The sequence below is a fragment of the Ambystoma mexicanum genome, chromosome 3p (assembly GCF_040938575.1).
Source record: "Ambystoma mexicanum isolate Mex_15411 chromosome 3p, UKY_AmexF1_1, whole genome shotgun sequence".
NCBI classification, from domain to species: Eukaryota; Metazoa; Chordata; class Amphibia; order Caudata; family Ambystomatidae; genus Ambystoma; species Ambystoma mexicanum.
The window spans coordinates 541,027,603-541,099,691 of NC_090925.1; the positions used below are offsets into that span (position 1 = coordinate 541,027,603).

Below are 72,089 nucleotides of genomic sequence, written 5' to 3' on the forward strand. Positions count from 1 at the left end.
TCACAGGGGTAGCCCTCCCACCACTGTCGCCGCAGTTCAGATGTGAGATTAAGCCTTCTCGGGTGTAGAAGACCCGATGTGATGCGGTCTGTCGGTCCGCCTCTGCCTTTTCCTATAACATTTCTCCAAACCCCAACAGTGCCACCCCCCTCCCTCACTGCCCACCCCCAACTTGCAGTGTAAGTCCCCCACCCCCCTGTGCCGGTGTCATCAGAAAACCCGACTCTACCCAAGAAGCAGAGGTCGGAGGGCGCAATCCGACCAGTATACGCCCCATTCAAAGCCCAACAGGGGCAAATAAGCAGTGACAACCACCAAAACATAAACATTGCAATCGCAAGTAGGTGTGCTGTTGCCGTGTGGGCGGCTCTTAGAGTGACATGTAGGGCAGCGTGTGCTGCCGGATGTGAGTTCTGCTACGGGCGGATCTCCAGATAGGTCTCCATACCTAGCTGAACGCTGCGGGCGAGACAAGACCAAGAGGTAACTAGAGAATATGGCCGGCACAGCGCCCCGTAGGGCAGGGAGAGCGCCGTTGACCACAGTCAAGTCTAGTCTCAGCCCCATCAGACGCCAGAGGAGCTTGGATCGTTGGGTGTGCAGTACGTTGTTGCCATAAACACGTTCCGAGTCTCGGATTCACTGGGTTGATAGATGGGTTCCGGGTAGTGTCTCTCTGGGTCACTCGGCCTCAGCAGGGGCCCCCGCCGGGCTGGGAAGTGGTAGGTGTACCTCAATGAATTTCACTGCCTCCTCCGGAACAGTGAAGAAACACAGTTTGCCATTATAGTTAATCTTAAGGCGTGCCGGGAAAAGAACGGTGTAAGGAACGTTTTGCTCTCTAAGTAGCTTCTTGACTCCAATGCTGCACCGCTATTGAGAAGTCTGGAAAAATCCTTACAGTACGTGAGTCAAGACGCAGGTCTCCCTTCTCCCGTGACAGGCGAAGGATAGGGTCTCTGTCCCGATAATTGAGGATTCTGGCTATTATGGGCCTAGGGATATCACCCGGTCTGGGCCTTGGTGATAGAGCACGGTGAGCACGCTCAACAGTGAAGTACGGCGACAGGGCCGGGTTGCCCAGCAAATCCTTGAGCAGGGTTTCCACTGCATCTTCCATGCGCCCCTTAAGGGCATTCTCAGGGACTCCAATAATTCGTAGATTATTTCTGCGAGAACGGGATTCGAGGTCGTCGCACTTCGCTCTCACACTACGCATGTCACGCGACAGGGAGGCAACAGTGTTCTGCAGCACATGTATTTCATCCTCATTTGCTGATATCCGATTCTCAGCGTCAGTGATTCTGGTCCCCGCCTGATCCACCCGTGTTTTTAATGAGGCGACATTGGCGTTGATGTCGTCCAGCTTCTCGTGAAAGGAAGCAAAGTTTTTGGCCATCGATTCCATGAGTGTAGTCAGATCAGGGGGAGAGGCAATGGGATGGTGGTCCGCTACCCGCTCCTCCTGCATGGGCAATTCATGTGCCTCCTCCCCCCTCGGGACAGCCCTGGCGAATCTATCCATGGCTCCCCCCCTGGAAGACCCCCTGGTCTTGTTAGGCATTGTGGATTCAAGTGAAGGAGTGGCGCTGAGCAAGGGAGTCACTGAGGGAGAGAGTGTAGTCCCAAGGCCAATGTGGCAAGGTAGAGGTGTCAGTATATCCCCAGCAGTGGTGGAAGCAAGTGTCAGCAGAGATAAGGATTCCCGTAGGGGCTGCACCACCGGGGGGGACACCCAGTGCAGATGAGGGCAGCAGCCACCCCACAGTCACTGCACGGTATCAAAGCGGGGACCAGGCGCCCAGCGTGTGTGATGTTGCGTAGCTGAGGAGAAGGGATGGGCGCCAGGGGCACGGGCCCGGTGTGTATCCTTGTGGCGCGTGCTCCGGGGGGCGTAACAGGCCCAGGGGCCTCCGGCAGACAGCAGGCCAGCAGCGTAGTGAAAGGGCCGTGGGTATCCCAAGAGCCCAGAGCGGGACTCCCCCCGCACCTCACCTCGATACGGCAGCGAGTCAGTCCCCACAGGTCAGCAGCGGGGGCTGCAGCCGGGCAGAGGGCCAGCCGCGAGTCGCAGATGCGGCGTTTCGTCCAGGGGGGGCAACCGCAGCCAGCCGCCCAGCCGCACGACCCGGATCGGGCCCAAGACAGTCCGGCAGGGCACCAGGGAAGGCGAGCGGGGCCCTCAGGCTCTCAGGCGCCGACCCAACCCACCTCGGCGGTGATCAGCCCCCGCCCAGGGCCCGCCACGGCACCCCCAGTTCACACGGGCCGGCGGCGGAGGGCAGCGGGCAGTCCCGGTGGCCGCCGACAGAGCGATCCACGCAGGGGGGGAGCCACAGCCCGCCCCGCAGCTCCAAGCCCCGCTCGGGCCTCCGCCAGCCCAGCGGGGGTCACAGATGGGCGGGCAGTGCACTCAGGGGCAGCGCCCCGTCCAGCGTTGCAAAACTCGGCAGGCCACCCAGATGAGGAAGCAGGAAACCAACGGATGCCGACGCCGCGGCTTCCGCGAGGCCGTGGGCCGCCACAGCAGGGGGCTCGTCCGGAGGCTTCCCGACACCGAGAGAAGTCGGGATTTCACAGGCTGTAGCACGGCGATGTAGGGCAGCAGCCCGGCCAAGATGTGGGTTGATTGCACCCCGTTGGTCGCAGATGAAGGCAGATGTCCGCCAGGCCCACACGGAGCTCGAGGGCTAAGCAGCCATCTTGGGCTGCTCCACAGCGCCACTGCCTGAAGGCCTATCTTGACCATTACCTGGCCAACGGGTTCATCCGTCCCTCGAAGTCTCCAGCAGCCAGTCCTCTATTCTTCGTACCGAAAAATGAGGGGGATTTCAGAATGTGCATCGACTATCGCGCACTGAACCAGATTACCGTAAAAAAAACGCTACCCCCTGCCACTGATCCCTGAATTGCTTGATCAAGTCAAAGATGCCCAAATCTACACAAAACTAGACCTGAGGGGGGCATATCACCTTGTTCGCGTAAAACAGGGGGACAAATGGAAAACCGCTTTTTGCACCAAATACGGCTTGTACGAATATCAAGTAATGCCCTTTGGCCTTTGCAACACGCCTGCAGCATTTCAATACTTCATGAACGATGTCCTAAGGGAATTGATTGATGTCTGTGCTCTAGTGTACATCAACAATATTCTAGTATATTCTGCATCAAATCAGGACCACGTTAAACACGTCCGATCCGTTCTGGAGAAACTCTGTCAACACCAGCTCTACGCCAACCTCGAAAAGTGCTTATTCCATGTCTCCGAGGTGGAATTCCTGGGCTTTATTCTCAGCCCGAATGGAATCCGAATGGATGTACACAAGGTAGATGCTATCCTGAAATGGCCATCCACAAATTCATTCAAGGGGGTTCAAAGTATGCTGGGTTTTGCAAACTCTACCGCCGGTTCATCCCAGAATTTTCGCAAATCGTGCATCCCATCATGTCATTGCTAAGGAAAAGCAACAAAAAGTTCCAGTGGACAACAGAAGCCGAGGAAGCTTTCCAGGAACTCAAAGCAAGATTCACATCTGCCCCAATCTTACGCCACCCTCGCACTGATCTCCCATACCTGGTGGAAACGGACGCCTCAAGCATGGCTATGGGAGCCGTCCTCTCACAAAAGGACCCCGAAACGGGCCAGTTACACCCTGTTGCCTTCTGGTCACGTAAATTCACACCCCCTGAACTCAATTACGCTATCACAGACAAAGAACTCCTGGCCATTAAGTCAGCCTTTAAGGCATCGCGGCACTACCTCTTGGACGCCAGACACACAATCACCGTAATAACTGAGCACCGGAACCTCCAGTACCTAAAAACAGCAAAGGCCCAATCCTCATGACAACTACGTTGGGCTTTTTTTTTGCTGAATATGACTACGTGATTACATTTCGACCAGGGGTGAAAAATGGGAAGGCCGATGCCCTTTCCGGTATGGAGGTGGAATAGCAAGGGTATCAGACCCCTGACCCAATAGCAATCATCCCAAGTGACAAGCTCCTAGGAATCACAGCCACCATAACTCAGAAAGAATTACATGAAGAAATCCAAAACCTGATGAGTCCGGAACAATTACAAGCGTGGAGTGCACAAGGCGAACATTACATGATAAAAGATAATTTGCCCTACTTCAGGAATCGTTTATTCTTACCAAACCAAGAACTACGAGAACAAGTCATGTCCGGTTATCATGATTCCTTGATCGAGGGCCACCCCTGAATCGCTAAAACCCTAGCCAAGGTAAAACGAAATTATTGGTGGCCCACGTGGCGTAAAGACATTATCCAATTCATCCTATCATGTGGAGTGTGGGCTCAAAACAAGTCATCCAAGCAGAAACCGGCTGGGCTATTACAACCGTTGGAAATCCCACCAGCACCCTGGCACACGTTGTCCCTCGATTTTATTACTGACTTACCACCCAGTCAAGGGTTTAACACTATTCTTGTGGTCGTGGACCTATTTTTAAAAATGTCACATTTCATTCCTCTTAAGGGGCTCCCAAATGCTTCCACTCTGGCGAAGGTATTTCTTGAAGGCATCGTACGGCTCCATGGGTTTCCTTCAGTTTTGGTCTCAGACCGAGGTACTCAATTTGTATCTAACTTCTGGAGAAAATGCTGCTCTATGGCCCAGATCGACATCCAGCTATCCACCAGTCACCATCCCCAAATGGATGGTCAAACTGAGAGGACAAATCAGACGCTCGAGCAGTATCTGCGTTGCATCTTACACCAAGCTGAAGGAAGCTGGTTCGACCTATTATTGATAGCTGAATATGCTTATAATAATTCCCTACACACCAGCACTGGGCAGACACCCTTTTATACCATGTATGGCAGGCACCCACGAACTTCTGAGTTGGACGTTCCTACAACCCTGGAAATGCCAAGGTCAAAACCTTCACACAACCATTTCTGAATCCTTTAAAAGGGCAGCTGAACACCTACTTCAAGCAAAGAATCGCCAAAAGAAGTTTGCTGATCAACACCGAGCAAAGGCCCCCAACTACCAAGTGGTAGACAAAGTCTTGCTGGCGTCTAAACACGTGTCCATTAAAGGAACCTGAACCTTCCGTCCAAGATACCTGGGTCCATTCACCGTCACCTCCGTGATAAATCCTGTGGCGGTCAGACTAGCTTTGCCGTCAAACATGCAGATTCATCCTTTGTTCCACGTGTCTCTCCTTAAACCTGTTCAACCTGGGACCCGGGTAGCAATGCCACTGCAGCCAGTAGTAGTCGCTGGGGAGCCAGAATCCGAAGTCAAGGACATCCTGGATTCAAAGTACATCAGATCCAAGTTATACTACCTAGTAGACTGGAAGGGGTATGGTCCACAAGATAGGACATGGGAGCCTTGTGAGTATATCCATGCACCTAGCTTGCTTAGACGATTTCATCAAAACCATCCAAACAAACCAGGACCAGACAGAAGAGCCACCTTGAGAGGGGCCTTGGGGGGGAGTGCTGTCATGATTCCTGCCCCTCATGTCCCCAGCTCTCCAAGATGTCAGGCTGGATCCAGGCCACGATCACCTACATGGCCCTCAAGGGCCTCTCCATCCCTCCAAAGACCCACTTGGAGTCAGATTTGGCACTTTTGGCACCAGACTCACTCACTCCCATAGGATAACATTGGGGATTGGAATTGTAGTGCATTGATGGGGACAAGATAGATGCCCCCACATATTTCGGGTTCCCAGAACTGCATGTGCAGTCTAGTCTTTTGGGTGTGGTTCAGCCCAGAGACACCTGGGATACCCAGAGACTATTTAAGCCACGCCCAGGCTGAGAAACATGCTTTGTGTTTTCTGCACCTGCAGCGTGACACTCACCGTCTTCGGATCGGTCTCCACTAGGCCTGCCTCTTTCTTCTGCGCTCAGCTCCTGCAAGAACAAGAACACCGTTAGGAACAACCTTACCTTGCCGCTCTTCTGCCCATCATTCATCGCTCCTTCTGTTCTGTGGGCATCTTCGGCGGTGTCATTCCCATCCCAGCACACCGCTTCCTAAGGAAAAGGGAAAAGAACAGAAAAAAGGCATTAGTAAGCATTCAGCAAATCTTCGCTTATTTTTTAAAGACTGTACGAGCTTCAAACGCTTACCTGAATCCCAGCCGCTCTGGGGAACTCTGTCTCTGGAACTTCTCATCCATCTGCAAGAGGGAAAAGACACTCCAGTTAGCGTGGAAACATCTAGAGGCGTCGCATACCGCGCTTACTCACTGCATTTCTTCTTCATAACCGGCATCCACGCTGAAAACATCGCAGCACCTAAAAAACACAGAAAAATAACTCAGTTCAATACAAATACGAAAGGGTCGCATCGCGCATCACGCTCTCACTCACCATCAGCACTACTCATATCAGCAGCATGTCGCCATCCCTGGACGCCGGCAATCATCTAAAGAAGGAAAGGAACGAAGTTAGAGAACTGTTCAAAAGACTCATTATACTTACCTGTCGGACTCTTGCCAATGAAGTAACTAGGCAGCAACGAGCCTGCATCAATCAACGCGCCCCTGCACTGAAAGCAGGATGGAGAGCACACTTTCCAATAAAACAAGGTGAGCTGTGGATCAAAGGGAGGGGTTGGACTACGCGGAAGAAAGGGTTCAAGCACACAGAGACAATAGGGAGTTAAACTCTGCCAATACTGTGTTTCAGGCCCAGTCTCCTGTCGAGTAGACTGCAGGGAAGGGTTCGAGGTCGTAAGAGGTCAGAACAGGCTGAGTGACGTCCCTGTGGATACCAGGTGAGCGTTACATAATACTTTCAGTCTGTATGCCAACCATGAAGGCATCCATGACCAGAAGTTTGCTATCCAGCTTTGATCTTTTCCTGTCCCTTTGGCTTCCTCCTCCATTTTGGCTTGCATCTTAGACAGTCAGGTCACTGCTTTCATCATTGTGACATTCTCTCCATCATAGGCAGGCTCAAAAGTGCAACAGGAACCCCAAATTTTTGCACAAACTCCTCATTAGATTGCTGTGAGAAGGTCCAGGACATGTCTATTCTGGAGGGTCATCAGCCTTAGTGCTCGGAGCTCATCTTTTATTGCGTTGAGCCATTCACTGACAAGTTTATTGTCAACATCAGCTCCCATCTGGTAATTTGTAGCTATTTTGCATTTGCATATGTCTGTACTGCTGGAATCACTGACATGAAGAACATTTCTGTCCAGTTAAATAACCCATGTTCGGGTGGTACATCATCTAGGGATGTTTCTGACTCTGATGAGAAATAGTTGTCTCTTTTCACTCTTCTCACTTCCACAGACTGTTTCTTTCTTCCCTTTTCTTCTACTCCCACAGACCTTTTCTTTCTCGTGTTAGTGTCCATCTTCGGGAAGTCATCAAACTATATATCCTTCTGGGGCACTACCAGTGATGGCATATTGATGTGTACCAATGAGCAAACTCCTCCCCAGTTTGATGGCACCTTATGCCTTGGATCCACATGCCCAATAGTGATCCATCAGTACTATCATGCCTACTTTCATTGCTGAATACCGACATTCTGTTTTATCTCCAACTCTTACTGCTCCCTCATTCTTGTAGCACAGTGCTGGTTTCTTCAGGGGTATTATGGGCATTGGCCCAGCTTTATTGTCTACCCAGGTGAGCAGTTTGGCACTCACATCCCATTCCTTCAGGCACTTTTCAATCTCTCCTTGTACTTTGTTCACTGGTGATTGTACTAGGGTGTGTGCTTTGCTTCTTATTAATCCATCTTTCCATCCTTCCTCAGTGTATACTTGGCCATACACAAGCATCTGCAGTATTTCCCAAAATCCTGGCTCTCCTCCTATTTCTTTCACGGCCCTCTTTGGGCAGGGCAGCTTTTTCAGTGTTATCGTTTTTGTATTGCCTTTCTGCGGCCCATTAGTTATGTATTGTATAGCTTGATTTAACTGCCAGTTATTGTTCATCATGTCAAGAGTCTTTATGTAACTGTCTTCAAAGGGAATGTTGTTTGAGTCATCGATCTCAATGTTTTCTGCTCTCCCTTGGAATCTTCCTCAGGTTGTAACCATGGATAGATACATAAGGCATTGGGCACTTGCTGCTGGTATTTCAGTTGCTATAAACCTTAAGAAGGCACTCTTGGAATAGGGGATTAGTGAGCAGACATAACAGCTCTCCCAGTTAGTTTCTTTGCCTACTTTGATCATGTGTTCATTCCACGTTATTAGACACTCGAGCAGTGTGAGTGAGATATAGATCCACCTCCCCCATATCTGTGTAAGCACTGCGCTTACCTCTCCTTACCGTACATACTTTGCTCACTTGTCCACCTGACATGGTTGTTCTTCCTGCTGGGTTTGGGGTAATGTTAGTAGAGGACACAGCAGTTTCATTAGACACAAGCAATATTCGCCAAAAGATTGAATGCACAGACCCACTTGGAAATAAAAGACACAACAATATAAGCACATTTTTAATTATTTCACCCATTTACTTGTGCTTCTGGATCCTTGTGCAGCTTGAAGATATCAGTTGCCTGCCTGAAATGCACAAAAACGGTGTATTCATTTGTAAGTATTAGATTAATCTCAAGCCCCGTGAATCACGTAATCGCTAATAGCGAGCACAAATAGTTGTTCCCACACAGTTCTAATTCTAGGGTCTCTAAGTACTGCAAGGACAGATGGGTTTTCGCGTTCAAGTTGTGAGTAAGCTTGGGGCAAATATGCTATGAAAACATGGTGCTAGGAGGACATGCTTGGAATCTGTTGGACCTTCTAATGAACTTTTTTTATTGGCATTTATATGGACCTTCTAACCAAGTGGACAAACTGGCCTGAAAAAGTATCAGGTTGTGGGTCATTGGCCAACATAAACAGTTCACACAATAATACAGTCGCACTTTTGTGACGAATGTGTGAAGAGAGAAAAATAACGAACTGTGTTTCCTCACTCTGGATGTGTAGGAAGTCCTTGCCCTAACTCTACTGCCCATGAGCGAATAACCATTGGGTGTCCTCCACTCGGCAGTGCTGGTTCCAAATTATCTTGTTATTCCTCTTTCTGATGATCACTGGCCCTGTCGATCTCATTGACAGGTGAGGTCACAGCTTTGTAGGGTTCAACGTCATTCATATAGTTGCAGGGCGACTTTCCCTCGATCTTCACTACTGTTTCAGTGTCTGCTTTGATGGTGTGGCGGCCTGTGAATCTCGGTGCATCCCTATTCTGAACAAAATTACGAAGGAGGACACGGTCCCCAGGAAAAACAAATGGTTGCTTAAGTAAGTCTTCTGTGGCGTTGGCACTGTCACTTTCTCTGCTGGCTTCAGGGTGTCGTTGTATCTGGCGAGAGATAAAAGAGGCACTAGCAATCAAGCATGTCCTGACCCAAAATATTTGTACTCCTCGCTGCATCTTTGAGCGCCCTAGTGGGAGGAGCCAGAGGAAGTTGCATGCGCTGTCCTGTCATCACCTCATGTGGGGTTAAATGGTGGTCGGAGCCTGGCTTGTAGCGCAATGCAAACAGTGCTAAGGGTAAACAATGGAGCCAGTTCTTGTTGGTACTCTTTTTAGTTTTGGCAATACACTCTTTCAGAAGGCCATTGAGGCATTCACACACCCTGTTTGCTTTGCTTGCGAGTGATAAGCACAGTAGAATTTGTGTTGGATGCTCAGCAATGTTCTGATGTGCTTGAACATTTTGTTGTTGAAGTGGGGGCCATTGTCAGACCACAGGACCTCACACATGCCCCATTGTGGGAATACTTCCCAGACCAGAAATGTTGCCGCTCTGAGGGCATACAAGCAATATCATATAGCGGTATCCTTGGCAGACTTGGATCATGTTGACACAGTCGATGTGAAGGTGCTGGAATAGACCAGCTTGGCGTGGTATGGCTCCTCTCACAACTCTCAATGTATGTCCTGCAGTAAACTGCTTGCAAGTCAAGCAGTTACTCTTAAATGCGGCCACTTGATCTACCAAGTTAGAACAGAACCATGTTTCTCCAATATGGGCTAAAAGCACCTCCTTCCCTGTATGTGTTGGATAATGTAACTGTGTCAGTGCTGTGTGCAAAAATGTGAGTGGCATAACCACTTTCCCCGTGTTATTCTGCTGCCATAGGGCATCTGTGGGAGATACTGTACATCCCCTCCTAGTCCACTGGTCCTTCCCCTCCCTGGGTGCAGCTCCCTGCAGCTCCATTATTTGTGTTGCTGACAATACATTGTGCCCCTGCTTGAGTATCATTGTCTTTGCATAGTCACCGGCATGTGACAAGGCCTCCATTTCCAGGTGTTCTCCAAAATATGCAGCACACTTTGATTCCACGTCTGCTGTTTCATTCCCCCTTGAGACAGGGTCCTCCCCTCATGTGTGTGCTTGGCATTTAACTATTACTAGTTGCTCAAGATAATGTATGGCATCCGCTAATCTGCCCAATAGGAGTGCAAGCTGTACTGGTGCGCATCAGCCCGCCTAAAACCCCTCCTCATCCATTGTGACAATCCTGAGTGTACTGTCACTGTAACGGTCACCTGGCTCCCACAGATGCGCTGGTCTGGTCTGGGTTGCTGTGGCCTCTTCAAGCGTGATGCGCAGATTCGGACCACCAATTGAACAGGACCCCCAAATCTTGCTTGTCTGGCCCGTAGGAATATCATTCTGCAGATGAGAAAGGGGATTAACTGTCTGCTGAATAGTGTGCTTGCTCCCCCCTTTCCCCCTTCGTTCTTCTCTGACTTCCACCAAAACCCCCGGTTTAAGCTCACCTTATGGTTTGGAAGGATGAACTCTCCATCCTGCTTCTGGTGCAGGGGCGCGCGTTCGTCCAGTTACTTCACTGGTTTTCAGAATGGCGCTGGCAAATCCACTTGACTTTTCTGAGCGATACGCCGTAAGTAAGAAGATGCAAAAGTTCAAGTGTGAGCCTCCTTTTATGTTGTTTTTCCTAACCTGTGATCTGTCCTTTATTTCAGGTGCAGAACAAAGGCGATGCGTTGAGGGGTTAAATTGCCAGTGGTAAAATCAGGTGAGTTAGTGATGAGGGCGACCCCTCTAAATGTCTTTATAATTCCCCAGTAATGTCTTTTGTCCTTTCCCCATAGGGGCCGTGGTACGGTACCTGCCAAAGATGCGGCGCCGACCCGAGATGTGGAATGGTTCACCAAGAAAAGCCGGTAAGTAATATGGCTGAAAATTCGTCTTTCCTCTTGTGTTCCCTTGCTCCCCTTTTGTCTCTTCTTCTCTCCCCTAGGTGCAGAGATGTGGCGACCGGTGCTGAGAGCCGCGATGGAGCCGGGCGGCGTCTCGGGAACAGGTGAGTGAAGCGCGGCGCTGCAGCGAGCAACACAGTGCTTTTAAATGGAAGTCTTCCTTCAGGAATGCTGGCGTGAAGATTCGGATGCAGGTAAGAAGGTTGAATAAGTTCTTGGTTTTCACCTTTCTCTTCTCTTCTTTCCTTACAGGTGTTCCAGGTTCGAGGCGGGCGTGGCTGGAGTCCAGGTGCAGGAGCAGACACGGTGAGCGTTCAGCTGCTGGGATGCAGAACAACGCGAAGCACGTGTGGCTGTCCGGGCGTGGCTTAAATAGCCTTGGAAGAAGTTCCAGGTGAGTATTCTTCCACAGCCCCACCCAAGTAACAAAATAGTTCCTTCAGAAAAATAGTCCCTCCTAAGCCTCATTTGGCTTGGTTCTTCATGCAGCATGGTCTGCATCAGGTGAGTGTGCAGCATGGTCTGCTTCAGGTAAGTGCACCAAACACTTCCCCTTATGAGCCTGGCACCTATGGCGCCAGGACTGATTTCCAACATGAGCCTGGCGCCAACGGCGCCAGGACAGAGTCCAAAGAGCCCCTATAAAGGGCTGCTGGGCTTTTACCCGGGGGCGTGATGCTTGCTCCCGGGGGTGCTGGGCCTGGCCTGGTTCTCCGGGGGTAGGCATCATGACAGCACTCCCCCCCAAGGCCCCTCCCAAGGTCGTTCCCTCAGGAGGTTTCGGTTTGTTTGGGAAATTCCGATGGAACCTTTTTACTAGCCGAGGTGCATGTACGTGGTCGCTGGGTTCCCAAGATCTTTCCTGAGGCCCGTACCCCTTCCAATCAATTAGATAGAAAAGTTTTGATTTTGAGATCTTAGAGTCCAAAATGTTCTTCACCTCGAATTCAGGCTCCCCATCTATCTGGATTGGTTCTGGTGGCTTTATTAACCTGGTTCCTGGTTGCACTGGTTTCAAAAGCGACACATGAAAACTGGGGTGAATCCGCATGTTAGCTGGTAGATCTAGCTTGACTGCCACTGGGTTAATTATAGCTTTGATCGAGTAAGGGCCTAAATACCTTGGATTAAAAGTCTGAGGTCCCTTGAGCGATAAGTGTTTGGTAGCCAACCATACTTGATCCCCTATTTGGTATGGAGGCGCCTCCTTTCGATGCAGATCCGCATTCTTTTTGTATTTCCTTTTCGCATGTTGTAAGTGTGCAGTAGCATCCTTGAAGGCTTGAGTAATCGTAGAATGCAAATGGTCCACTGCGGGCATTTCGAGGCTCAAAGCTGAGTCCAAGTCTGAAGTACGAGGGTGATGTCCATAAAGGGTATAAAAGGGGCTCTGACCAGTTCCAGAGTGTATCGAGTTATTGTATGCATGTTCAGCCACCCATAAAATATCCTTCCAATTACCCTCCGATTGGTGCAACATACATCGTAGATATTGTTTAAGGGTCTGGTTCGTTCTCTCCGTCTGACCATCGGTCTCTGGGTGGTGGCTGGTTGAGAGTCTTACGTCGATTTGTGCCAGTTGACAACACTTTTTCCAAAAATGAGAAATAAACTGGCTTCCCCGATCGGAGATTAGTATGGAAGGGAATCCATGCAGACGGATGATATTTTCGAGGAATTCCTTGGCAAGAACAAAAGCTGAAGGTAATCCTTTCAACGGAATAAAATGGGCCATCTTGGAAAATAAATCCACCACAACCAGAATAGTATTGTATCCATTACAAGAGGGCAGGGCCGTGATAAAATCTAGTGACAAGGTGTGCCAAGGTGCTGGTGGAATGTCTAAGGGTTGAAGAAGACCGGCGGGTTTTGTTTTTTGACCTTTGTTTTGGGCGCAAACTCCACAGGACATCACGAAAGATTTAATATCCTTTCGCCAGGACGGCCACCAGAATTGTCGTTTAATTTTTTCCTCTGTTTTGGCAATGCCAGGATGTCCTTCCATCAGAGTATCGTGATGACAGGAAATAACCAGTTCTTGCAATTCCTTTTCTGGCATAAATAAACGTCCTTGGAAGTAAGGCAAACCATCGTTGATTGAAAAGTCAGACTCCCCTTTTGATCCAATCCTGCAAGGCTGAAAAGTCCAGGAATAGTTTTATCCGTGCTTGAATGCCTTCAAGGGTTTGTAAAGTGGTTATCCCCAAGATTCTTTGTTCGGGAATTATCGGCACAGGTTCTGAGTTTGTGTCCATTTCTCCCATTCCAATTCGAGATAGCGCGTCCGCTTTGCCATTCTTACAGCCGGGACGGTAAGTGATTACAAAATCGAACTCAGCAAAGAATAAAGCCCATCGGAGCTGTCGTGAAGACGGAGCCTTGGCAGTTTTTAAATATTGTAAATTTCGGTGATCAGTGATCACAGTGATGGTATGCCTGGCGCCAAGAAGATAATGCCGCCAAGCCTTAAAGGCGGACTTAATGGCTAATAATTCCTTATCGGTTATTGCATAATTTATCTCCGGCGGCGAGAACTTTCTGGACCAAAATGCTACGGGGTGCAGTTAGTTGGTTTCGGGGTCTCTCTGAGACAGGACAGCTCCCATGGCTAAGCTGGATGCGTCGGTTTCGACTATATATGGGAGATCAGGACGCGGGTGTTTCAAAGTAGGTGCGGACGTAAATTTAGCTTTTAATTCCTGAAAGGCCTGTTCAGCTTCCTCGGTCCATTCAAAACGTTTATTCTTCCGCAAGAGTGCAGTGATGGGTTGCACCACCCGTGAAAATTCCGGGATAAACCTGCGATAAAAATTGGCAAAACCAAGCATGCTTTGGACACCTTTCACCGAACTAGGTGATGGTCATTTGAGGATGGCATCCACTTTCCGTGCGTGAGTCCATTCGGACCCCTTTAGGTGTCAGGATGAATCCAAGAAACTCAACCTCGGTGGTATGGAAAACGCATTTTTCCAGTTTTGCAAACAGTTTGTGCTGGCGCAATTTCTCAAGGACGGCCCCGACATGTTTTCTGTGATCTGATTCCGAAGAGGAGTACACCAGAATGTCATCGATATACACGACAACGCAGACATCGATGAGTTCCTGAAGGACATCGTTCATGAAGAAATGGAAGGCAGCAGGCGCGTTGCACAACCCGAAAGGCATCACCTGGTATTCGAATAGTCCATATTTTGTACGGAAGGCCGTTTTCCATTCGTCGCCTTCTTTTACTCGTACCAGATGATAAGCCCCCCGGGGATTTAACTTGGTGTATATGCAAGCATCCTTCACCTGGTCAAGGAGTTCAGGGATCAAAGGCAGAGGGTAACGATTTTTAACAGTTATCTGGTTCAATGCGCGGTAATCGATACAAGTTCTAAGGTCGCCTTCTTTTTTTGGCACGAAGAGCAAAGCCAAGGATGCCGGAGACTTTGACGGGCGAATGAAACCATTGGCTAGGTATTGATCTAAATATTGTCTCAAATGCAGATTCTCCGGCTCAGTAAGGGCATAAATCCTGCTACAAGGGGGTTGTGCGCCGGGCACCAGATCGATTTGGCAATCGTACGATCTGTGAGGAGGTAACGTGTTGGCCTGTTCCTTTTGGAAGACGTCCTGAAAGTCTTGGTATTCCAGAGGTAGTTGCATGGAGACAGAGGTTACTGATGCTAGACTGATCTTCAGATTTTCTGGGTAGCAGGTTCGTGCACACTCCAGAAAGGTTATTCCCTTCGCTCGCTAATCAATTTGAGGATTATGTGTCTCTAACCAAGGGATTCCGAGAATAACCTGAAACTGTGGAGCCTTGATTACATCAAACACAACTGCCTCCCGATGGCCGTCCGGACCTACAAGTGTCACCTCAGCTGTGGAATGTGTTACCGGTCCTGAGGCAATTTCGGTTCCATTAACTGTGGTGATGACATCTTTGCTGGTTTTAGGACGCAGAGGGAGGTTAATCCTGGAAACCAATTCACGATCCACGTAGTTTCCTATAGCCCCACTATCGATGTATGCCTTTAATGCATGCAACCGCTTAGGCTGTTCCGGATCTACGAGGACCATTGGCACAATGAAATGCGAGGTCTGAGAGTTTGTTTTCAAGCTCGGCAAGCGGACCCCTACGCTTGTCGGGCGGGGTCGTTTCCCGATACAGAGGTTTCATGGATTTTATCAGCGGCTCCTACCACCTTCCTGGGTGTCCTTGCCGGGCAATCTCGTAGAAAGTGTCCAGAGGAACCACAATAGGGACATAAGTGCATCTGCTGTCTTCTTTCACGTTCCTTTTGAGTTAAAGGTCCTTTAACTCCTCCGATTTGCATTGGCTCAGAGGCTTCAGCCCCCTTGAGGTTAGAGTGGGTCTTGACTAACACCCGGGTCTCAAACTTGGACCGATCTGCTTTTCTGTTTTGCAGTCTGTGATCCAATTGGACCACTAAGTCTATATATTCTGAGCATTCTTGGGGCGTATTTACAATTTGGGCCAGGACATCTTTAAGTTCTCCGCGTAGACCTCGATAAAATAACGTGATTCTTTTATCCTCTGGCCACCCAGTTTCCACAATCAGTCTATTAAAGGTTGCAATGTAGGAAAGGAGGTCTTGATTGCCCTGTCGCAGAGATAGAAGTTCGTCATCTAGAGCCTGCCCCTGGGAGTGACGAGCAAATAACCTTTCCATACTTGCTTGAAATCCTTGAAAATCACGAAGAATCGGGTCATCTTGAGTTACCAGTGGAACTGACCAATCGGCCGCACTGCCGCTGAGATATGACAATACAAAAGCTACCTTGGTCTGGTCAATAGGGAAGGCCCCAGGTCTGCACAGGAAATGCAAACGACACTGGTCCATGAATACGGCGAATCGTTTGGGGTCCCCAGCAAAGTGTTCGGGTGGGGCCAGCGGCATGTTTCCAGGTAGATTAACCTGCACCGGGTTACTGGAAAGCACAGGAGCGGGGTTCCCTCCGGAACCGGGTAAAGGAGTTTGTCCAGCTTGACCTTGCAAAAGCTGTCTAGCCAGGTCATCAGCTCTTTCCTTTGTTACAATCAATTCCGTCCTGAGAGCATTAGTCTCTTGACGAGCGGCGTGTACTTCGGCCCGTAATTCCCCCAGTAGTTGGGCCAACTGGTCAGTCTCAGAAGTTTCCATAGTGCCTGGGTGGGAATTTTTAGGAAGTCTTCGCGTTCTGTAACGCTCACCTGGCTCCCACGGAGGCGCTGGTCTGGGTTGCTGTGGCCTCTTCAAACGTGATGCGCAGAATTCGGACCACCGATTGAACAGGACCCCCAAATCTTGCTTGTCTGGCCCGTAGGAATATCATTCTGCAGATGAGAAAGGGGATTAACTGTCTGCTGAATAGTGTGCTTGCTCCCCCCTTTCCCCCTTCGTTCTTCTCTGACTTCCACCAAAACCCCCGGTTTAAGCTCACCTTATGGTTTGGAAGGATGAACTCTCCATCCTGCTTCTGGTGCAGGGGCGCGCGTTCGTCCAGTTACTTCACTGGTTTTCAGAATGGCGCTGGCAAATCCACTTGACTTTTCTGAGCGATACGCCGTAAGTAAGAAGATGCAAAAGTTCAAGTGTGAGCCTCCTTTTATGTTGTTTTTCCTAACCTGTGATCTGTCCTTTATTTCAGGTGCAGAACAAAGGCGATGCGTTGAGGGGTTAAATTGCCAGTGGTAAAATCAGGTGAGTTAGTGATGAGGGCGACCCCTCTAAATGTCTTTATAATTCCCCAGTAATGTCTTTTGTCCTTTCCCCATAGGGGCCGTGGTACGGTACCTGCCAAAGATGCGGCGCCGACCCGAGATGTGGAATGGTTCACCAAGAAAAGCCGGTAAGTAATATGGCTGAAAATTCGGCTTTCCTCTTGTGTTCCCTTGCTCCCCTTTTGTCTCTTCTTCTCTCCCCTAGGTGCAGAGATGTGGCGACCGGTGCTGAGAGCCGCGATGGAGCCGGGCGGCGTCTCGGGAACAGGTGAGTGAAGCGCGGCGCTGCAGCGAGCAACACAGTGCTTTTAAATGGAAGTCTTCCTTCAGGAATGCTGGCGTGAAGATTCGGATGCAGGTAAGAAGGTTGAATAAGTTCTTGGTTTTCACCTTTCTCTTCTCTTCTTTCCTTACAGGTGTTCCAGGTTCGAGGCGGGCGTGGCTGGAGTCCAGGTGCAGGAGCAGACACGGTGAGCGTTCAGCTGCTGGGATGCAGAACAACGCGAAGCACGTGTGGCTGTCCGGGCGTGGCTTAAATAGCCTTGGAAGAAGTTCCAGGTGAGTATTCTTCCACAGCGCCACCCAAGTAACAAAATAGTTCCTTCAGAAAAATAGTCCCTCCTAAGCCTCATTTGGCTTGGTTCTTCATGCAGCATGGTCTGCATCAGGTGAGTGTGCAGCATGGTCTGCTTCAGGTAAGTGCACCAAACACTTCCCCTTATGAGCCTGGCACCTATGGCGCCAGGACTGATGTCCAACATGAGCCTGGCGCCAACGGCGCCAGGACAGAGTCCAAAGAGCCCCTATAAAGGGCTGCTGGGCTTTTACCCGGGGGCGTGATGCTTGCTCCCGGGGGTGCTGGGCCTGGCCTGGTTCTCCGGGGGTAGGCATCATGACAGCACTCCCCCCCAAGGCCCCTCCCAAGGTCGTTCCCTCAGGAGGTTTCGGTTTGTTCGGGAAATTCCGATGGAACCTTTTTACTAGCCGAGGTGCATGTACGTGGTCGCTGGGTTCCCAAGATCTTTCCTGAGGCCCGTACCCCTTCCAATCAATTAGATAGAAAAGTTTTGATTTTGAGATCTTAGAGTCCAAAATGTTCTTCACCTCGAATTCAGGCTCCCCATCTATCTGGATTGGTTCTGGTGGCTTTATTAACCTGGTTCCTGGTTGCACTGGTTTCAAAAGCGACACATGAAAACTGGGGTGAATCCGCATGTTAGCTGGTAGATCTAGCTTGACTGCCACTGGGTTAATTATAGCTTTGATCGAGTAAGGGCCTAAATACCTTGGATTAAAAGTCTGAGGTCCCTTGAGCGATAAGTGTTTGGTAGCCAACCATACTTGATCCCCTATTTGGTATGGAGGCGCCTCCTTTCGATGCAGATCCGCATTCTTTTTGTATTTCCTTTTCGCATGTTGTAAGTGTGCAGTAGCATCCTTGAAGGCTTGAGTAATCGTAGAATGCAAATGGTCCACTGCGGGCATTTCGAGGCTCAAAGCTGAGTCCAAGTCTGAAGTACGAGGGTGATGTCCATAAAGGGTATAAAAGGGGCTCTGACCAGTTCCAGAGTGTATCGAGTTATTGTATGCATGTTCAGCCACCCATAAAATATCCTTCCAATTACCCTCCGATTGGTGCAACATACATCGTAGATATTGTTTAAGGGTCTGGTTCGTTCTCTCCGTCTGACCATCGGTCTCTGGGTGGTGGCTGGTTGAGAGTCTTACGTCGATTTGTGCCAGTTGACAACACTTTTTCCAAAAATGAGAAATAAACTGGCTTCCCCGATCGGAGATTAGTATGGACGGGAATCCATGCAGACGGATGATATTTTCAAGGAATTCCTTGGCAAGAACAAAAGCTGAAGGTAATCCTTTCAACGGAATAAAATGGGCCATCTTGGAAAATAAATCCACCACAACCAGAATAGTATTGTATCCATTACAAGAGGGCAGGGCCATGATAAAATCTAGTGACAAGGTGTGCCAAGGTGCTGGTGGAATGTCTAAGGGTTGAAGAAGACCGGCGGGTTTTGTTTTTTGACCTTTGTTTTGGGCGCAAACTCCACAGGACATCACGAAAGATTTAATATCCTTTCGCCAGGACGGCCACCAGAATTGTCGTTTAATTTTTTCCTCTGTTTTGGCAATGCCAGGATGTCCTTCCATCAGAGTATCGTGATGACAGGAAATAACCAGTTCTTGCAATTCCTTTTCTGGCAAAAATAAACGTCCTTGGAAGTAAGGTAAACCATCGTTGATTGAAAAGTCAGACTCCCCTTTTGATCCAATCCTGCAAGGCTGAAGAGTCCAGGAATAGTTTTACCCGTGCTTGAATGTCTTCAAGGGTTTGTAAAGTGGTTATCCCCAAGATTCTTTGTTCGGGAATTATCGGCACAGGTTCTGAGTTTGTGTCCATTTCTCCCATTCCAATTCGAGATAGCGCGTCCGCTTTGCCATTCTTACAGCCGGGACGGTAAGTGATTACAAAATCGAACTCAGCAAAGAATAAAGCCCATCGGAGCTGTCGTGAAGACTGAGCCTTGGCAGTTTTTAAATATTGTAAATTTCGGTGATCAGTGATCACGGTGATGGTATGCCTGGCGCCAAGAAGATAATGCCGCCAAGCCTTAAAGGCGGACTTAATGGCTAATAATTCCTTATCGGTTATTGCATAATTTATCTCCGGCGGCGAGAACTTTCTGGACCAAAATGCTACGGGGTGCAGTTAGTTGGTTTCGGGGTCTCTCTGAGACAGGACAGCTCCCATGGCTAAGCTGGATGCGTCGGTTTCGACTATATATGGGAGATCAGGACGCGGGTGTTTCAAAGTAGGTGCGGACGTAAATTTAGCTTTTAATTCCTGAAAGGCCTGTTCAGCTTCCTCGGTCCATTCAAAACGTTTATTCTTCCGCAAGAGTGCAGTGATGGGTTGCACCACCCGTGAAAATTCCGGGATAAACCTGCGATAAAAATTGGCAAAACCAAGCATGCTTTGGACACCTTTCACCGAACTAGGTGATGGTCATTTGAGGATGGCATCCACTTTCCGTGAGTCCATTCGGACCCCTTTAGGTGTCAGGATGAATCCAAGAAACTCAACCTCGGTTGTATGGAAAACGCATTTTTCCAGTTTTGCAAACAGTTTGTGCTGGCGCAATTTCTCAAGGACGGCCCGACATGTTTTCTGTGATCTGATTCCGAAGAGGAGTACACCAGAATGTCATCGATATACACGACAACACAGACATCGATGAGTTCCTGAAGGACATCGTTCATGAAGAATTGGAAGGCAGCAGGCGCGTTGCACAACCCGAAAGGCATCACCTGGTATTCGAATAGTCCATATTTTGTGCGGAAGGCTGTTTTCCATTCGTCGCCTTCTTTTACTCGTACCAGATGATAAGCCCCCCGGGGATTTAACTTGGTGTATATGCAAGCATCCTTCACCTGGTCAAGGAGTTCAGGGATCAAAGGCAGAGGGTAACGATTTTTAACAGTTATCTGGTTCAATGCGCGGTAATCGATACAAGTTCTAAGGTCGCCTTCTTTTTTTGGCACGAAGAGCAAAGCCAAGGATGCCGGAGACTTTGACGGGCGAATGAAACCATTGGCTAGGTATTGATCTAAATATTGTCTCAAATGCAGATTCTCCGGCTCAGTAAGGGCATAAATCCTGCTACAAGGGGGTTGTGCACCGGGCACCAGATCGATTTGGCAATCGTACGATCTGTGAGGAGGTAACGTGTTGGCCTGTTCCTTTTGGAAGACGTCCTGAAAGTCTTGGTATTCCAGAGGTAGTTGCATGGAGACAGAGGTTACTGATGCTAGACTGATCTTCAGATTTTCTGGGTAGCAGGTTCGTGCACACTCCAGAAAGGTTATTCCCTTCGCTCGCTAATCAATTTGAGGATTATGTGTCTCTAACCAAGGGATTCCGAGAATAACCGGAAACTGTGGAGCCTTGATTACATCAAACACAACTGCCTCCCGATGGCCGTCCGGACCTACAAGTGTCACCTCAGCTGTGGAATGTGTTACCGGTCCTGAGGCAATTTCGGTTCCATTAACTGTGGTGATGACATCTTTGCTGGTTTTAGGACGCAGAGGGAGGTTAATCCTGGAAACCAATTCACGATCCACGTAGTTTCCTATAGCCCCACTATCGATGTATGCCTTTAATGCATGCAACCGCTTAGGCTGTTCCGGATCTACGAGGACCATTGGCACAATGAAATGCGAGGTCTGAGAGTTTGTTTTCAAGCTCGGCAAGCGGACCCCTACACTTGTCGGGCGGGGTCGTTTCCCGATACAGAGGTTTCATGGATTTTATCAGCGGCTCCTACCACCTTCCTGGGTGTCCTTGCCGGGCAATCTCGTAGAAAGTGTCCAGAGGAACCACAATAGGGACATAAGTGCATCTGCTGTCTTCTTTCACGTTCCTTTTGAGTTAAAGGTCCTTTAACTCCTCGGATTTGCATTGGCTCAGAGGCTTCAGCCCCCTTGAGGTTAGAGTGGGTCTTGACTAACACCCGGGTCTCAAACTTGGACCGATCTGCTTTTCTGTTTTGCAGTCTGTGAACCAATTGGACCACTAAGTCTGTATATTCTGAGCATTCTTGGGGCGTATTTACAATTTGGGCCAGGACATCTTTAAGTTCTCCGCGTAGACCTCGATAAAATAACGTGATTCTTTTATCCTCTGGCCACCCAGTTTCCACAATCAGTCTATTAAAGGTTGCAATGTAGGAAAGGAGGTCTTGATTGCCCTGTCGCAGAGATAGAAGTTCGTCATCTAGAGCCTGCCCCTGGGAGTGACGAGCAAATAACCTTTCCATACTTGCTTGAAATCCTTGAAAATCACGAAGAATCGGGTCATCTTGAGTTACCAGTGGAACTGACCAATCGGCCGCACTGCCGCTGAGATATGACAATACAAAAGCTACCTTGGTCTGGTCAATAGGGAAGGCCCCAGGTCTGCACAGGAAATGCAAACGACACTGGTCCATGAATACGGCGAATCGTTTGGGGTCCCCAGCAAAGTGTTCGGGTGGGGCCAGCGGCATGTTTCCAGGTAGATTAACCTGCACCGGGTTACTGGAAAGCACAGGAGCGGGGTTCCCTCCGGAACCGGGTAAAGGAGTTTGTCCAGCTTGACCTTGCAAAAGCTGTCTAGCCAGGTCATCAGATCTTTCCTTTGTTACAATCAATTCCCTCCTGAGAGCATTAGTCTATTGACGAGCGGCGTGTACTTCGGCCCGTAATTCCCCCAGTAGTTGGGCCAACTGGTCAGTCTCAGAAGTTTCCATAGCGCCTGGGTGGGAATTTGTAGGAAGTCTTCGCGTTCTGTAACGCTCACCTGGCTCCCACGGAGGCGCTGGTCTGGGTTGCTGTGGCCTCTTCAAGCGTGATGCGCAGAATTCGGACCACCGATTGAACAGGACCCCCAAATCTTGCTTGTCTGGCCCGTAGGAATATCATTCTGCAGATGAGAAAGGGGATTAACTGTCTGCTGAATAGTGTGCTTGCTCCCCCCTTTCCCCCTTCGTTCTTCTCTGACTTCCACCAAAACCCCCGGTTTAAGCTCACCTTATGGTTTGGAAGGATGAACTCTCCATCCTGCTTCTGGTGCAGGGGCGCGCGTTCGTCCAGTTACTTCACTGGTTTTCAGAATGGCGCTGGCAAATCCACTTGACTTTTCTGAGCGATACGCCGTAAGTAAGAAGATGCAAAAGTTCAAGTGTGAGCCTCCTTTTATGTTGTTTTTCCTAACCTGTGATCTGTCCTTTATTTCAGGTGCAGAACAAAGGCGATGCGTTGAGGGGTTAAATTGCCAGTGGTAAAATCAGGTGAGTTAGTGATGAGGGCGACCCCTCTAAATGTCTTTATAATTCCCCAGTAATGTCTTTTGTCCTTTCCCCATAGGGGCCGTGGTACGGTACCTGCCAAAGATGCGGCGCCGACCCGAGATGTGGAATGGTTCACCAAGAAAAGCCGGTAAGTAATATGGCTGAAAATTCGGCTTTCCTCTTGTGTTCCCTTGCTCCCCTTTTGTCTCTTCTTCTCTCCCCTAGGTGCAGAGATGTGGCGACCGGTGCTGAGAGCCGCGATGGAGCCGGGCGGCGTCTCGGGAACAGGTGAGTGAAGCGCGGCGCTGCAGCGAGCAACACAGTGCTTTTAAATGGAAGTCTTCCTTCAGGAATGCTGGCGTGAAGATTCGGATGCAGGTAAGAAGGTTGAATAAGTTCTTGGTTTTCACCTTTCTCTTCTCTTCTTTCCTTACAGGTGTTCCAGGTTCGAGGCGGGCGTGGCTGGAGTCCAGGTGCAGGAGCAGACACGGTGAGCGTTCAGCTGCTGGGATGCAGAACAACGCGAAGCACGTGTGGCTGTCCGGGCGTGGCTTAAATAGCCTTGGAAGAAGTTCCAGGTGAGTATTCTTCCACAGCCCCACCCAAGTAACAAAATAGTTCCTTCAGAAAAATAGTCCCTCCTAAGCCTCATTTGGCTTGGTTCTTCATGCAGCATGGTCTGCATCAGGTGAGTGTGCAGCATGGTCTGCTTCAGGTAAGTGCACCAAACACTTCCCCTTATGAGCCTGGCACCTATGGCGCCAGGACTGATGTCCAACATGAGCCTGGCGCCAACGGCGCCAGGACAGAGTCCAAAGAGCCCCTATAAAGGGCTGCTGGGCTTTTACCCGGGGGCGTGATGCTTGCTCCCGGGGGTGCTGGGCCTGGCCTGGTTCTCCGGGGGTAGGCATCATGACAGCACTCCCCCCCAAGGCCCCTCCCAAGGTCGTTCCCTCAGGAGGTTTCGGTTTGTTCGGGAAATTCCGATGGAACCTTTTTACTAGCCGAGGTGCATGTACGTGGTCGCTGGGTTCCCAAGATCTTTCCTGAGGCCCGTACCCCTTCCAATCAATTAGATAGAAAAGTTTTGATTTTGAGATCTTAGAGTCCAAAATGTTCTTCACCTCGAATTCAGGCTCCCCATCTATCTGGATTGGTTCTGGTGGCTTTATTAACCTGGTTCCTGGTTGCACTGGTTTCAAAAGCGACACATGAAAACTGGGGTGAATCCGCATGTTAGCTGGTAGATCTAGCTTGACTGCCACTGGGTTAATTATAGCTTTGATCGAGTAAGGGCCTAAATACCTTGGATTAAAAGTCTGAGGTCCCTTGAGCGATAAGTGTTTGGTAGCCAACCATACTTGATCCCCTATTTGGTATGGAGGCGCCTCCTTTCGATGCAGATCCGCATTCTTTTTGTATTTCCTTTTCGCATGTTGTAAGTGTGCAGTAGCATCCTTGAAGGCTTGAGTAATCGTAGAATGCAAATGGTCCACTGCGGGCATTTCGAGGCTCAAAGCTGAGTCCAAGTCTGAAGTACAAGGGTGATGTCCATAAAGGGTATAAAAGGGGCTCTGACCAGTTCCAGAGTGTATCGAGTTATTGTATGCATGTTCAGCCACCCATAAAATATCCTTCCAATTACCCTCCGATTGGTGCAACATACATCGTAGATATTGTTTAAGGGTCTGGTTCGTTCTCTCCGTCTGACCATCGGTCTCTGGGTGGTGGCTGGTTGAGAGTCTTACGTCGATTTGTGCCAGTTGACAACACTTTTTCCAAAAATGAGAAATAAACTGGCTTCCCCGATCGGAGATTAGTATGGACGGGAATCCATGCAGACGGATGATATTTTCGAGGAATTCCTTGGCAAGAACAAAAGCTGAAGGTAATCCTTTCAACGGAATAAAATGGGCCATCTTGGAAAATAAATCCACCACAACCAGAATAGTATTGTATCCATTACAAGAGGGCAGGGCCGTGATAAAATCTAGTGACAAGGTGTGCCAAGGTGCTGGTGGAATGTCTAAGGGTTGAAGAAGACCGGCGGGTTTTGTTTTTTGACCTTTGTTTTGGGCGCAAACTCCACAGGACATCACGAAAGATTTAATATCCTTTCGCCAGGACGGCCACCAGAATTGTCGTTTAATTTTTTCCTCTGTTTTGGCAATGCCAGGATGTCCTTCCATCAGAGTATCGTGATGACAGGAAATAACCAGTTCTTGCAATTCTTTTTCTGGCAAAAATAAACGTCCTTGGAAGTAAGGTAAACCATCGTTGATTGAAAAGTCAGACTCCCCTTTTGATCCAATCCTGCAAGGCTGAAGAGTCCAGGAATAGTTTTACCCGTGCTTGAATGTCTTCAAGGGTTTGTAAAGTGGTTATCCCCAAGATTCTTTGTTCGGGAATTATCGGCACAGGTTCTGAGTTTGTGTCCATTTCTCCCATTCCAATTCGAGATAGCGCGTCCGCTTTGCCATTCTTACAGCCGGGACGGTAAGTGATTACAAAATCGAACTCAGCAAAGAATAAAGCCCATCGGAGCTGTCGTGAAGACTGAGCCTTGGCAGTTTTTAAATATTGTAAATTTCGGTGATCAGTGATCACGGTGATGGTATGCCTGGCGCCAAGAAGATAATGCCGCCAAGCCTTAAAGGCGGACTTAATGGCTAATAATTCCTTATCGGTTATTGCATAATTTATCTCCGGCGGCGAGAACTTTCTGGACCAAAATGCTACGGGGTGCAGTTAGTTGGTTTCGGGGTCTCTCTGAGACAGGACAGCTCCCATGGCTAAGCTGGATGCGTCGGTTTCGACTATATATGGGAGATCAGGACGCGGGTGTTTCAAAGTAGGTGCGGACGTAAATTTAGCTTTTAATTCCTGAAAGGCCTGTTCAGCTTCCTCGGTCCATTCAAAACGTTTATTCTTCCGCAAGAGTGCAGTGATGGGTTGCACCACCCGTGAAAATTCCGGGATAAACCTGCGATAAAAATTGGCAAAACCAAGCATGCTTTGGACACCTTTCACCGAACTAGGTGATGGTCATTTGAGGATGGCATCCACTTTCCGTGAGTCCATTCGGACCCCTTTAGGTGTCAGGATGAATCCAAGAAACTCAACCTCGGTGGTATGGAAAACGCATTTTTCCAGTTTTGCAAACAGTTTGTGCTGGCGCAATTTCTCAAGGACGGCCCCGACATGTTTTCTGTGATCTGATTCCGAAGAGGAGTACACCAGAATGTCATCGATATACACGACAACACAGACATCGATGAGTTCCTGAAGGACATCGTTCATGAAGAATTGGAAGGCAGCAGGCGCGTTGCACAACCCGAAAGGCATCACCTGGTATTCGAATAGTCCATATTTTGTACGGAAGGCCGTTTTCCATTCGTCGCCTTCTTTTACTCGTACCAGATGATAAGCCCCCCGGGGATTTAACTTGGTGTATATGCAAGCATCCTTCACCTGGTCAAGGAGTTCAGGGATCAAAGGCAGAGGGTAACGATTTTTAACAGTTATCTGGTTCAATGCGCGGTAATCGATACAAGTTCTAAGGTCGCCTTCTTTTTTTGGCACGAAGAGCAAAGCCAAGGATGCCGGAGACTTTGACGGGCGAATGAAACCATTGGCTAGGTATTGATCTAAATATTGTCTCAAATGCAGATTCTCCGGCTCAGTAAGGGCATAAATCCTGCTACAAGGGGGTTGTGCACCGGGCACCAGATCGATTTGGCAATCGTACGATCTGTGAGGAGGTAACGTGTTGGCCTGTTCCTTTTGGAAGACGTCCTGAAAGTCTTGGTATTCCAGAGGTAGTTGCATGGAGACAGAGGTTACTGATGCTAGACTGATCTTCAGATTTTCTGGGTAGCAGGTTCGTGCACACTCCAGAAAGGTTATTCCCTTCGCTCGCTAATCAATTTGAGGATTATGTGTCTCTAACCAAGGGATTCCGAGAATAACCTGAAACTGTGGAGCCTTGATTACATCAAACACAACTGCCTCCCGATGGCCGTCCGGACCTACAAGTGTCACCTCAGCTGTGGAATGTGTTACCGGTCCTGAGGCAATTTCGGTTCCATTAACTGTGGTGATGACATCTTTGCTGGTTTTAGGACGCAGAGGGAGGTTAATCCTGGAAACCAATTCACGATCCACGTAGTTTCCTATAGCCCCACTATCGATGTATGCCTTTAATGCATGCAACCGCTTAGGCTGTTCCGGATCTACGAGGACCATTGGCACAATGAAATGCGAGGTCTGAGAGTTTGTTTTCAAGCTCGGCAAGCGGACCCCTACGCTTGTCGGGCGGGGTCGTTTCCCGATACAGAGGTTTCATGGATTTTATCAGCGGCTCCTACCACCTTCCTGGGTGTCCTTGCCGGGCAATCTCGTAGAAAGTGTCCAGAGGAACCACAATAGGGACATAAGTGCATCTGCTGTCTTCTTTCACGTTCCTTTTGAGTTAAAGGTCCTTTAACTCCTCCGATTTGCATTGGCTCAGAGGCTTCAGCCCCCTTGAGGTTAGAGTGGGTCTTGACTAACACCCGGGTCTCAAACTTGGACCGATCTGCTTTTCTGTTTTGCAGTCTGTGATCCAATTGGACCACTAAGTCTATATATTCTGAGCATTCTTGGGGCGTATTTACAATTTGGGCCAGGACATCTTTAAGTTCTCCGCGTAGACCTCGATAAAATAACGTGATTCTTTTATCCTCTGGCCACCCAGTTTCCACAATCAGTCTATTAAAGGTTGCAATGTAGGAAAGGAGGTCTTGATTGCCCTGTCGCAGAGATAGAAGTTCGTCATCTAGAGCCTGCCCCTGGGAGTGACGAGCAAATAACCTTTCCATACTTGCTTGAAATCCTTGAAAATCACGAAGAATCGGGTCATCTTGAGTTACCAGTGGAACTGACCAATCGGCCGCACTGCCGCTGAGATATGACAATACAAAAGCTACCTTGGTCTGGTCAATAGGGAAGGCCCCAGGTCTGCACAGGAAATGCAAACGACACTGGTCCATGAATACGGCGAATCGTTTGGGGTCCCCAGCAAAGTGTTCGGGTGGGGCCAGCGGCATGTTTCCAGGTAGATTAACCTGCACCGGGTTACTGGAAAGCACAGCAGCGGGGTTCCCTCCGGAACCGGGTAAAGGAGTTTGTCCAGCTTGACCTTGCAAAAGCTGTCTAGCCAGGTCATCAGCTCTTTCCTTTGTTACAATCAATTCCCTCCTGAGAGCATTAGTCTCTTGACGATCGGCGTGTACTTCGGCCCGTAATTCCCCCAGTAGTTGGGCCAACTGGTCAGTCTCAGAAGTTTCCATAGCGCCTGGGTGGGAATTTGTAGGAAGTCTTCGCGTTCTGTAACGCTCACCTGGCTCCCACGGAGGCGCTGGTCTGGGTTGCTGTGGCCTCTTCAAGCGTGATGCGCAGAATTCGGACCACTGATTGAACAGGACCCACAAATCTTGCTTGTCTGGCCCGTAGGAATATCATTCTGCAGATGAGAAAGGGGATTAACTGTCTGCTGAATAGTGTGCTTGCTCCCCCCTTTCCCCCTTCGTTCTTCTCTGACTTCCACCAAAACCCCCGGTTTAAGCTCACCTTATGGTTTGGAAGGATGAACTCTCCATCCTGCTTCTGGTGCAGGGGCGCGCGTTCGTCCAGTTACTTCACTGGTTTTCAGAATGGCGCTGGCAAATCCACTTGACTTTTCTGAGCGATACGCCGTAAGTAAGAAGATGCAAAAGTTCAAGTGTGAGCCTCCTTTTATGTTGTTTTTCCTAACCTGTGATCTGTCCTTTATTTCAGGTGCAGAACAAAGGCGATGCGTTGAGGGGTTAAATTGCCAGTGGTAAAATCAGGTGAGTTAGTGATGAGGGCGACCCCTCTAAATGTCTTTATAATTCCCCAGTAATGTCTTTTGTCCTTTCCCCATAGGGGCCGTGGTACGGTACCTGCCAAAGATGCGGCGCCGACCCGAGATGTGGAATGGTTCACCAAGAAAAGCCGGTAAGTAATATGGCTGAAAATTCGGCTTTCCTCTTGTGTTCCCTTGCTCCCCTATTGTCTCTTCTTCTCTCCCCTAGGTGCAGAGATGTGGCGACCGGTGCTGAGAGCCGCGATGGAGCCGGGCGGCGTCTCGGGAACAGGTGAGTGAAGCGCGGCGCTGCAGCGAGCAACACAGTGCTTTTAAATGGAAGTCTTCCTTCAGGAATGCTGGCGTGAAGATTCGGATGCAGGTAAGAAGGTTGAATAAGTTCTTGGTTTTCACCTTTCTCTTCTCTTCTTTCCTTACAGGTGTTCCAGGTTCGAGGCGGGCGTGGCTGGAGTCCAGGTGCAGGAGCAGACACGGTGAGCGTTCAGCTGCTGGGATGCAGAACAACGCGAAGCACGTGTGGCTGTCCGGGCGTGGCTTAAATAGCCTTGGAAGAAGTTCCAGGTGAGTATTCTTCCACAGCCCCACCCAAGTAACAAAATAGTTCCTTCAGAAAAATAGTCCCTCCTAAGCCTCATTTGGCTTGGTTCTTCATGCAGCATGGTCTGCATCAGGTGAGTGTGCAGCATGGTCTGCTTCAGGTAAGTGCACCAAACACTTCCCCTTATGAGCCTGGCACCTATGGCGCCAGGACTGATGTCCAACATGAGCCTGGCGCCAACGGCGCCAGGACAGAGTCCAAAGAGCCCCTATAAAGGGCTGCTGGGCTTTTACCCGGGGGCGTGATGCTTGCTCCCAGGGGTGCTGGGCCTGGCCTGGTTCTCCGGGGGTAGGCATCATGACAGCACTCCCCCCCAAGGCCCCTCCCAAGGTCGTTCCCTCAGGAGGTTTCGGTTTGTTCGGGAAATTCCGATGGAACCTTTTTACTAGCCGAGGTGCATGTACGTGGTCGCTGGGTTCCCAAGATCTTTCCTGAGGCCCGTACCCCTTCCAATCAATTAGATAGAAAAGTTTTTATTTTGAGATCTTAGAGTCCAAAATGTTCTTCACCTCGAATTCAGGCTCCCCATCTATCTGGATTGGTTCTGGTGGCTTTATTAACCTGGTTCCTGGTTGCACTGGTTTCAAAAGCGACACATGAAAACTGGGGTGAATCCGCATGTTAGCTGGTAGATCTAGCTTGATTGCCACTGGGTTAATTATAGCTTTGATCGAGTAAGGGCCTAAATACCTTGGATTAAAAGTCTGAGGTCCCTTGAGCGATAAGTGTTTGGTAGCCAACCATACTTGATCCCCTATTTGGTATGGAGGCGCCTCCTTTCGATGCAGATCCGCATTCTTTTTGTATTTCCTTTTCGCATGTTGTAAGTGTGCAGTAGCATCCTTGAAGGCTTGAGTAATCGTAGAATGCAAATGGTCCACTGCGGGCATTTCGAGGCTCAAAGCTGAGTCCAAGTCTGAAGTACGAGGGTGATGTCCATAAAGGGTATAAAAGGGGCTCTGACCAGTTCCAGAGTGTATCGAGTTATTGTATGCATGTTCAGCCACCCATAAAATATCCTTCCAATTACCCTCCGATTGGTGCAACATACATCGTAGATATTGTTTAAGGGTCTGGTTCGTTCTCTCCGTCTGACCATCGGTCTCTGGGTGGTGGCTGGTTGAGAGTCTTACGTCGATTTGTGCCAGTTGACAACACTTTTTCCGAAAATGAGAAATAAACTGGCTTCCCCGATCGGAGATTAGTATGGACGGGAATCCATGCAGACGGATGATATTTTCGAGGAATTCCTTGGCAAGAACAAAAGCTGAAGGTAATCCTTTCAACGGAATAAAATAGGCCATCTTGGAAAATAAATCCACCACAACCAGAATAGTATTGTATCCATTACAAGAGGGCAGGGCCGTGATAAAATCTAGTGACAAGGTGTGCCAAGGTGCTGGTGGAATGTCTAAGGGTTGAAGAAGACCGGCGGGTTTTGTTTTTTGACCTTTGTTTTGGGCGCAAACTCCACAGGACATCACGAAAGATTTAATATCCTTTCGCCAGGACGGCCACCAGAATTGTCGTTTAATTTTTTCCTCTGTTTTGGCAATGCCAGGATGTCCTTCCATCAGAGTATCGTGATGACAGGAAATAACCAGTTCTTGCAATTCCTTTTCTGGCAAAAATAAACGTCCTTGGAAGTAAGGTAAACCATCGTTGATTGAAAAGTCAGACTCCCCTTTTGATCCAATCCTGCAAGGCTGAAGAGTCCAGGAATAGTTTTACCCGTGCTTGAATGTCTTCAAGGGTTTGTAAAGTGGTTATCCCCAAGATTCTTTGTTCGGGAATTATCGGCACAGGTTCTGAGTTTGTGTCCATTTCTCCCATTCCAATTCGAGACAGCGCGTCCGCTTTGCCATTCTTACAGCCGGGACGGTAAGTGATTACAAAATCGAACTCAGCAAAGAATAAAGCCCATCGGAGCTGTCGTGAAGACTGAGCCTTGGCAGTTTTTAAATATTGTAAATTTCGGTGATCAGTGATCACGGTGATGGTATGCCTGGCGCCAAGAAGATAATGCCGCCAAGCCTTAAAGGCGGACTTAATGACTAATAATTCCTTATCGGTTATTGCATAATTTATCTCCGGCGGCGAGAACTTTCTGGACCAAAATGCTACGGGGTGCAGTTAGTTGGTTTCGGGGTCTCTCTGAGACAGGACAGCTCCCATGGCTAAGCTGGATGCGTCGGTTTCGACTATATATGGGAGATCAGGACGCGGGTGTTTCAAAGTAGGTGCGGACGTAAATTTAGCTTTTAATTCCTGAAAGGCCTGTTCAGCTTCCTCGGTCCATTCAAAACGTTTATTCTTCCGCAAGAGTGCAGTGATGGGTTGCACCACCCGTGAAAATTCCGGGATAAACCTGCGATAAAAATTGGCAAAACCAAGCATGCTTTGGACACCTTTCACCGAACTAGGTGATGGTCATTTGAGGATGGCATCCACTTTCCGTGAGTCCATTCGGACCCCTTTAGGTGTCAGGATGAATCCAAGAAACTCAACCTCGGTGGTATGGAAAACGCATTTTTCCAGTTTTGCAAACAGTTTGTGCTGGCGCAATTTCTCAAGGACGGCCCCGACATGTTTTCTGTGATCTGATTCCGAAGAGGAGTACACCAGAATGTCATCGATATACACGACAACACAGACATCGATGAGTTCCTGAAGGACATCGTTCATGAAGAATTGGAAGGCAGCAGGCGCGTTGCACAACCCGAAAGGCATCACCTGGTATTCGAATAGTCCATATTTTGTACGGAAGGCCGTTTTCCATTCGTCGCCTTCTTTTACTCGTACCAGATGATAAGCCCCCCGGGGATTTAACTTGGTGTATATGCAAGCATCCTTCACCTGGTCAAGGAGTTCAGGGATCAAAGGCAGAGGGTAACGATTTTTAACAGTTATCTGGTTCAATGCGCGGTAATCGATACAAGTTCTAAGGTCGCCTTCTTTTTTTGGCACGAAGAGCAAAGCCAAGGATGCCGGAGACTTTGACGGGCGAATGAAACCATTGGCTAGGTATTGATCTAAATATTGTCTCAAATGCAGATTCTCCGGCTCAGTAAGGGCATAAATCCTGCTACAAGGGGGTTGTGCACCGGGCACCAGATCGATTTGGCAATCGTACGATCTGTGAGGAGGTAACGTGTTGGCCTGTTCCTTTTGGAAGACGTCCTGAAAGTCTTGGTATTCCAGAGGTAGTTGCATGGAGACAGAGGTTACTGATGCTAGACTGATCTTCAGATTTTCTAGGTAGCAGGTTTGTGCACACTCCAGAAAGGTTATTCCCTTCGCTCGCTAATCAATTTGAGGATTATGTGTCTCTAACCAAGGGATTCCGAGAATAACCTGAAACTGTGGAGCCTTGATTACATCAAACACAACTGCCTCCCGATGGCCGTCTGGACCTACAAGTGTCACCTCAGCTGTGGAATGTGTTACCGGTCCTGAGGCAATTTCGGTTCCATTAACTGTGGTGATGACATCTTTGCTGGTTTTAGGACGCAGAGGGAGGTTAATCCTGGAAACCAATTCACGATCCACGTAGTTTCCTATAGCCCCACTATCGATGTATGCCTTTAACGCATGCAACCGCTTAGGCTGTTCCGGATCTACGAGGACCATTGGCACAATGAAATGCGAGGTCTGAGAGTTTGTTTTCAAGCTCGGCAAGCGGACCCCTACGCTTGTCGGGCGGGGTCGTTTCCCGATACAGAGGTTTCATGGATTTTATCAGCGGCTCCTACCACCTTCCTGGGTGTCCTTGCCGGGCAATCTCGTAGAAAGTGTCCAGAGGAACCACAATAGGGACATAAGTGCATCTGCTGTCTTCTTTCACGTTCCTTTTGAGTTAAAGGTCCTTTAACTCCTCCGATTTGCATTGGCTCAGAGGCTTCAGCCCCCTTGAGGTTAGAGTGGGTCTTGACTAACACCCGGGTCTCAAACTTGGACCGATCTGCTTTTCTGTTTTGCAGTCTGTGATCCAATTGGACCACTAAGTCTATATATTCTGAGCATTCTTGGGGCGTATTTACAATTTGGGCCAGGACATCTTTAAGTTCTCCACGTAGACCTCGATAAAATAACGTGATTCTTTTATCCTCTGGCCACCCAGTTTCCACAATCAGTCTATTAAAGGTTGCAATGTAGGAAAGGAGGTCTTGATTGCCCTGTCGCAGAGATAGAAGTTCGTCATCTAGAGCCTGCCCCTGGGAGTGACGAGCAAATAACCTTTCCATACTTGCTTGAAATCCTTGAAAATCACGAAGAATCGGGTCATCTTGAGTTACCAGTGGAACTGACCAATCGGCCGCACTGCCGCTGAGATATGACAATACAAAAGCTACCTTGGTCTGGTCAATAGGGAAGGCCCCAGGTCTGCACAGGAAATGCAAACGACACTGGTCCATGAATACGGCGAATCATTTGGGGTCCCCAGCAAAGTGTTCGGGTGGGGCCAGCGGCATGTTTCCAGGTAGATTAACCTGCACCGGGTTACTGGAAAGCACAGGAGCGGGGTTCCCTCCGGAACCGGGTAAAGGAGTTTGTCCAGCTTGACCTTGCAAAAGCTGTCTAGCCAGGTCATCAGCTCTTTCCTTTGTTACAATCAATTCCCTCCTGAGAGCATTAGTCTCTTGACGAGCGGCGTGTACTTCGGCCCGTAATTCCCCCAGTAGTTGGGCCAACTGGTCAGTCTCAGAAGTTTCCATAGCGCCTGGGTGGGAATTTGTAGGAAGTCTTCGCGTTCTGTAACGCTCACCTGGCTCCCACGGAGGCGCTGGTCTGGGTTGCTGTGGCCTCTTCAAGCGTGATGCGCAGAATTCGGACCACCGATTGAACAGGACCCCCAAATCTTGCTTGTCTGGCCCGTAGGAATATCCTTCTGCAGATGAGAAAGGGGATTAACTGTCTGCTGAATAGTGTGCTTGCTCCCCCCGTTCCCCCTTCGTTCTTCTCTGACTTCCTCCAAAACCCCCGGTTTAAGCTCACCTTATGGTTTGGAAGGATGAACTCTCCATCCTGCTTCTGGTGCAGGGGCGCGCGTTCGTCCAGTTACTTCACTGGTTTTCAGAATGGCGCTGGCAAATCCACTTGACTTTTCTGAGCGATACGCCATAAGTAAGAAGATGCAAAAGTTCAAGTGTGAGCCTCCTTTTATGTTGTTTTTCCTAACCTGTCATCTGTCCTTTATTTCAGGTGCAGAACAAAGGCGATGCGTTGAGGGGTTAAATTGCCGGTGGTAAAATCAGGTGAGTTAGTGATGAGGGCGACCCCTCTAAATGTCTTTATAATTCCCCAGTAATGTCTTTTGTCCTTTCCCCATAGGGGCCGGGGTGCGGTACCTGCCAAAGATGCGGCGCCGACCCGAGATGTGGAATGGTTCACCAAGAAAAGCCGGTAAGTAATATGGCTGAAAATTCGGCTTTCCTCTTGTGTTCCCTTGCTCCCCTTTTGTCTCTTCTTCTCTCCCCTAGGTGCAGAGATGTGGCGACCGGTGCTGAGAGCCGCGATGGAGCCGGGCGGCGTCTCGGGAACAGGTGAGTGAAGCGCGGCACTGCAGCGAGCAACACGGTGCTTTTAAATGGAAGTCTTCCTTCAGGAATGCTGGCGTGAAGATTCCGGATGCAGGTAAGAAGGTTGAATAAGTTCTTGGTTTTCACCTTTCTCTTCTCTTCTTTCCTTACAGGTGTTCCAGGTTCGAGGCGGTCGTTGCTGGAGCCCAGGTGCAGGAGCAGACACGGTGAGCGTTCAGCTGCTGGGATGCAGAACAACGCGAAGCACGTGTGGCTGTCCGGGCGTGGCTTAAATAGCCTTGAAAGAAGTTCCAGGTGAGTATTCTTCCACAGTCCCACCCAAGTAACAAAATAGTTCCTTCAGAAAAATAGTCCCTCCTAAGCCTCATTTGGCTTGGTTCTTCATGCAGCATGGTCTGCATCAGGTGAGTGTGCAGCATGGTCTGCTTCAGGTAAGTGCACCAAACACTTCCCCTTATGAGCCTGGCGCCTATGGCGCCAGGACTGATGTCCAACATGAGCCTGGTGCCAACGGCGCCAGGACAGAGTCCAAAGAGCCCCTATAAAGGGCCGCTGGGCTTTTACCCGGGGGCGTGATGCCTGCTCCTGGGGGTGCTGGGCCTGGCCTGGGGCTCCGGGGGTAGGCATCATGACAGTCACTGAGTAAATCATCACCTCCCTTTTTCTGCTGTGCTCCAATGCCAATCTGTCTGCTCAGTTGTTGATGATCCGTCAATGTAAAGCATGTCTCCCCCCTCACTTGCATCCTCCTGTACCTTGCGAGTGTCAATGAATTCCTATAGGTTTTCGGTACACTCCTGTGCGTAATCACCTTCTTGTAAGACGTCAGTGAGAAAGGTCGCCGGATTAACAAGTCTGCATCTCACCACCTTGAGTGAAGGGGTTGATAGCAGCACTTAGTACCCTGTTGCTCTTTGCATTGTCAGTGTGCTCTTTGGTCTTTCCAGTATTGCAAAGAGGGCGTGCTCCACGTAAAGGGTGGTGCTGCACCCCATGGTAATGCTCGCTGACTTGTCCACTGCGAATGCGGTGCAGCCACAACTTGTTTGCACGGATAATGTCCCCTCATTACTGTGCCTAACTTCCCACTGAAATATGCTAGTGGCTTGTGCCCAAGCTTGTCTTCTGAGTCAGTTCTGCTGTCATAACTACCCCATCGGAGTGTGAGAACAAAAATAATTTCTTTTTATAGTCTGGGATCCCTAACACTGGGGCTGTGCATATCGCTTCTTTCAGATCATCGAATGCCTCAGTCATTTCTGTTGTCCATCGTATTATCTTACTCCTTTTTGTGTTTCCTTCAGTGCACTCAGTAGAGGCCTGGTGTAAGTGCTGTAGTCAAAGGCCCATGCCCTACAGTAATTGCATAACCCCAAGAATTTCTGCATCTCTCTCACTTTCGTGGGTTTTGCTTTCCTGCGTATTGCCTCCACCCTTTCTGAGGTCATCAGTCGGCCATTTTGGGAGATCATCTGTCCAATGTATTGTACTTCTTTCTAACAGTACTGTAGTTTGGCTTTGTCTACCTTGTATCCTTTGTCAGCTAACACGTCAGCATGTGCTTTAAGTCATTTCTACACTGTTCTTCTGTCGCGCTGCAGATCAAAATGTCATCAACGTAATGTATGACCGTGCTCTCCATCTGTACATTGCCTGGGTCCATCGGGAGGACCCTATTGAATATGGAGGGTGACTCACAGTACCCTTGAGTACGTCTTAAATGTTTCCACTTTCTTTTTATTTGTATACAGTAAGGATGTCAAGTCTTGTGAGTCTGGGTGTAGTGATATGGAGAAGAAGGCATTGTTCAAGTCTATGACCATGAAGCAGGCAGCTTCCACTGAAATGCTGTACAACGTTTTTGCTAGATTTGGAAACCAAAGGATACTCTGCTTCTACAATATGGTTAAAGGGGTGCATGTCCTGTATAAAACACCATGACCCCTCCTTTTCATTTCTTAAAGGCATACACAGCAGTGTTGCATGGCGATTTGGATGGTACTAGGATGCCCTGCTTCACTAGTGCTGCAATTGTCTCCTAAATGCCTTTGTCCAGAATGGCCAGACCCGTGAGCATACCCTTCTGGCCTACACCCTGGCAGTGAAACAGCTCATCATTGGCATCAAAAAGATGGACTCCACCAAGCCCCCCTACAGCCAGAAGAGATCGAGGAAATCACCAAGGAAGTCCACACCTACATCAAGTAAATCCGCTATAACCCCACCACTGTGGCCTTCGTGCCAATCTCTGGCTGGCACGGGGACAACATGCTGGACCCAGCACCAACGTGACCTGGTTCAAGGGCTGGACGGTTGAGATTAGAGGGAAATGCAAATGAAGTGACTCTGTTGGAAGCTCTGGACTCAATCATCCCGCCGGCCCGCCCCACTGACAAGCCTCTGCATCTCCCCCTGCAGGATGTCTACAAGATAGTAGGTATTGGCACAGTGCTCGTGGGTCGAGTGGAAACTGGTATCATCAAGGCTGGCATGGTGGTCACCTTTGCCCCCAGTAACATCACCACTGAAGTGAAGTCTGTTGAGATGCACCACGAAGCTCTGGTGGAGGCTCTCCCTGGTGACAACGTTGGCTTCAATGTAAAGATCGTGTCAGTGAAGGATATCCTAAGAGGGAACGTGGCTGGTGACAGCAAGAATGATCCCTCCATGGAGGCCGGGAGCTTCACAGCCCAGATCATTATCCTTAACCACCCTGGCCAGATCAGCCAAGGGTATGCCCCAGTGCTGGACTGCCACACTGCCCACATTGCCTGCAAGTTCACAGAACTGAATGAAAAGATCGACAGACGATCTGGCAAGGAACTGGAAGAGAACCCCAAGAACTTTAAGTCTGGTGATGCCGCCATTGTGGAGATGATTCCTGGCAAACCCATGTGTGTGGAGAGCTTCTCCAGCTACCCTCCCATCATACGCTTTGCTGTGCACGACATGAGGCAGACGGTGGCTGTCAGAGTCATCAAGGCGGTCGACAAGAAGGCTGCCTCTACTGGCAAAGTCACCAAATCTGCAGTCAAGGCCAGTAAGAAGTAGTGCCATCTGCACCCAGCTGCCCTGATGGCACTGGGTATCCAGAATCCTCTGGTCTCGGATCGTCACCTACACTCTTTGATCAGGGACTGGTTACTGAGCATTGGGGTTCACCAGAAGAGCCTCTGCAGGAAAGGGAGGCAGGACTTGGGAAAGCGTGAGTTCTCTAGGTTCTAATATTTTGTGACTTACATTCTGGTTAATCCCCGTCTTTGATTTCTGAATAAAATATTGGCACATCTGCCCCTGTTTTTCTGAAGTGGTTGGATCTTGGAGGTACTTGCTAAAGTAATTCCATAGTTGGGGTGCATATTAAAGTGCGAGGTGGCCAATAATAAATGCCCTGGTCTGCCTCCCATGAGACTGGGTGTTATTTGACTGTGGGCAAAATTGCTCCTGGCTTCAGTGTTTTCTTCACCCCTGTAATCCCCTTCAAAAGCCCAACATCATAGGGACTCCTGATCCATAAAATGACCTTGGCCAAATCCTCCTTGCAGAAGAACTGTGGTGCTTTTAGCGCCATCACCATCCTCTGTGATACCTTTCTGTAATGTATCTTTATCCAATATGTGATGCTTATTTCGAACATCATCTCATGGTCTGATCTGTTGTCTCTGAATAGTTCTGTGTCTGTCATGGTGGTCAAGCTGTATCCCTTAGCTACAGCGATCACTGCTTGCCATGATCGTCCTGTGTTGTCTATCCCGTTGACTGCTATCCACTCATCTCCCACAATCACTGCCTTCTATTCTAGTGTCACTGTTTCCCCTTCTGCCTTATCCAACGGAACAAATACTAATTTGGAATGTGCTACATTTTCCCTTGAAACCCTGGGAGCCATGCTATTGTAATCTCAGTCCCGTATTGGAACAGTTCCTCGTCCACTGGCACCCCCTCTGTATCTTCCGTCCACAATATGATCCCCTTACATTGAGAAAATGTATCCCTGGTGTGGAGCACAGTATTCCCTTGTCCGTGAATGAAATTGTCATGTTAAGTCTGCTCATAATGTCTCTCACCAGTTTACAGGTGTCTGTTGAGAGTAAATTAAAGGCAAAGATGAATCATGTTCTTCTATAGAAAGTGAAATATTGTCTGTGAAAGGACCCACTTCTGTAGCCCCAGAGAATCCATGAGTATTCATGGCATCACCTGAAAACCTTTATGTTCCCTCTCAAATGCAGGATTTAGTTGCTCTTACATCCACAAGAAGGGAATTATTGTGTCACCTATTGCAACCTCATGTGTGGTTCCTCCATTGGGTTGGGTGTAATCGAAAGGATGGAACACATCAAGTCCATCTGTGGTCTGTCCTATTGAGGGTATAAGGACATCTCACTCTCTGAAATTGATTCTTCCCCACCATGGTGACCCCTCCCAGGTTCCTAACGGGGGTCGTTGTTATGGAGTCTGTGCGTCCCACTGTCCCGTTACTTGGCTGTATGCAGTTCTGTATGTCTGGTGACTGTTGTGCTGTGTACGAGTGCTGTGTGTTACCAGGAGTCTGGGGAATCTGCAGTGTCTGCAAATACTGTGGTATGGGTGCCTGCATCTGTGGTAGCTGCGTCATGGGCTGGCGTGGCTGCGAGTATGCACTTAGTGTCGGTCCTTGTTGTGGATGCGCTTTGTCTTGTGTGTAATACTCACCCTGCTCCCCTCGATATGCCCGCTGGTATTGCATCCATCCATTCTGCACACTCTCAAAATGTGCCCTATCTGCCTGCACATTAGCACTGTGGTGACTCTCTCCCTTTCCCTTGGGAACAACCCAGAATACTGGCCTGTGCCCTGCTGCACCTGCTGCCTATATCCTCGAAACCCTCCTGGAAACCCTCCTTGACTGTGATGTATATGTGGCCCATACCCACGTCCCATGGGTGGCACCCCTCTTCCTTGAAACTCGTGCTGCATGTTCCCCCGCCCCATGAATCCTCCCCCTGTGAGCATCCTCTATCTACAGAACTGTATTAACATCTGCTTTATGTATGTGAGTGTGTATTTGTGCAATGCTGGGCAGGGCTGCGAATATTCTTCATGACTAACGCTGCTATATCATGGTGTCACTCGTGACGTCAGCACAGTCGCTTCTTGGTACTTAATCAAGACAGTCCATTATGGTTTTCGGGTCCACGATCTCTGTCGGATTCTCTGGCTCTGGAAGGATATGCACTGGATAAGGTTGAAATGGTTGTCTGGGGTATACCTCCCTGCATACATGTCTGGCAGGGGTGCACTTGAGGTTCTTCTGAAATACAATGAGAGGCTTCGAGTGTATTTGACTCTTCGTCCCCTCGTGTTCATCATGGTGAGGAGGGGAATTCCTGGGACCCTCTCTTCAACAGTAGTCTCTGTCACCTAGTTTACTGCTTCATTGTGTGATACAATGTCAGACCATGGTATTACAGAATAGCAGACCTACTTTTGAGAACTTTACTAATGACAGTGGAATGCTTTACAAATACCATGTAACACAACATAAAATGACACCCTCTTGTAAGTAGGTAGATCCTAATAACCCACATACAAACAATAGGAATCATTACACGTTTGATGGTGTGGTACAAATGTTGCAGTCATTCTGTTACCACCACTTCTTTTAGTGGTAACAGAATTACTGCTATTATTATTACACCAAAGTATTCTGACTTTGACCATGAAGTCAAGGATTTACCTCTAGCAATTTGGAGGAGGTAACTCCTCCACTTTAAGGTAAAAATAAATGGAGTAATTGCTGCAGTGTAATTACTGCTCACTGTAACTCCACCCAAAATCACCTTGGACTCCTATGGACTCCAAGAATGGGGATTAACACCTCTCTTCCCCCTCTCGGAATCCCATGGTAAACACACAGACCGAGTGGCAGTAACAGTAAAGGAGTACAGCAGTAATTTGGCAGATTTTTCCCAGCCAAATTACTACCATTATCGTAATGAGGCCCATAGACAGCCTTCAGTGTCAAGATAGATGCATAATTTGCTAAGTAACAGGCATAGTCTAGCATGGTGACAATCAAGCCAAGTAAAGCATCACGTGGCCAGACACTGACACTGTAGTCGATTTAAGCTTTGCATGCCCAAAAGGACTCACACTTTGGGTACAAGTAACACGTTGCCCAGGCACAGTCATAATGTGCCAAATAAACGAATATATCTGCTTCAGCCACCAAATGCCATGTAAGCCTCTCATTCATGAGTACTACAATATTCATAGGGAAAGTACACGATCATTCCAGGCAGAGCCATCTGCTCAAGTAGACCATTGTATGCCTATTTTATGCAAGGGGCAAATACCCCTATAACAGCCATCATCTGCCCTGGTGCAAACCACCATCCGAGGTTGTCAGTAAGAGTGTTCAGAGAGAGCTTTCAACTCTGATGCCCCCGGCTTCATACTGTGCTCAGGGCAAGATTCAGAGGAATGGATACAAGGACCTGACATTGAAGAATCCTGATCACAGGAGGGGCCTGCATGTGGAGTGCTCTTTCTAAAGGTTCATACTCTACCCCTAGTTGGGGAGGATGAGTTTAACATGCAGGAAGAAGCAGCAGGTTATTGTGATGGCGTTTACAAACCATCAATGAATTTATTAAGACTCCTATCCTATACTCCTCTACCAAAGGCTTAACACTCAAAAAGCAGACAACCCCGCTTCAATCAGACACAAAACAATAGCAACTCTTGGAGTACTTATTGTCTTTTTCAACTTGTCTCCCAACATCACCCCAATACATGCCAAGTTGCCCTGTGTCATGTGTAACACCTTGAGCTAGTCCTGTTTTCCTGTTGCATGCTGGGACTTGTAGTTTTGTTTTCTCATTGTATGTATAGGACTACATGTCTCCAGGGTTGTCTCAAAGTGTCCCGGTGACATAAAGCCCATTACTTTATTGTAACAAGCAGGCATCTAATGGCAAAATAAAATGATCATCCCTCCCTATTGCCCATGTTGGCCAAAACAACAAGCATTGTTCATGGTTATTGAACTTGTTCTGACTAACATGCATGGGAGCATACACATGATTAGTAACAAGTATTAGCACTCCCCACCGACCTAGCCACATGTATGTCAGGTCCCTATATCAGTATTTACATCCATACTTCATGACATTCCCTCACATGCCCAGAAGCAAGCAAGGCCAGCCTCCATATATCCGGCAGCAAAAGCAACCCATGCTCGCATGCCCGGCAGCAGGTTTTTGCAGCCCCTACATGCCCAATAACCTATTATCACCCTCGAAAGGCTTCTAAAGTGATATAGCCAGTTCCATTGAACTCTGTACTGATAGTTTCATGTTGGGTCAGCACCTTCCATCTCCTTTCCTTTTATTGCTGTCCCTCTAAATCTTAATTTTCCTCTTCATCCTCCCTGCCTGTAAGATAACTCAGTTTATTAAGTCCTTTGTGCTCAGATCTGTTCTATCCAGATAAACGTGAAAAGAGGGTCTCTGGAATGCCCCTTTGGACCACCATAAGCATGACAGCACGAAGATCCAAAATGCACGATGCCAGTCACTGCTTGGCCAGCACCCAGGAGGGTGCGTGACATTTAAATATGCAAACAGATATTCTCTCAGACAACGATTCAAACCGTATCCAGCTGACGTCTTCCTGGATACAGGTGCCTCAACACTGGTCATGGATGCAGGTGCCACACTGGACCTGATTGACTAATGGTAAATATCCAGCTGTGCTGACGTCATTGGAGACACCATGACATAGTAATGTTAGTCATGAAGCAAACTTGCATCCCTGCACGATGTTACACAGACACACACATGCACACACGAAGAACATACATGCAATCGCAACCCTTACACTCGTCGCAAAGCTTGACGGCGTGACAATCCCACTGCAATGCCTATAACAGAGGCTCCTCCTGCCGCTATCCACAATAGCCGCCAGTGCACATTACACAGACCCAGCTGCATCTATCCTGTCCCACCAGCTCCAGTTCAATATCATGCCTCCACTACACCCTACCACCCCACCACACCTGCACGCCACCTAGGCACTCACTAACATGCAAGGACTGCCTCACTGGCCTAGCCCATACGAGTCTGACCAGACACCTGACCACGCCATAACACGCAGAAAGCCGGCCAATGCGCCAGCCTGCAATCAACACCACGATCACCTTTCCAGTCCAGCCTCAAAGGCCTGGATATGTGATTCCAACCAGATGCCAATTGGCATGCCAACTTAACGCAGTCCTCCAAGATACTCACCACGACTGGCTAGGAATGCATCGGTTACATATTGTACTCTACATACACCCAGCCTAGCTGTCAAACCTAATTGGTGCTTTGCCTCCCCATTCTTGCAGTGGTTATCCAGCTTCCTCATTGAAATCATCCTCCAAACATCCCCCGGTCTAACTTCTTTTAACTAGGACTACTTTAGCATAGTGCATTAAACTAACCTTCTTCTCTGTCAAGGGTTTTGACCCATGTTGAATCAATAGACTGGGTAGATGTGGGGATGAGCTGTCGCCGCCCATTATTCTATCCCAGAACAAACTAAATCAATAGACTGGGTGGATGTGGGGATGAGCTGTCACCGCCCACATTCACGCCAGAATCCAGGAGAACTGCGCAGTTTGCGCACACCAAAATGGTCACCTAATCTGCCACCCACCAGTGCAAAGAAAGGTGGTTCTGTTCAAAATCCGTTTTTTTAATGTCAAAAAGTTGCTAAAATCATGGGCACAAGACCACTCTAAAGATACGACCTTCTTGTGGGGGGTTCCACATCACCACTCTACTGTAAGGATGCCATCAAAACAATGTTAAGCAAGGGTCCTATACTATGAAGCAAAAGACCACTCTATTGAAATGCATTAATTCAAGACAGATCCCAAAAATGGGTGCAGTACCAGCTTTGTCCACAAACCGGCGCAAGCGGTCTAAACTCTGACAGTAGGACTGTATCTCAGGAGTGCAAGAGGATCCAACCTAACTGGGACTTCAAAGCCTGTTGGTTAATTAAAAATCTTAGCCACCTGCTGTTCCCAGAGGCCAAGAGGCTGAGAACTCTTAACACCCTAGAGACTCACAACAGGAGGCAGGATATCACATGGCCCTTCTGAGTGAGAGGGAGGGGGTTTCCCCTTCAGCCTGGAGGAGAGAGACAATAGCCCCTTTCAGTTGAATGGGGTATGTTAATTTCGAATGTTGACTGTAAACAGAGCTCTGCCTGGGATCAGAGACATGTGATCCCTGACCCACCCAGCTTCAAGGGGCGGGCCAGACTTGAGTGTGGATTCCCATTGCAGAAAATATATATTTTATAGAAACATTCATAACTTATTGTAACCAAATGACAGGAATGTACAACTTTGAGATTCTTAGTATGAAAAATGCCCTCACGATTTGAGTCCAAACTCCAATTTCTACGGTGTTCTAGGACCAAACTCCGCTATTTATTGATATTACAGAAACCGGGTTTATGCTAGAAACCTAGTAAATAGCTGGAATGTGTGTAGAAGGAGGGTGTACATTTGTGTAATTTTTGATGAAAATCCAATATTGCAAAACCAGTCAAAAAGCGCAAAATGTTGTCATTTTTGAATGCAAGCCCCCAGGAAGATCAGAGTCGGACAAGCATGGACCATAAGGAATCTGTAATATGTACATGTAATTTCAACAAATTGTGTATCTAGGAAATATGTATTTGGATCAGAAATAGATTTGTGTGCACATTGACAAGGGGAGTGTCTTTCTGTAAGCCATAAAGATGACACACAACCCAGCTCCCCAATCAAGGGAGAGGGGAGAACGGGGCCAATGAGAAGTGAGAGGGGCAGGCTTAGCTAGGCCCAGGCACACACCCATTTTCAAAACACATAAAAAGTGCCACTGGAACCCAGACAGGGACATTCACTTTCCACTTTCTTGCGGGACGCTTTGCCGGGAGACTTCAGACTTCACATCCAGAGATCCAGACTTCAAATCCATCAATTACCAGAGACCAGAAATTAACTCCAGAATTTATAGCAGAGAGGCCTGAATCCACAAGCTGAATCCTCTTCAGCAGGCCTCAAAACCAACCAAACTATTCAACAGCCGGGCGAGCTGTTTGAATTCTTTGCCAAGAACTTTTGCAAGAACCTGTAGCAGTATCCAGAAAGCAGTGCTGTATCCGGAACCAGAGAGAACCAGAGACCAGGCGCTGTGAGCAGAACCGTCAGAAGTCCCGTTCAACCTGTTGACCAGATCCGTGATGAGGCCCATTCCTGTCCAAAATCTAGTGTGAGTACCCAGCTAGCACTGTGCCAAAACCAATCTCTTAGTGTAAAATAATCTAATTAAAACTATTTTAACCTATTTAGAACTACCTCATAGGAATCGTGTGTGTCATTCTGTCCTTTTTAAAGCTGAAAACTGTCATCTGCCATTTTGAACTTTTAAATTTCAAATCCGAAAAACTACCTTCACAAAATCGTCCGTATATCTGGAATCTCTGGCTGAGTCCTCTTTTTATTCTGTGGAAAGGGTTGTTGGGCCCTCGGGAGTCAGGCTGATCCGCAGATGACCTCTGGCATACTTTTGAACCATCCCAACACTGTATTAGCAGAGAAGATTAGACAAGATTAACATTAGCAATATGGATAATTACTGTGGCAATAAGGGCTTGGTGGTCTGTCTAAAATTAAGATGTTGTGTTAGGAATATTTTTTTATACTGCTCCAATCATTGATTGCCATTATTTATTAACCTCCATATCATGAAGAACCTAGAAGAGTGAACTGCATTTGGTGCAGAGTATTAGCATAAGCCAGCTGTAAATGAGATCAGCCGAAGAGGAGGGTCTTCAATGCTTTAGGTGAAGTGTGACTGTTATAAGGGAGAGTGTTGCACTGGCAAGGACCTGTGACTACAGAATGATTTTCTCCACTTGTAGTGAACCTAGTTGTAGTTACCGTAAACAAGAAAAAGTTGGATGACTGAAGAGTGCGTAAAGGCAAATAAATGAGGATCTTATCAGCCAAGTAATTTGTGGCTAAACCATGGAGCCATTTAAAGATGTGGCATGGATTCTTGAAATTAACTCTATCGAACTGAGATCCAACACAAAGCCTGACATGCAAAAGAGACAATCGAATTTGGAGTGATTGGCAGTGAGGTTAAATGCTGCTGCTTGGAATTGTTGCAACGATCCAACTAGTACACCGGTAGGTCAAGATATAGTGCATTGGTAGAGTCCAATTTGGAATTGTTGAGAGCCCCGGTAACAATGGCCATATCGAATTGGGATAAGAAATGGCTCAATTGTTGTATTTGCCGCAGACTAAAGCCAGAGGTCTTAACATTCTCAGAACTATATCTCTGGATACTCAAATGAGCCTCCCAAAAAACCCAAGTTTCCACTGACTTGGCAAAAACAATATTTATGTTCCAGACATCGAGGGGAGGAAGACTTCTGGTTTGATCATTAAGAATATGTCTAAGACCAAAAACAATACATTCACTTGTAAGAGGAATCAACAATGAATGATAATTTAGCATCCAATGTTGAATCCGAAAGCGACCATTAGGAAGGACAGATCTTCTGAGGGAGAGCTGATTTTGACATATATCTGGGTGGCCCTGGCAACCCTGCATTTGGGGCAGTATCTGAAACCCTTCGACCCCCAATTCTTGCACTTATCTATCACCTATTTCTCTGCACTTAACCCTTGCACTGCCCTTGCACTGCCACTTGCTGGCCGCACTTCTTGTTTTTCAATGTTGATCAATGCTGCACTTGCTCCTCCTCCCCTTCCCCTGGCACTTCCCCCCACCCCTCTCCCCTGCACTTACACAATCTCAATGTCAGTGGGCCTAGTCAGATCGTTGTCTTCTTCCCCTCCCTCACCTCGTCACGCCTTGAAACACTTGTGTCTAGGCGCGATATAAATAAACGATCATATCATATCATATCAAGAATGAAACTGAACACCCCAGGCCTTTAAAGGTGCAAAGAGAGGCCTTTCATATATATTAAAGGGGAGTGGTTAAAAAATGGGGAAACTTGAGAATAAATCGGAGGGAATAAATCAGAAGAAAAATGTCCCCTGATGACGCACTGGGTCTGGTTAGATAATGAAGAATCAAAGCAAATAATGGCATTGATTGATACTTCAGTGAGACGAGAGGCAAGGATACCATGATTGAGGGTATCGAAAGCTCCTGACAGGTCCAACATAACCAAAAGGGTTAGATTGCCTTTGTCAGCGTATAAAAGAATGTCAGTTCTTAACAATAGAACAGTTGAGATTAGATTTTATTTTGCAGAGGAGTAATGCAAACTTCATTGAAAGCATCAAGAACTGAACCCTCGGATAAGGAGAGGTGAGTGAAATTGGTAATGTAAGGGGCAGTGATGTCAGGCTGAATGGAAAAAAGGAGCTAAGGGGGGGAAGCAGAGAATAACTTTGTCAACTAAAACAGCTTGGAACTCAAAGAGGGGTGCAACATCAAAGGATACTTTAACGGTGAAGCCGGTCGGGAAAATATTGTTTAAGGGAAGAAATCTCTTGTTGGAAGTCTGATATCGCAAAATAAAATACCACGTTCTCCACATGCACGGTATTTCTGAAAAAGTGGTGAGTGCACATTTTGCATTATGAATGTGTGAGAGATTAGTTGATCTTGTATCTGAGTATCCAATCACAGTCGCTTGCAACTTAGGGCTCTGCAGAGGCAAGAAAATAATAACATTTACTGCATACCTATTTTCACATCGGTATAAAAGCCACGCCAACATTGCATAACATGACCTGGCATAACTAAACGCATGCACTAGCAAAAGAAGTGACGTCGAGAAATGGTATATCACACTAACAACTGAGCTCAGTATGGCGTCTTGGCATGCCCTAGCACAACAATAAACACATCTTCTCTTAGTGTGGACATGTATATGCGTTTGTTATACTAAGGCCAGGTTGCGCAGATTTGTATGTGTTAAGGGAGTGTAACTGTGTGTGAGTCACTGCATAGGTCTGCGTGCTTTGCATAGCAGTGCTATGGCAACGATGAGTGTGCGTTAGACGTGCAGTGTGGGCTCGCACCATATGCCATGATGTCCTTGTAGTTAGGAGGCTGAGTTGGTTGACATACCATAGCTTCTTCCTTGGAAGAACCTGTCACAGATAAGGCTTTGCCACCCTTTGATCTTTGGCCCATGCAGATTACTGCCTGGTGCAAGGAGTGCCAGACTTGCACAAGATGCATTTTATGGAACCCTCTGGTGTTTACCACAAGCCAGTGCTAGAATAAAGCATCTATAAGCTAGAATTGGGCAGGTTTTTAATGGTTTGCAATTTCTCTATCCAATGCATCTGTCCATAACTAGGTAGTGGGTACCACCTGTGAGGGTAATGGGTGTAATGGGATTCTTTTTTTAAAACTGTTTTATTTTTATTTATAGTGTAGTAGCCATACAAACATAAAACATCATGGGCCTCATTACGAGTTTGGCGCCAAACCGGGCTCCTTTACTGGTTTCCCAAAATGGGGAATTACCGGGCCATTCCGAGTACGGAGGACCCGGTAATTACTCCCTCTGGGAACCCGGGCTCGGACCTTCCGCATTCTCATCTGAGCCCCCACAGGGCTCAATGGGAATGGGAGAAGGAGCAAACAATGGGCCGATTACGAGCGGCCCGTTGTTTGCTCCCTCTTCCCCTTGTGGGACCCGGTAACGACACCTGGTTTTACCAGGCGTCCTTACCGGGTCCCACGAGGGGACCTTGTAATTTTGCGTAATGGGATTAACGGGTTCACCTCCTTTAGCGGAGCCCGTTAACCCATTATGCAAAACTCTTAATGAGGCCCTATGATTTTTACCACTTATAACATACAACAGGGTAAAAAAGAAAGTGATTAAATATATAATATTCATTAAAATCCCAAGAAGAAAAGAAGGACAAAAAAGGAAGAAGAAAAAGGAGAAAAGGGTCACATTAATCAGAAAAGTACATCACTACATAAACAAATATGTTCCAGGATTAATCATATCCTGGTTGTGTTATCGTGGGATAGGTGTTGCCCCCTCCAGATTCAAATCTCTCAGAAGGGCAACCACTTTAAAAGTCAAACGCGCTTCATTGCCTGATGATAATTTATCCCAGAAAAAGTCTGAGTTAAAAAATCTTACATCATGGATGAATTTCTGGAATCTTGCCACTCTCAGAGTCCAGGTACCAGGGCATTGTGATAACAGATGATATAGTGATTGAATGTCTTAATCATCACATTTATTATATGCCAGATACCAGGGCATTGTGATAACAGATGATATAGTGATTGAATGTCTTTATCATCACATTTATTATATGCCAGATACCAGGGCATTGTGATAACAGATGATATAGTGATTGAATGTCTTAATCATCACATTTATTATATGCCAGATACCAGGGCATTGTGATAACAGATGATATAGTGATTGAATGTCTTAATCATCACATTTATTATATGCCAGATACCAGGGCATTGTGATAACAGATGATATAGTGATTGAATGTCTTAATCATCACATTTATTATATGCCAGATACCAGGGCATTGTGATAACAGATGATATAGTGATTGAATGTCTTTATCATCACATTTATTATATGCCAGATACCAGGGCATTGTGATAACAGATGATATAGTGATTGCATTTCTTTATCATCACATTTATTATATGCCAGATACCAGGGCATTGTGATAACAGATGATATAGTGATTGCATTTCTTTATCATCATATTTATTACAAGCAGCAGATGGATAGTCCTCTCTGTTTCTTATGGACAAAATGTGCAACGTCGGATACACATTTAACCTGAACCTTAGAAAATCCGCTCTAATAGCTGGATCAGAGGATTTACTTAGGTACCTGTCCAGAACTGAACTGGGTTTATCGGTACGAGTATGATCATTTGCCTATCAAAAGGGTGTCTGGGAGTCTCTCTACCAGCACAAACACAGCCCATTTGATGAGGCTTTAACTTTCCACATACATGGGCGTGTGTTCTGAGATCTGTGAGACTGTCTTTGGAGTGAGACTGCTGTAGAAGTGACTGGTGTCTGATAGTTAATAGTTAATGTCCAAGGTGGTCGATGAGCTCCATAAAACATGACTGTGCACTGGAAGGCCCGAGATAGCAACGGCCTCAATAAAGGCTCATGACTGTTGCCGCCAGGCCCTGTTCCCGAGTACAGAAATTAACGTTATTAGCACCCCGGGCCATCGACTGAGGTGTTAATATTTCTGTTTAATGAAAATCCGCTCTTTGGCGAATCGTGAATGCTGACTTCCCATTAGAAAAAACTACAAGAAATGGTAAAGGGAGAGTGTCTCTTTACTATTTTCATGACTGGGTTGCCAGGAGCGCCGGAGTAATGGGCATACAGGTAAGTAGTTCATGGGTCGGGGGTAGTGTGAGGTGGGAAAGTAGGCCCATGGTACTTGGAAGGGAAAAAATGGCAATCCGCTGTCATGTGCTAGGACCCACTCTGCCCCGCAGGGGGTAAAATAGCACATGAGATACCATTTCATGTCAACATTGCCCTCAAGCAGTGCCGTAAGGCAAGTAAGCAAGAAAGGTGTCATACACTTAAAGGGCAGCGCACAATAACATAGCTGGAATATAGCGCCTAGACAATTATACTGCATAGCAATATAGTGCTTAATTAAGAAAGAGGCACTCAATGCACAATAGGCCGGTAGTGGCCTATAAAAGCATCATTTTATAGATGCAGCGGTGTAATCTGTTTACATTAATTTCTACTTATAATCCATTCATTTTAGTGCTATGTTTGGTAGTTAAGATACAGATAGATGCAAACAGCCATCTGTACATATTCAATTCTGCACAGAATTTTATAACGTGTACAGTGAACCAGCAAACAGCAAAAAAAAAATTAATTTGTATTCCTCTTAAAAGGGATTTGAATAACAGCCCTCAAGGGATATATTGTACAGAAGCCAATGCCCTTTATACATGCAAACTTTAAGTTGTGCTCTGATAGCACGGTCAGAACACTAGCTTTCAGACGCAAAGAGCTGCAGACTGACATAACAGAGAGATAACTGCTTTGGGGCAGCCTGGCACAGGAACATATTTCTGGGCACAGATAAAACGTGGCGCTATATCCGCAAGACACTTTTGCTGCAGAAAGACAAAGCAAACTCTTTGCGTGTGATAGATATGCCTTTTAGCATTGAGAATTGTTAACCCAACTGGATGCTGGTGTCCAATTTGAAGTGGACGGGGCTGTACCAATTGTTGATACACATCACACCCACGTGTTGGGCCTTTCATGGTCTATGCACACAGATCTGCATTAGCCTCAGTAGGCCCTGAGTGACTGCCCATTAAATGACATGTGAGTATATTATGCATGGACTTTTTACATTTACCCTATAACACCGCCATGGAGCTCACATATGGGGGCTGGCTGGCCGGGTCTTGTTGTGTCCTGTGGCTTTGGGGCCTAATTACAGGCAGTGTTCTCCTTTGGGCTACACAATATTTGGAATGGGTTTTGCGGACTTGAATGCTATACTCTAAAGTATGATCTAATTGTATGTTAAAGCAGTAGAAATGTGCTTGCATTACATGTGATATCAGTATATTGACTTATGCTGGTCACTTTAGATCTAAACTTTAGGTGTAGTTAGGTAACCGCACAGCAGGTTCGGAAATCTTTTTCAAAGTTACTATGAATTCTGAAGTGTGATTTAAATTGAGCCGAGTCTTTGGACTGGAGAGGATTCTGTGACATTGGGCCTCATTACGAGGTAGGCGGTAGCCATGGTGGCTACCCCCTTACCACATTCCGGGTCTGGGTTCTCGAAATAGGGACTTACCGGGTCATTCCGACCTTGGAGGACCCGGTAAGTCCCCATTCCGAGAACCATTCCCCATTCCCATTCGAGCCCCCATGGGGCTCAATGGGAATGGGGATGGAGCTAATAACGGGCCCGCTAATAGCGACTGACTTGCGTCTTTCCTGTAGTTCATTTGCTGAAACGTGTGGTGGGATACAGTTTAGACAGAGGACATGCATTCAACACAGAGGCATCTAGACTTCCCAGGTCGATTATTTGGTTGAGGAGTGCAAGGGAGGCCCAGGATCTTGGAGGCTCAGATGTTGGTGTGACGCGCCTTGCTCTACTGCATGACTTCCAAGGAGCATCCGGTGTCCAGGAAGAGGTAGCTTAAGGGGGGTGCTCAAGCTGCTGCAAAAGGACATCTTGCGGCAGATCACCAACCAGAGTTTGGAAACAGTGCAGGCCAGGTATGGGTGGCGGGAAGCAAGGATTTCTGCACGGGGGTGTTGAGGAAAAGAGAATCCTGGGTGGGGCCTAGCAGTTGGAGGCTGTAGGCTGCCATTTGAAATCCTAATGGTAGAGGAAGCACAGCCGGCACCAGTTTTCAACTGGGATCAGGGCCGTCAGGAGGGGTATCAAAAGGGTAAACGTCCCCAGGACTCAGTGGGATGTGGGACCTCGCAGGGTGGGAGAGGTGCCTTCCTGCAGCTCCATGTTTGTATTTACATACAAACCTGAAATGCATACTTTTCCATACATGTACGCTTTGCAGCAGGCACATTACGAAGGTGGGTGGGGGGATCCTCCCCAGCACCATCAGGCCTGTTAGTACATCATAAACCTCAACTCAGGCTGCAGCGTGCTGGCTGACTTCAATAGCAGCGTGATTACAGCTTCCATCGTGACCCTCTCAGCTGCGCTCTGCACACTGAAATCAGCGCTCAGCAACCTGGACACCCTGCTGTTTCAAGTGCTTGCTTTTGCTGAACAGGACAAGTGTTCTGCCTGCTTGTATGCGTACAGCCGAGATGTCCCACCCTGGGGAGTGGCAGCTAACCTGGCTATCACATGCAAGGAAGTCATAGGCCTTCTGTTTTTATTTTTTGTAGCTAGATTTACATTAGTCAAGATACATCATTATCTTCTCATAAGGCTATTGTAGCTAAGTTCAATAACATCTATTGAATCTGTAATGCCTGCCATGCTCACTGTATTAAGCCAATGTGTCCAATCACTATAGCACAACATATTTAGCATTGTTATCATTCTTCTGACTATATTGATCACAAACAATAACCCAAGCTCAAATGCATATTGATCGGTTTTTTTTATTGTTATAGGGTGTTTTGGTTATTATCAAACTGTATACACTTTTACAAACATCAGTTAATTTAAGAAAGGACTGGAAATGGCGACAATAATAATGTATGTAGTATAGCAGTTTTAAAAATCAACCATAAATATACAAATCAAGCACAAAGATAAAAACAGGGAACTCATAGTTGCTCCTAATAACGACCTAGTTGGCATATAACACACAAGATTACATGGCCACTGCATACAATATTGATAGGTTTCAGTGCCACCATGGTTAAGATAGCTCGGTTGAAAGGGGCCCCGAGGGGTCCCTCGTGCTATGGAAACAAGGCAATGACCATACACGAAAAGATGCGCCAGACACGAGGTTTGAAATTCCCAATGCTAGGGTTTATTGCAAGCAAAAGATAGTATCAATTGGCCAATTCTGATCTCACGCCCCGCAACGTGAGTTTCCTAGACCTCGAGGGACGCAAGAGAGCGAATTACGTACATCAGTTACATATATACAAAATGCATATCATACAATCAGCAAAGTCATGTTCAACACCCCTCTGTATTAAGTTCCTTTGAACTCGGGATGACTATGGACATATCCAACGAGTATGACGATTATAATGCTTTCGATGTCTATTCTAGTAACAATGTGCAATTTAGAAAATGCGGAGGCATCTTTTAGAACACAGTGGTTCTGTTCTTGGAAGCAATCTGTACACGGGGGAAGAGCCACATTCCAAGATTTGCTATCTATGAGGTACTATTCGTGTCCTGGGAGCCGACATGTTCTAAAGGGTTTTGCGAAGGGGGGCCGTAAGAGAAGCATAATTCAAGCCTTTAACTGCATTATTCTAACATATTCTACCATCGTACAAGACTGGCTGGCAGCTGTGAAGTGATTAAATGCCCTGCAGCTTCCTCCCAAGGCTACAGAGATGGAGCTTGGGCATTACACTCTGGGCTACTCATGAGGAGTTTCAGCAAACTCTTCAGTCCCGTGACCTTGTCCTTTCATATTCAGACAACAATGTTAACAGTTGAGCAGAGTAAGCAGAATCCGCAAGAATTGCAAGCTGCAAAGCAGTTTTTAGACAAAAAGCAATGAGCAATGGTTAACAAGCAAAATGGCGATTCTTACTACATTTAAAATTGCCGCTCGTAGGTCAAGCATAGCAGTTCATATTTCTCCAATTCGGTGCATAAAACGGTTGGCCCACGGCCATCAAGTTACGTCTATCATTCAAATGAAGGGTATTCATTTTTCCAGATTGACAAACCCTCCTTTTGGCCGTGTGCCAAACGTCTTATTTATTCATTGTATCCTCCTCTTCTGAGGAGGAGTCTGGGGTATCTGCATCTGAATCATCTCCATCATTAATGTGTATCGCCATGAATTGTTTTACTATTTTTGTTTTCTCAGTGTCTCTGTTATTCCGGCCATGCGTTTGTTTTCCTCTCAACACCATGTGCATACATCCCTTAGTACATCCATCAGTTATTTCAGTGCATATTATTGGTAAGCATTGTATGCAACAGCAGCATGTTATGAATATCCCGAGCACCATCATTAGTATCGAAATTAACTTCCATCCCGCAATAATCCCCATAACCAGGATTCTATCCCCCAACCCCCTGCTTCAGTAGATAGTGTGGAAATTATGACATGTAATTTCCGGATCGCTTTAAATATCGTAGGGGAGTAGTCATCTATAGACACACAGCATGCAGTTTTTACGAGCTTGCAAACTCCCCCACGATCAACTAATATTATATCGAGAGCCATCCTGTTTTGAAGTGCCATCAGTCTTATTCCTTTTTCTTCTAACGTCATATTCAATAAAATATCCGTTGTGGAATCTATTGTTTTTTGTAATATTCCAGACAGTTTTCTTATATTGTAAGTGTTTTCTATTTGGGACAAGAACAGTATAAATGATTTGGCTATATCCATTGCTATCATTCCATCCTCACTAATGCTTTGAGTTCTACCTTTTGTTCGTCTGGCTACTTCTGCTGTCTCCAAGAGGAACACTCCTTGAAACAGTAGACCTAGGTAGCATGTACCTCCCCAGTTCCTAGGTAACCATGGATATGCTTTTTCTCCACATATAAAGTAAACAGGGTCTCTCACGTACACAGGTTCTATTTCATGTTTTAAAACCACTATGTTCAGGCAGTTGCTAAACGTTCCTACTTTATAGGAACCCTTTTTCTGTAGACATAGGGGAGCAGTTTTGGGGCTGTGATCCACTGCATAGGCAGGGGGCCCAGCATCTTTGTTCCATTCATCCCTCATCCGAAATGTCATTACTGATGTTCTTTCTGCTGGCGGGGTTGGTCTATTTTGCCTATGTAATCTATCTAGTTTTGTTATTTTTCGTGTATTCTTTCTCACGGGTTCTAGTGCAAATACGCAAGTTTTTTGGAATATGGAACAACCCACAGGTCTCATGATTACTTCCTCAAATTCATTCATATTGGTCTCATCTAGCAGACCCGTATTACTCTTGTTCCATTTCCCAAAGAACATTGCACTTAACGTTACTTCACAGGAATAAATCAATGGCAATGGTTGTGCATACCAGCCTATCCCTTTCCCACCGTGCTGTGGTAAATGGGCGCAAACCCAGCAATCTTTTTTCTTTAACACAGCATGGGTCATGTTCATGATGAGCAACAATGTATTGTTGCCGTAACCTTCTCTATGTCTTTCTTCCATTGGGGGCAAAGTACCAGTGATTACATGAACCGGGCTTTCAGTAGCTGTTTTTGGCAAAAGTGTTTCTAATGGGTGTACGTACTCCAGGAACCATAGTGTAATAGATGTTATTGTTGGTACTATCATACTTAGGAAACATAGGACCAATGTCCAAATCAGTACCTTATTCCTTTTACCATGCCTTTTCCCTAAATTTACAGTCTCTAAATCTATTATTTTTTTAGCAGGGGTGCAGGAGGAGGCTGAAACCGGTCTTGACTTGTTCTTCATCGTCCTTCTTCTTGCTGGCGAAGTTCGTCATGAATGTCTCTCGTTCTTGATGCCAGAAAAGTTCAACGAAAAATGTCACAGTTCAATTCTCCCAGCCTTTTCACAGCCTGGATCATTTATCCACTCCCAAGCAAGATTAGTTGTTCTTTCTCCCACTGCTCAGACGATTTCTGAACAGTTCTTTATTGATAGAGAACCATGTGCATCCAGCTTGTCCCGCTCTGGCTTAGGACACATGTACTATATCAGCATTAGTACTTATGTGCGTTCAGCTTGTCCTGCTCTGGCTCCTGACACATGTACTTTATAAGCGCACCGAGGAGCCGTGAGTTTTGAATAGTCCGACTTGCACAATTCTCACACTTCTCTCCTCTACGCCCCTGGTTCCTACTCCGTCCGTGAGTAGAACCAAAGGCCAAAAAGAAAAGCACCAAAGATCTGTGGATCACTTTGCCTGCGAGGCCGCAGATTATATCGATTCACTCTGCTATTGGATGATCCGTGAATAGTGCCCTTGTATTTCCAGTATCATGCTCAGTGTCAGCCTGTGGCAAAATGATGGGCAGCGATGGGCGTCGTGGCAATGATGTAGTTTCTTTCTCTGGCTTTGGTGCATTCGCGAGAACTGGTGGGCGCCAAAGGGGTGCACGCGTTGTTTCTGCTCGTGTTTGCAATGCAGGGTTTGTGTCGTTCGGCAGTGATGTTGTTTCCGCTGAGCAACGTTGGGGCACTTTTCGCCCTTCCCCCTTACTGGCAGCCTCCTCAGGCTCTGTTTCGAGTTTCACTTCTCGTTTGCGCTTTGTTTCAACTTTCACTTCTCGCTCAGGCTGATGCTGTGACACTGGACTGGCAACAGTTTCTTTCGTTTCCGAGACCGTTGTCTTTTTTTCGTCGTCTGGATCAGGCAAAGTTTTCAGTGACACTGGGAACCTTTTGGCATGGGTAGCATGGATCCATGCCTTGCGTCCGTCCACTCGGATGGCCGTCTGTGTTGCCAAAAGTACTTGATAGGGGCCGCACCACCTGGGTGCTAATGCTGTCTTCCGTTCAAAGTTTCTGATTAGCACCCAGCTCCCAGGCTCCAGTGAGTGCCCCAGTCCTGTATATCGCATCGGCAACGCCTCCTGCACCTGCTGATGAATCAAACGCAACTTTTGTATTAAAAGTCCACAGTAAGTGCTTAACATAGGATGCTCGACCTCACATAATTTTCTGGGCTGCGGTGGGCACCATACATTTGTTGGTCTCCCCATTATAATCTCATAAGGGGAGAGCCCAGTCTTAGCCTGCACAGACGTGCGCATGCACAACAGCGCTAGGGGTAATGCATCCACCCAACTCAACTTGCTCCCAGCGCAAATTTTCGCTATCTTTGACTTCAGGTTTCCGTTGTGTCTCTCCACAAGCCTGGCAGAACTGGGATGCCTGGAACTGTGGAATCGCTTCTCTATTTGCAGACCTGCACAGATCTGTAGCACTACTGCACCCACAAAGTGGGGGCCGTTGTCTGAACACAGGACACGAGGCAACCCAAACCAGGAGAAATACTCCTTCAGCATTACTTTTGCTGTGGACATGGCAGTACAGTCTTTTAAAGGATATGCCTCCACCCACTTGCTGAATGCACAGATTACCACTAACACGTACTTGTAGTTCTGGCACCTTTCCATTTCTATGAAATCAAAATGGACCACCTCAAACGGCATAGAGGGTGGGCCGAAACTACCTGTTGGAGTCACGGTTCCCTTTCCTACATTGTGTTGCAGGCACGCGATACAATTCTGCACTAGCCTTTCTGCATTATTTTTGATGTGCTCATTCTTCCATACTGTGGATAAATGCTGTACCATTTTCTTTGCGCAAATGTGTGTAGGGCTATGCACCATTATAACCATTGCAGTTATGTAACAATTTGGCAACATCCAGTTCTTTGTTTCCTTGTCCACCCAACATCCTTCCAAATCTAACTCAGCAGAGCCCTTAGGCCACCCATGAATCTCTTCGGTCGTGGCCTCAGCCTGCATTTCTTTGACTGTGGCAACTACATTCCCTATCATACAAGGTACTTCCTCAGTCTGTACTGTCATCATTTTATTCCCCAAATCTGTGTCTGTTTGCTTCGCAATCCTGTCTGCAAACGCGTTTCCCTCTCCCACTCTGCATGTTACTTTCTTATGCGCCTCGCACTTTACTATAGCTAGGCGCTTTGGAAACGTGAGCGCAGACAACAATCGCACAATCAAAGGGCCATGCTGAATCCTGGTTCCATGTGATGTCAAGAAACCCCTCTCAGCCCAAAGTCGGCCAAAATTGTGAACCACGCCAAAGGCGTACTGGCTGTCAGTATAAATATTTACGTTCAGATTCTCAGAGAGTTCACAGGCTCGGGTCAGTGCTATTATTTCTGCGACTTGTGCCGAATTGTAGGGGATCCTTCTGCTCTCTACAACTCTCTTTAGGGTAGTAATTGCATATGCAGCCGTTGATGTGCCATCAGGTAATTTAAAACAAGAGCCATCACAAAATAACTCCCCATCTAGCTCTTTTTGTGGGATATCGCTCAAATCAATCCTTCCCTTTGTTTCTTCTTCAGTGATCATTAAACAATCATGGGGTGGTGGTTCGTTGTCACCAATTTCTGCTATGGGCAGTGGCATTAATTCTGCAGGATTCAATGCGCTACACCTCATAATTTGGATGTGGGGTGCAAACAAGATGAGCTCATATCTTGTCAGTCTAGCTGAGGTGAGGTGTTGCGTCTGCGTCCTATTTAATAGAACGTCTATAGCATGTGGCACCATCAGAATTAAAGTGTGCCCCAATACCATTCCTTCCGTTTGTTTCACTGACGCAGCAGCCGCTGCGACAGATCGCAAACATCGTGGTAGTGCGCGCGCTACAGGGTCCAACGCGCAAGAAAAATAGCCGCACGGCCTATTTCTTCCACCTTGTTCCTGTGTCAAAACCGCCAATGCACATCCTTCACTCTCACTCACAAATAGTCTGAAGATCTTTTTATAGTTAGGAGTGCCTAAAACTGGTGCAGCACACAATGCAACTTTCAATTGCTCAAACGCTTTCTGACATTCCTCATCCCAGTGCAAAGGCATCTGTGCATCCTTTCTAGTCAATTTTATCATTGGCTTCACAATCAACGCAAAATTACTGATCCACTGCCGACAATAAGAGGCCATGCCTATTACAGCTCTCACTCCTTTTTGAGTTTTTGGAATAGGCATACTAGAAATACTTTTTATGCGTTCTGGTGTTAATCTTCTCCTTTCTTTCGAAAGTAGGTATCCCAAATAAGACACCTCCTTTTGATTATACTGGAATTTCTTCAAACTTGCCTTATGACCATGGGTCGCTAAATGTGTCAAGAGTAATACAGTACTTTCTTTGCAGATCTCTTTCGTGTCAGCAGCTAATAACAAGTCATCTATGTACTGCAAGAGTACGCAACCTTCGGGTAGTTCTAGCATGTCTAGCTGCTCTTTTAGCACTCTGCTGTAAATGCTCTGTATATCCTTGTGGAATGCATGTGAATGTGAATGATCGACCTCCTAGAGTGAACGCGAACAGATATCTACTGCTTTTATCCACTGGGATGCTAAAGAATGCGTTCTTCAAATCAACTACACTAAAGTATTCTGCAGTGGCCGGTATCATTGTCAGTATTGTTGTGACATCTGGGACCAAAGGGAATTGTGGGTCTACCACTTTGTTTAATGCGCGCAGATCAATTATGAAACGATAGGGTACTTAATTGCCTCCTTTCTTGTAAACTGGAAGAATCGGGCTGTTGCACGTGCTCCCTGCAATTTCCTCAACCACCCCCAATCTCACCAGGTCAGTAACAATGCTTTTCAATCCCTTCTCACCTTCAACAGAAATTTTATACTGGGGAATTCGTGGTAGTGTTACACCTTCTTTCAAAGTTATTTTTGCTGGCTCTATCTTCAAGCATCCTACATCATTATCATGCATTGCCCACAGGCAGGTTGGTACTCCACTTAACTCTTCTGGCAACTCTTTTGACATGAATTCCGTCACCGGTGCATCGTGAGGCCACATCGTGAGGAACACCCCGTCTGCCATACAATGTATGACTGCCCCCAATTTTCTCAACAAATTTAATCCTAGCAAGTTCTCTCCACAATTCTCTGTGAAAAGAAATGGACATTGCTCCATAAATGGTCCTATTGTGATTGGGACAGCTTCGGACATGGGGTTAATTACTGGTGTACCTGCAAACCCAACAGAAACATTCTTCTGCCCCGACAGTGGTATCTCCGGAACCAAGTGGTGGTCTATCGAACACTTCTGTGCCCCTGTATCTACAAGGAAACAGTGCTCCTTATTCCCGGCTCTCATTTCTACGCAGGGTCCTCTCTGATTCACGGGAATAGACACTGGTTCCTACCCCTGTCGTGGGCTGTCCTATCGCGAAAATAACACATCGTCCGATGTGTAGTCACCGCTACTGCTATAATACGTGTTTAGTTGTGTATCAAAAATATTCCCTTTTCCCCCTCGATGTCCTCCACTCTGATCATTTCTCTGTTGGCCCTGCCCGCCCTGATTTTGGTTCCAAACACTTTGGTTCAATGTCTGGTTCTGTTGTTCTTGGTTTTGGCCACATGATTGGGTTTGAGTACCTCCATTGGTATATCCCTGCTGCTGCTGCATGTTACTTCTGCTTGGGCCGTTCGACCCCTGATGTCCTCTATGAGGCCTTCGCTGACCAAACCCACCTCTATTCTGTAGGTGCGGGCATTGCACTCGCCAGTGTCCTTCCTCCTTACAGTACGCACATTGATTTAATCCCAATGACACCCCATGCATATTATTCAAATTTCCCCGGCCTTGTGCATTACCTCTACCTCTATTGTACCCAATGACCTGCTGCAGTAACACCCTTGTTTTTAAATTTACTCTATCCTTCAACTCTCTTTCTTTCGCCACATTTACCCTGTTCTCGTAATATTGGGCTATGTGTAATATCTCACTCACCAGTTTTGCTGCCCAGGAACTTTCCGACGTCATTAACATATCTTGAATTGGCGATATTAGTCCCCTCACATATTTATCAACAAATAGCCTTTTCCCCGACTCTGTGCTCACATCCTGCCCACTGAAGTCTGTGAATACTCCTTCAAATCTATTGAAATAATCCGTTACTGGCTCATCCTTGCCCTGTACACATGTAGTTAATTTGTCCCACTGAATCCTTTTTTCTGGAATTACTTCCCTCAATCTCCGCATTATCCGTTCTGGTAGATCTGCCATGCGGGTTCTCGGATTTTCCCCTACTTTTCTATTTTTATCCTCCAGTAGTAACTCCGCCCATGTGGCGCCAAAAAGCCCTGTGTTATCTACCGTCCTCATCTGTTTCCATATATCTGCTGGCAAAATGGCTGGGAAAATCAAATCTATATCGCTCATAGTAAGCACTGCTGATCTCAGGGTTGACTCCACTTCCTTGTAGAACCCTGCTGGATTCTTTCTTATATCGGGAATCGTCTGTTTTATAGTATTCACCTCTTGCCTGGAAAAGAGGACATGCACATACTGGGCGGTGAAATGGGCTGGTGTTACCTGCGCTCCTACTGTTCCCGTCGCAGGGATCTCTACTTTTGGTACAAACGTGGGCGGGACCTCTCACATTGGAAATGCCCCACTCACGATCCCTCGCCCTTCTCTTAGGTTCAATAGTATTCCAAAGTCCAGTGATAGGCCCGTTTCTCCTGTACTTCCCTCGAATGCTCTCCTGTATACCGCTAGTTTCTCAGGTGGGCTGGCCTTATTATTTATTATATCCTTCTCCATCAAATGTTCAGCCATCGATTGCAGTGCCTTTCTTTTCATTGGTATGGAATATTCATCAAATATATCATGTATAACCATTGTTGGAATACTAGGATTTGATACCCATTTTACCGCTTCTCGTATACATACCTTTCAATTTCTCGCCCTTCTGTACAGATGACGTTGAATGTCTCCGCTCTATGTATGATTCTACCGTCCCTCTCCCCTCTCTTCTAATATCCCAACCCCTGTACCCAGGCGCAGCATACTCGGCATACTCATTATCCAACTCATTTTTAAGATCAAAAAGTCTATTCACATGTTCCTTCACTTCTTCATCTTTTATTCTACAACATGCTAGTTGGTTCAAATCTAACAATCGTTGTGGTGGTAATTTGTCATTCTCCCACCAAAAATTTCCCCATGCATTCCAACACTAACTGTCTCTCGTCTCTTCTTCGGTACCCATACAATGAGGCCAATGCTGCCGTCTCATCATTTCCTTCTATGTACATTTCTGCCTCTTGTCGTAATTCAATCTTTCTCTCTTTGCTGATTGCGCTTCGAGTTACCTGTCCAAATCCTGTTCCTTCAGCCCCGCCTCTCGCCTCCCCAGTCTCAATCTTGACTTCGGGAGGGGCGGATGGTGCTGAATCTGTCTCTAGAGCGGGAGGTGCGGATGGGACAAGTGACACAGGTGGCATCTGTGAAGGGCCTTGCTGGGTGATGGGAAATTGTGTGTCCGCGGTCTGCGCTTGTGGGAGTGCTCGTGCTGTAGGCGGGGCTTGGGTTAACGCTTGCGTGAGGGGAAGTGCTCGGGCTGCGGGAGGGGGTATGAGAGCTACTGGTTGGGCCCGCGCAGTCACTGCTGGCGTGTTTGGTTTCGATTCTGGTTTTGGGCTTTGACCCGTGTTAGTTAACAAATGTTCCATTAATTAATCTGCTATGTGTAGTTCCCGCTGCGGGTATATTCTGTCTATGTTCATCTGGTCCCGTCTCCCTTCCTGTCTTAGACTCTCAGTCCGCTCCTCCTCTTCCTTCTCTTCTGCTATCTCAAGCTTCGTTTTATGCCTACGTGCATGCTTCTCTCTACTCCTTAGTCGGAGCATCGCTTCCCTCCTCCAATCTTTGACGGTCTCAAAAGCTGCAGGCCGCGCTTTCTTTCTAATCAGCACCCTCTCTAGGTTATCTATCCTCCGCATCTCAAAACTACCATTAATCGGCCACTGATGGTCGGGTTGCTTTCTAGTTTGCCGATGCCAAATTTCACAAAATATTATCGCACCCACACCATATTTCGCATACATATCATAAGCCGGCGTTCCCCCAGGCGGTGCACTTTGGCCATATTCCAAGGACTGTCTACCGCAGCTGAAAAGCCCCGCTAAAGTGGACAGTACTCCGGGCATGTTTCTTTAACCTTCCCCTTTGGGTAGCCACTTTTACCTGGACGTTTGAGTTTGCAAAATCAACACTCTACCAAAAATCAGGTTTCTCTTTGAATCGGGCAATGACTCACCTGATAAAATAAGTCGCCTGTTCTAACGCAACCTCTCCCCACGTCGTGTCTGCGCTTCTCTGGCTTCTGCCTCATCTCGGGACCCTCGCCTCCTTTGCCCTCTGGCCCGGTACGTCGATCAGGGATCAGATGTGTGCAGATCTGCGGAAGGAATCTCTCCTCTCTTCTACAGGGCGCCCCGTACACTTCTTAATCCCGGCTCGACCGTCCCGTCCTCGCCGTTCTTCCGCCTTTACTCCGTTACAATGTATACGATGGGGCAAGTGGGGGAGGGTCCCTATTCGGGCGCCATCTTGAAAGGGGCCCCTAGGGGTCCCTCGTGCTATGGAAACAAGGCAATGACCATACACGAAAAGATGCACCAGACACGAGGTTTCAAATTCCCAATGCTAGGGTTTATTGCGAGCAAAAGATAGTATCAATTGGCCAATTCTGATCTCACGCCCCGCAACGTGAGTTTCCTAGACCTCGAGGGACGCAAGAGAGCGAATTACGTACATCAGTTACATATATACAAAATGCATATCATACAATCAGCAAAGTCATGTTCAACACCCCTCTGTATTAAGTTCCTTTGAACTCGGGATGACGATGGACATATCCGACGAGTATGACGATTATAATGGTTTCGATGTCTATTCTAGTAACAATGTGCAATTTAGAAAATGCTGAGGCATCTTTTAGAACACGGTGGTTCTGTTCTTGGAAGCAATCTGTACACGGGGGAAGAGCCACATTCCAAGCTTTGCTATCTATGAGGTACTATTTGTGTCCTGGGAGCCGACACGTTCTAAAGGGTTCTGTTAAGGGGGACGTAAGAGAAGCATAATTGAAGCCTTTAACTGTATTATTCTAACATATTCTACCATCGTACGAGACTGGCTGGCAGCTGTGAAGTGATTAAATGCCCTGCAGCTTCCTCCCAAGGCTACAGAGAGGGAGCGTGGGCATTCCTCTCTGGGCTACTCATGAGGAGTTTCAGCAAACTCTTCAGTCCCGCGACCTTGTCCTTTCATATTCAGACAATAATGTTAACAGTTGAGCAGAGTAAGGAGACTCTGCAAGAATTGCAAGCTGCAAAGCAGTTTTTAGACAAAAAGCAATGAGCAATGGTTACCAAGCAAAATGACGATTCTTACTACATTTAAAATGGCCGCTCAAGCATGGCAGTTCATATTTCTCCAATTCGGTGCATAAGACGGTTGGCCCACGGCCATCAAGTTACGTCTATCATTCAAATGAAGGGTATTCATTTTTCCAGATTGACACAGTGAGTTAAGCATTTGTTACAGCGATCCATATCCAAATATTAAAACAATAAATAAAATGGCCTCCAGAAAGACTGATTTCCCTCTAGCACAATATACCTCCGTATTTCTGTTCACATTCAGTTATCACACAGCCCATCCTGGAGATGGCCACTCCTTTCCTCTAGACTTGGCAGTCTTAGTATTACTATGCTGATTTGTGTTTAGTGAGAGTGATTAAATGCTTCCACATGTGAAAGGGTCACAAGCAAATCCTCCCCTCTTTAGAGACAGCTTAGATATCACACTTAACTGTATGCACAATAATTAATGTTCCTGGCTTATTGGAGTATTTAGCCCCCTTTTTTTCACAAATGTTACCCTCTCTCTTTTTCCATACTATCATATGTCTGCCCCGTCTATCATTTATTTGTTACCCTTTTTCTTTTCGTCTACTCCTTCTCTTTTTCCATTCCATCTCTGACTATTGTCTGGAAAACGATAGGGGGGCACAATACGCCACTCTTCAGATAAGCCTAGGTGCTCTGAGACTATGACAGTGGTGATAAGGTGCAGCATAACACATTGTGACATCAACATCATCATATGCATGCTTACGCAGCCTCCAAGATACTCTGTTAACCTACCTCTTAGGATAATTCTACATGTCTCCCAAAGTATCTGGGTTATATTCTTGACTTGCTGAATTGTAGGTGGGGTTGTTTGGTGTGCCAGCTAGAGTTAGCTCTGCACCCTAGATGTGATTATTGTTTCTCTGGTGTCGCAGATATGTGAGGATGAAAAAAAGAAGTCACGCCCCAACCTCTTACGTTAAGGCAAAGAAGGTAACTTGTTCTCACTCAGAAACTCCTGCGCCACACAACTGTACTTAACATGAATATCCGATTTATTTAATGAGTATCCACATTATTTCAATGTCTTTGGCCTCTACGATAACACGTGTTTCGACACGGCATGTGTCTTTTTAAAATCCGGGCCAATTTAGTGCTGAACAAAAGTTAAAGTATTTTGTATTTGTATTTATTATGTTTATATAGTGCTTTACTCCAAAACGTCTAATGTCACACCCAGGTGTGATACACAGGTCAGTGGTCAGTCATAGACTCATTTAAAAAAACGAAAACATATCAGTGTTAATCATTTGAGAATATAAAAATTCACTCAATCAATTCACGTTACATCAAAATAAATGCCAGATAAAAACAGGAGTGGTAAGGGGGAGGGGGAGAGCAAAGAAGGTTGTAGAAAAACGAAGAGAAATAAACAAACAACAAGGCCAGTTTGCACATATCATTTACAAATCAAATACAGTGGCGCAATCATTTATACAATTTTCGTGCTAGTATTTGTGGATTATTCTTGTACCATTTGCCATTTTTGACAATATTCTCTCAGACCTTACATGTACTAGTGAATGGTATATATTGTTCTTCCTCATGGGTTAGCTATTGATTTTAGGTTTCTTTCCATTATTGGGTGATAGTTTCGCATGTTACAGGGCAAAGAACCACTGAACAGTGTATTTATGTACCTTACCTACTACGGAATAGCATACGTGGTTGGTGTCAATGGCAGTAGTCATCATATGGGATAAAACCCTTCTGCAAAGAAATAACTTCATTTAGGCACTTATTTAAATGGGTCATGCGTACAACTTTAGCCCTGAGTATCCGTTAATTTTCAGTCAAAAGATCACATTAGACATTTCCTCCTTTGGAAAATAGCTGAGGCCAGCTAGCCTAATGAGCAAAAGTCTGAAGAATGCCAAACAGGGTAACAACAATCATTTAGTGCTGTTCCTAATGTTTTTTCCAGAAATTATGCTGATGTCTATCAGAAAGAAATGCAGGTTCCCTAGTCTCCTGGTTCATCTATACTACTCTTCTGTCAGCTCCAGCATAGACATAACCTTCCTGATGGCTATATTTTTTTTTCTTTTGGTTAGAGTTATTTAAAGTGTATTTTTGATCTGTCCAAATGGGAATGAATGCCAACCGGAATTTCCAGTTAGCACTCCAGGAGTATGGAACTACGTTAGATTGTCCAGAAATCTCGTTAAGGAGGTACTGTAATTGAGAGCGACATCTGGACATATAATTATTGTTTCTCACTGGAAACGGCAAGTTCATCAATGCTTATAACCAATATCCCCACGAGTCGTCCAGCATAGCTGCAGAAGGTACTGTCTAGTTACCTGCCGTTAGGCAATTACCAGAGGTCATAATTCCTGCCTACACATTGCTTGTCTGCATTGCCTGCCGGTCTCTTGAGCTAAAGTGCTGTTTGTATGTGATCAAGGAAATACCATTGGTGTTGGTGGACCAGAGATTAGAACAATCTCTTGCGAATGGTACATCCATTTCAGCTGTAAGTTCGATCCTCTGCACCAATGATCTCATATTTGAAGGTATTACATATTACATATTACCTCAGAGGCAACGTGCTCGCCCGACACACAGCACCCCAGGTTCGATCCCGGGTCTGTGCTTAGAAACCTCTGGATATTAAGAGCGTTATAAATAACCAATCATATCACTATTATTTCTTTGCATCAAATATGCAGGCAGCTATTTGCTTTTCCAGTATGCACCAATGTTTTGGGGATGATTGTCCATGAAAACCCGAGGCACACTATTAGGATTCTCTCACTCCAACAAAGAAAATCATTTTCATGGTAGAACGTTTTGTTGTTGATACAGCGTAGAGATATATAAAAGGGCCGCATTACAGAAAAGTGCAATGGGGGTTTAATGTTATTTTTTTTAACACTAAAGAGTGAGTGCATATAGCCTGATGCACAAATGTGGGCATGGTCTTTAATTGACTCGGGAGCTGGCTTTGGTCACAGTATGCTATCATCAGACTTAACTCTATGGAATGCATCTAGCTCAATCCTTACTGTGTGACTAATATTCAGGCAGGAACTGGAAACATTAGGCACTGTAATCATAACATCTCTCAAATTTGCTTCCCTTCTAAAATGTCACACCACCTTGCAGAGTTCAGTCAGAGTTCAGTCCCAGCAAGATGACCAATGGTCCTTTCCTTTTAATTCATGCAACTCTGCCATTCTATGGTTCCTGGTGATGCTACTGCCGCATTACATATCTCCTTAACCATCCCAAACCCAGCGGTTCCACCGTATATAGCTGCCAAGGGCCTGTGTTCTCACATCCGTGTTCATACAGTACTTGACTACTAATGTACCAATTTCACTCACCCCCAACTTGATGGTGTTACTGTAAGTCAGGAGAAGAAGAGCAATATGCAGACTAGCGAAAGCAACCCAGGGTGCTGTTGCTTCATCAACCAATAGCTGCCATGCATATTCAATAATGGCTTTGCATAATCACATCCACTTGACAGGTCGTCGGCTTGCATTCAAGAAAATGAAAAAAATACACAAAATGTAGAGCATTGTCAAAGAGATTTCAACACAGTTTTCAAGCATTATATCATTTTTCAAAGTCTCTGTATATTCATATACACTACTAATGCTTTCTTTACGAGGCTGCGCATTGGCTGACATCTTGGGGATGTAATCTGATGCCTACACTTCAGGACAGTAGGTAGCAAGACATGTTGGTTATGGCTAAAGCTTGAGTATGGGTAGTAGGGTTTGTGTCTAACATCATGCGGTGGAGAGGCCTGATAGGTGCAGGTAGGTATATTTGTGATGTATGACGATACCAAAAAAAGAAATACATGTGTGGAAGATGGCTGGCAGAACTGTATTGTGGGCAAGGTTACAACCCAAGTCATAGATATTACAAATGTTTTATGAGCACTGTAACCATCCACAAGTGGGCCTTAGAAATTGACCACTGTAAACTGCTCCCATCATTTAGGTGTTAGATGAACAATCCAACGAGCACATAATTCATTCTAAACATTTTGAATCTTTCATTTAGAATTTTCAAAGACTGATCTGTCAAACTGAGGCCTATTCTTCTTGCACATGTTTCACTTGCAACACATAGACACACAGACACACAAGCACAGTCTCACATACACCCATGAAATCCTCTCACATGAAGCCACTGCAACAGCCCCTTTAACTTCTTCCATCAATCCTAATCTGTTTATGTCTCATAACAAAAAATGTAGGTTTCCCTTCCAGTGTCTATATGTAATACGGTTCTACTCGTCCATTCACTCTATATTATCTGGTGGATCCTGTGGCCTCAGGTAGTTATAAACCAAAACCCCCAATACACATCAATAAAGTCATGTTCAGGCAGAAGCTTGCTTTATCACATTATGGAATCATAGAGTCTTTTTCTCCCACTTACCATTCTTGACAACCCAATTTTCCTCCCATCCCAAAGGCACTTGATATGCTAAGAGGTCCTTTCATCGACACCCATTTTTACGACAGGTGTTTTTACCAAAAAAAAGTCGACATTTTTTTGAGGGGTGGGAAATGGCATATAAAGGGTTGGGGGGTTGGGAATAGCATAAAATAAGTAGAGGATGGGGGATTGAGCAGATCTCTCCAAAAATAATGTAAACAAATTTAATGAGTTTTTCAGCAAAAACTCTTTGTAAAAACACCCGTCGTAAAAACGGTGTTGATGAAATGTCATAGAACCAATACATACATATGTATCTAGTTAGAGCTTCAAATGTCCAATAGTTTCTGCACCCAATAAAATCATCTATTGAGTGAAGTGTGAGGAAGACCTTAATTAAGCAACCCTCAATTAAGATAAGAATTATTGACTACACCAACAGTCTTTTCCTGGCCCTTCCACAGTGCCTCACCAATCATTTACAGAGGGTCAAGATTGCTGCTTCTGCTCACTTTGTTCTGCATTTGCGCCTCTCTGGGCACATTTCCCCAGCCCTGACTTCCCTCCATTGGTTACAGCTTAATATCAGGGTAGATTTTACGGCCACATGTATCACCCACAGGGACTACAAGGTAATATTTTGTATTTATTGAGCATTAATGATGTTATTTAATACAGAAATGACACACATAAGAAGTAATGCAAAGAACAGAGGCAGTCCCTGGGTAGAATGCCTTTACAATAGGGTGTGGAGATCTGAATGAGGATTGACCACTTGATGCAGAGGGATATTGGGATGAATAGACATCTGCCCTGCAGTAGTACAAGGGTGAGTAGAGGCTAAAACAACACCCACTCAGCCCTTACACCTCTACAAACCAAGAGCCAACATAATCATGAAGGTAAAACAGTAACAGATAAGAGGTATACCTCCCTCGCCTTTCTGTGGTAACATGGGCTGAGGGAAGGCTATTCTCTCAAGGGAGGCGTGAATGTGGTTCAGAAGCAACCCAAACAGCTTTGTACTACAGTCCAAATTAAAGGAATGTCCAAACTAGGTACTATAAAATACATACTTTAATCAAGCTCACCATGTACAATAATAACTATCTAGAAAACACTGCAAAACCCCACCACTGTAGAAAGGACACAGAATGTGCAAAGATAGAATAGATGCAGCACTATGGGTAATGAGACATGAGGAGAAAAGTCAATTAATACCACAACGTACCAAGCATATGTTCTTGAGGTTGCAAAAGGGATTACAATTACTTATCCAGTCTCTAGGGCCCAAAGATAGACCAGGGGGGCAATACCAGTCATTAATACCTTTGCAAAAGTCTTGGTGGTTCAACGGCATTGAACTGGGTTCCTCAGCATTAACCGCAGTGTCGACATAGGGTCGCAGATGTGTCAGTTGCGATGGCCCAGCAGCATTCTGGTGTCGAGTCGGGGTCACATGGAAGGGAGCTGTGGTCTTAAAGCATCTACTCAAGCTGTTTAGATTGGGAGGTTAACGGGTTTGGTTCAGTGGTTGAGGATCAATGACAGTCGAGCTGGTACCAAGATGCGCAGGCGAGTCAGTTTGTAGCAGAGATCCGGAGGTCGTTATTTGGGGAACACCATGTCGGGTCGATTGACTCACTGGAGTGGAGATGAAGAAACAGATGTTTTGGATGGAGGCTCGAGCAAGGCAACAGTACTTCATGGTTCAAGCCGCAGAAACGACACCCTTCAGATGGTGCAGTGGCAAATGGTATTAAACAGCGGACAGCGGTTCAGAGAACAATGGACACCAAAAGGCAGCATTGAAGGGTCCATCTAGATCACATGGCCTCGAGCACACTCGAATCATGACTCAGGGTGGGCCGTTGTCATCAACAGGTGCCTTGGCTGGACTGGCTTCCAGGTGCTTTGAGTCCCACTTCAGGGTTTCACGGGCCAATGCCAGTCCTCTTCTCGGGCTCCCAAACACAGGGGAGGCTGGCACATGGCTTCAGGGGAGGAACCTGCAAAACAGTGAAGTCGTAGGCAACAGGGTGGCCAGCAGAGGAGCAGGTTTATGGTTCAGCAGCAGAGCTAACCCCCAATGGTCCCTGGGGATGGTTAGGGTACAGCGCTCACTACTGCCGTGGAACATCTGCCTTCACTTCACAACTGGAGAACATTAGAAAAGACTGCTCTCCCAGCAGGGCCCAATGAAATATCTTTCAAGGTGGAAGTCACAAAGATGGTTCAAAGAAGTGGTGGGAGACACCTTCTTTTATAGGCACAGGCCTCCAGGTGATTGACTGAAGCTAGCCTGCTTTAGGGGTCCAATTCCTGCTCTTGAAATGTGTTGACTTTGTCCTTCTGATGTCACACCCACAGTTCTTTCTTCCAGATGAAGTGGAGTGGACAGGAATGAGAAAGAGAGATTCAAGATGGTGGAGGTCTCCATCCCCTGGTAAGAATTCCCCATCCTCTTCCCTCTCAGAACATAGTCCTTTTGAAATTTAGCACCCTGGTGTGATGCCAGGCTCTCTGTGAATGGGTGTGCCCGATGGTTTCAATTCCCAGGCAAGCTTCTTGTGGAGTCACTGTCCCTGGGGAAAGGGTGTTACCTGCCCTTAAAAAGGAACAATGGGAAATAATCCTCCAAGGCTACAGTCCTACCAGTGGGCAGAGGTTGGCCTTGTGTGGGAGGAATGCACATAATCCATCCACAGCTGAACTGGGCTCACAGGGCTGATAATGGGGGATATCAATTTAATGTGACTGGGACAACTCTGAGAGATACTGCCCACCAAACCCTAACTCAGGTATGGTTTATGTGTACAGTTACTGTGCCACCAGTACAGGATCTTCAGAGTTATGCAGTTATTGGAACAGGGGTGCATATTTTAAATGGAGTCCCTGTGCTGCAGAGATGTGGCTGTCACTGCAGCTGTCAAGAGGGCACATGTGACCTCTCACCTTCCTCTGTGCCACTGATAGAGCAGGTGCTTCGAATCAGCATACTGATGCATCAAGGCACCAGCACACACTATGGTTTTGGCACAGGTATTATGCAAAGGGGATATGCTTATCAGAACTCCCTTTCAAGTATGCAATTACCTGCAGCATTTCATTATTTAATACAAATAAAAAAGCCGGGGCTCTTACACCCTTGCCAGATGGCAATTCTTCACAGGTAGGCTGTTGCATGAACAGGGTCATAGACCAAGGGCAGACATACATTAATTAAGGCCGAATTCTGAAACATGAGTCTCATACATATTTACATTAGGT

At 46.8% G+C, this 72,089-nt stretch overlaps 1 pseudogene; it reads left to right on the top strand.

Annotated features, from left to right (window-relative positions):
- The first annotated feature begins 3,300 nt into the window (after positions 1 to 3,300).
- Positions 3,301 to 37,986, top strand: LOC138579925 (elongation factor 1-alpha, oocyte form-like; annotated as a pseudogene).
- Positions 37,987 to 72,089: the final 34,103 nt, after the last annotated feature.